The sequence below is a fragment of the Argentina silus genome (assembly GCF_951799395.1).
Source record: "Argentina silus genome assembly, chromosome: 20".
Classification (NCBI taxonomy): domain Eukaryota; kingdom Metazoa; phylum Chordata; class Actinopteri; order Argentiniformes; family Argentinidae; genus Argentina; species Argentina silus.
The window spans coordinates 10,321,905-10,380,121 of record NC_139674.1 but is presented as its reverse complement, the minus strand read 5'-3'; the positions used below and the strand labels follow the sequence as shown (position 1 = coordinate 10,380,121).

The window sequence follows — 58,217 nt, the reverse complement described above, 5'->3', positions numbered from 1 at the left end:
GGCCAGGGGCATTTTTGGATTAGGGCAGTGTACTGTATGCCCCTGAACGACAGGTCTGGAAACCCCATTACTCCTGTCATAACGGGAGGAAGCACGGAATGGGGTAAGGGGTAAGGGGCAAGGGCCGCCCTCAACCCCTTTTAGTGGCCCTCTCTCTTTCTCTCTCTCTCTCTCCCCCCCATCGTTTCCATCTTTTGATAAATCATTCCTCCCTTCCTTTCATTTTGAAGGCTAGGTACTTCAGTAAAGCCATAAATCAGGACAGTGGAAATTACACATAAGCATAACTGACAGCACAGAAAAAAGGACAGTGCCCAAGTAAGCAATAATCTTTACTGTGGTCCACTGTAACTCTGGTTTTCATGGTGCCTATCTGTGACAGGCTGGGTTTGAACTTGGGTCCTTTGGGCACCACAAGACGGTGTTAGCCCTGAGCATCAGCTCAGAGAGCTAATGCAAGTCTTTCGGAAGCATGGTTCACTGAACCACCTCTGTTACATGGGAGCTAAAATGATCAAATGTATTGAAATGGTGGATCCTGAGTAGCCTATTGTCATTCAACACGCCAGTTCATAACTCTGATCCCCTCACAATGAAACACACAGAGACCAAATACACAAACATCTGTCCTGAAGAAGACAGAACTGCAACCGAAGTGAAAATAAGATGCTGAGCATACACATTTTGCCTCCAAGCGGGACAGAGGGAAGCATTGCTGTTGTCCTCAGCGACCCCACCATGGTCACTTCCTCTTCGCCATCATCGCTGCCATTTGTCACCATGGCGGTTGCGGCCAAACCATCTGTATTCATAGCTCTGTCATCGTTACCACGGTAAATGTGTGTTTAAAAGGTCCCTGAACTTTATTTTTACCTCAGTAAAGACAGATGGTTAAGGTCTGTGGTGCGTCTGCTCTGCAGTGTTGAGGTCCTGCACCGTGCATTGTGTTGACACTCAACACTAGTGGCCAAACCGGGCCGCCCGGCCTCAAGCACTTCAAGATGCGCATGTAGCTGTTTTTGTAAGACGTTAATGTCATGTGGTTCTCTGTGAGTCATGTCCTGTTGACCTGTCCTTCTGGTACAACCTTGCACGCACATACTGTACAGCCTACACAGCACACACACACACACACACACAGTGCACGCAGAAGCACACATACTCTACACTGACAACACAATTCCACACACACACTCGGAAACACACCCGCTATTCTTAAAAAACATCTTAGAGTGCCATACCGCCATCTGCGTTTTGTATGATTTCCTGACCTTGCGTTTAATCGGAAAAAGGAAAACAGTCCAGGATATAGTGAGGGATGCACTTAGACACAAATAGAGCCGGGCTGGGAAACACGCAAAGCTTTCTCCCACCGTCCTCTGACTGCAAGACGGCAATGAGAGGAAATTGTCTGAGGAAACAGGGAAGAGAGGGGAACGCGTCATGTGTCTCTGTCGCCACCTCACATCGTCAACCTTCCACCTTTCGGATGTAAGAGGGTTTTTTTCCATTTTAGCAGCTTGGCAAAACACCAGCCACAAAGACCTGTCGGTCGCTTCCCTTGGTTTGAAAAATCATCTCAGTGGAAACAGAGAGGAAAAGAGTAGCGCGCCTTATCAGACGTCAGTGTGTTCAGACGACCCTCCGTACACACTCGAGGAGCATAGAAGAACGGGAGAGAGTGAGGGAGTAAGAGAGAGAGGGAGAAAGAAAGAAAGAAAGAAAGAGGGAGGGTCAGTTTTTTTCTCTCATTAGAGGGATGCTATTTCTGTGGCCAAACAGGAAGCTTGGTGGTGGAACATCAATTTACAAATCAGCGGTCCTGGCTTTAGCATCCCTAAGACACACACACACCCACACACACGCAAACACATACATGGCAATGCGCACACACACACACACACACACACCCTACCTCATCATCCACACACATTCACTCCCATGTTCACGCACACACACACTCTCCCCCACATCTACATTCATACACACACACACACACATACACGCCCATCCCTAATGTCTCATGATGACTTCCATCTGAATGCAATCACAGGGTCGTCCTGTTTTCATTGTCCAGAGTGCAAACAGGATTTTTGTAAAGACACGCTCGGCCAAAAACCATCACGGAGGAGGCCAAGAGAGACAGAAATAACGCTGGCGACCATCAAACCCTCCAATCACATGCACTGACTACACTGAGCCAGATGTGAGGGCCAGGGATGTTTGGCTGTAGCTCGTGATGGACGTGCACCTCATGTTTAACATCAGAGTTCCTCTCATCACAATGGGTGATGTCATTGATGAATGAGACTTTGATGAAGTACCCAGACGAAAATGTCCAGTGCACATGTCAACACACGAACGCACGGTAAAATATACGTAGACGTACACATGGCTAGGTAAACATGCAAGTCAGGCCAAGTCAATGTTTCAGTTTGGGCAACGTGGTCGTCTTGAACGAGAGTTTCTCTGAAGCTGAGAAAGAACATGATGGACTTTATTATGGAAAAGATCATGATTACAATATTAATGCGGAAGACAACCATCAAACATTTGTAATCACAATATTTGTCTGATTCACATTTTCCATTCATCTTTCCGTTCTCCTCATAATAGAGGGTTTACTGTGTTGGAGGTTCAACCAGATTAATATCAAATTAAGCTAATTGAATACATCTGTGCAGAAACCCTGCAGTGGAAAATATAGACCATCCATCTTCATGAATGGTTTGCAGTTTATACATGTCAAGTAACTCTAACTACAGCAAAACAAGATAATTGAGAGAATTCCAAAACACACTACAGTATCAATTCAGGTAATTCTTGACATTTTCGTCAGATTCAATGCATAGTTATTTGGATTTTTATACTTCCTGTAATTTCATATGCGAACAGGAAGCTTGCCTCTCATATTTCTCGAAGCACCTGTCGCTCCATGACACAGGCGTTGGTGGAGAACCAGACCTACAGTGCTCTGGTCTGATTAAAACTGGCTGTCTGGGTGTTACTGATAGCCACTTTACCCTAATGGGTGTCTAGCCTAATGTTTGCTGTGATTAAGGTTTAGTGTTTCTCAGGAAATTGATCGAGAACACCAGTGTTTAATAGATGCAATAAGGAGAGGAGTCTTCAGTTACAAAGCAGCTCAAAAATAAAAGTCATAATTTTATATATAGTATGGATCACACATGGTCATTGTAGTGTGGCCCAGGTGTGTATGGGCTGTATTTCAAGACCAGGGAAAAGATCTGGAGAATTTCCAGTTCGGTATGTATGGAAGCAATTACATTTTTTATTCTCTATAAATTCATATAAAATTAATATTTCCAAAAGCTAATATATTTGACAGTTACAACTCCAAGCTTTAAGCCATGCATTAAGCTGTAATTTGAAAAGTCATCTATCTGGGCGTATTACGAAGACAAACGAGCAACAACAGCCCCTCAATTAGGAGCGAAACTTTTCAGAGCCAAACTCAAACAATCACACAGAGCCTTTCATGCTCCCTCAGACTCATTTGTCAGATTCCCGTAGATATGAAAGGTGCCGTCACCAAGGTTTGGTTGAGCTAACACTTTTATCAGCGCTCCACACAAAGGGAGGACTGTTGTGGCGTGATACAACAACATTCTTTACGGTGTTGGTCCCATTTGTCTACGCCTTTTTGTCTATTAATACTTTGTGGATGCTATTTCTGTGTGGGTGTGGTTAAAGCTGTGTCATTAAAATGGAGATTGTCTCTTTCCTGTGTGATGTTTACCTAATGGGATGGAGAGGAAAAAGCAGCGGTGCAGACCTGTGTAAATACAACGGGGAAATTACCATTTAGTCACTTTGGATGATTTACTGAAATTAAAAGAACCCCTGCAATAAATAGCGCCTGAAGGGATTTTACTGTACATTGAAATATTCTTTGGTTATTTTTAAAAGCTTCTACTCCATCCTCCTCTTTTTTTAGGAGAATTTAAATTTTCAACGTCCTCGAACTTAGGAGTCTCATCAATGTCTTGTAGTGCCTACTGTCTGGTTTACAGAGTTTTGGGCACAATGCAGGCGCACAATTGTTTGTTTGTAGCCAATTCAATCACAGGACCTTGAGGCCCAAAATGCCTGTGTTTTTTTTAAATTATTATTATTTCTAGCTTGCCAGAGATTTCACGAGTCTGAATAAATGAAAATAAAATAAAACCAGACATGTTTTAGGCTCTTGAGAACCACAACAGAATAGCCCTGATTTACACAGTATAATACTATTGAAATACGTATGCATAAGCGCTTTATAATTGCACTCAAAATAACAATTTAAACCCATCGATGCTTGTGCCCTCTGTGGGGGAAAGTGTGTAACTGCTGAGAGGCAGCACCATTACAAGGGGCTCGTGTATGAGGGGGGAAGTTTGGTCAAGGACGAATGGCTCCAACACACATGATGAACAATGATTGGTATGTCTTTGGTCAAAACCAAATCATCATGTGTATTTCAGAAGAAAGGGTGTGCTTCAAATAAGCCGCCCACAATGATTGTCACTAGCTTAAACAGAAGAAATCCAAATAAGGGGAAATGAATATACTGTATATCAAATATAACAGCTATTCACAATTTGTTTTAAACAAGTAAAGATCAAAGGGGCAAATGTCAGGCCCACATGTTTTTCACAGCTGTTGAGTGTTGGTATTGAGTTTTTCATCGCAACTGTAGTTGTACTCTTCAATGTAAGCTTTGTTCAGCAACTGTACATGACATACACTAGCATTCTACACATATTACTGTACAGAGAAATAGTTTAAAGGTGTAGCATGTAGTTTTGCGTGTTGCGCTCTTTTCTAATAGCGGCAAATGTGTGCATATGAGACAGATGTCAGGTTGCTGCAAACAGTATTGCTTCTTCACTCTCGCTCTTGTTCTCACAAGTCTCAAACCTGCGCCCTCTGTGTTGCCAACACACTGTCCTCTGTATTGCCAACACTATTGTCTCCTGGATACCTTATGGAAACCAGCTACGTCACCGAAAAGCTAGACATTTGATAACGTCGGTAGAGATAATTGAACCTGAAGAGTGAGTTTACCATCTCAACTCGGTTACACATGTCCAAGAAAACAAACAAAACATACAAATGGTACCTGAAGGACGGTGCTCGACACCAGATTTTACTAAGTGATTTGTCTGGACCAAAACAACGCTCTCCACTGAATCTTTATCCACTGATATCTTATTCCTTGATCTATTTATTATGGCCATTAGCAGGTGCTGCAGGACATGTGCGACTGTTTCATGACATAGTGTTGTTTCTTAATGATAACTAGATGTACTTTTTATGGTAGGTATGTTTTATATATGTTTTATATTTACAGAACAATGAATAAAAAAGAGAAATGCAGGATCACAGAAATCGTGTTTTGCCCAATTCCAGAAGACTACAGCAAACGGAGACTTAAAGACCGTGGTAACACATCCATTACTTCTGAGCACTGAGGATGCAATCAGTCAGAGAAAGTAAACACTCACTATTGCGGTAATATGTTTGTTTCACCTCAGGCTGTTTACGTTCAGAGGAAGAATCATTAGGCGTTTTTCTCCTCCTGCACTAATCCCTTAATCACTTGTTTGTGCTTGTCTGAAGACAGACCCCTTGTTTCCCCTGTGGGATTGTGGGTACATAGTCGGGCGGCACAGGCCTAGTTTTTTGTTACATTCATTGTTTATGCTTAAGTGTAGTTCACTGTGCGTGTGTGTGTGTATGTTTGTGCGTACTGTATGTGTGTGTGTGTGTGTGTGTGTGTGTGTGTGTGTGTGTGGGTGTGTGTATGTGTGTGTGTGTGTGTGTGTGTGTGTGCTCAATCCGGCATGTTTTACATTACTGGAGAGTTTCATTAGGTGGGATACACTACTATGCACTGTTAGCAAGGCTCAGGAGACACTCTTAATCCTACCGTTTTGACTTGAGGCTTGCAGAGACATTAACAGAGCATGTGTATAGGAGAAATTACACATTCCCACTGTACTGAGTCCACATCAACATATTGGACTGAAAACACAAGTCTAAGTGGATGTTCTGTCTCTGTTATGTCTCTTCCTTCCACCCAAACAGGGATTCTCATTTGTTACCTCTGTCCACCGGGGAATGATGGGAAAGAGGAAGCCTCTCCCCATCGGTTTTGGCAACAAAAACAATCCTAACCTTTGAATAGTTAAAACAGGCTCTGCTGGGGTTGAGGTCAGGGTTGGGTCTTGTTCAGGATCAGGGTCAATGGATGACGGGGTTAAGAATCGTTCCCTCCACTCTGTCTTTTGGTTGGTGTATTGCAGCACTAGTGATGTCCATACAGTCTCCCTCCTTCGTCCCGTGCCATCTGTTTTTCTCTCTTTCGTGAGCTTTGTTGGATTTATACACAAGGAGCTCCAACAGGGGGACAGGCTTAGGTCCAGCTGGTGCCCAGTGGGGCCCCACGGCATGCGCTCATAGTGATGCTCGCCTGTGTGAATCAGATGCTATTTTACAATATGCATCCTGCAGCCTCGCCATAGGGTGATGAGTTTATTAATCCTCCCCTTCCCTCCTCTTTCCCTGCTTAACGAATTAATTAATAACATACATCAACATTGCAGTGAGCCCCCCCATATGTACATCAAGCGTATTCGACTTTACTTTTCGATTGACAATACTATGAACGTCAGTAATGCACAGACTCTCACGTTTGACATTAGGACATAATCTCCATTGAGACAAGGAGTTGCTCTGTCAAATTACATTCATTCACATGCCTCATCATTAAAAGGGGTTTAATAACAGGCCAAACAACCAGAGTAAGGCTTTGTCAGCGGTGGGGATTAGAGTTAGATTACTTCTGGATTTACATTTAAGGTTGCATTCATCAGAGACAGCCTGATATCATAATCGCATGCAGTAATTATAAAGTACATCACATTAGAAATCACATTAAGATACAATAAGAAACCAGTTTTTTTTTTGGGCCACATTATTATGGAATAAGTGTTTGGATATTTTGCAAGCGTGTATATGATTTATGAAGCTGTTCACAGTTACGAAGCTCTGTTGAATAAATATTTGGCCCCTATCCCTATTCCTCTCATCAACCCTCTCAATGCAACGGGCCGAGCAGCTTTGCGCATGCTCAACATCTTCTAAAACCACACGCGGCTCCAAGCAGTGGAGTATCTGTGCCGCGGATGAGGATGCACACAGGACAGCGGAACACAGAAATGCACTCAGCTGTGCGCTAAAACGGAGGCATGTCGCCCTAGTTTCGTCTCCCAATAGCTCTGACCTGCTACATAACAAAATGGGTTAAAAGGAATATGTCCTAGAACCCACAAACTTTCAGACTCTTAGCTTGTATGGAGATTCGGGTTCTTTCTGTGTTGCGGAGCTGCCGAATGAGGAGACAATACAGCAACGGGGAATTGATTCGCATCTAGTCTTTTCTTTCCATTTCTTTCGCTTTTCTCTTTTAAAGAGATGATTACAGAGTTGGTGTGTAGCGCCGTGGCTTTGGTCCTCTATCTCAACACATTGCACGCGGATTTCTGCTACGATGACAGGTAGGCGCTACCGTACCTATGGCAACATCACTAGCTCCTCCACTTGTCATTTCATCTTTCCCACGTCAGGAAAGAGGGGAGAAACGTGTCCGGCGCACGCACGTTAGCATGGGTCGTCGCCCTCCCCGGGTGTTTGCATGTTCTATTGTCCATTCATTGCTTATTTGCGTTATTCCGTGAGAGCATCAGAGCGTCAGAGACACATGTCACGGTTCACTTATCTCATAAAGGGTCATTAGTGTTATGGAAATGCCATCTGCTATTTTGTTTAATGCAAATGTCATCTCCTGTTGCATTCAACAAACAAACAGGACTAGTTTAGGTCATAGTCTACTTAAGAAGCTGCGCAAGTACAAATACATTGTTATTATTATCATCAGTGTGACGCATGAAGTTACACAAAACAACAAAGTGAATAGTATTCTTATAGCGTACAGTAGGTTCACGATTATATCCCACATGCAATGATGGGTTCCTCTGTCGGAACAGTGATACAGACCGACGGATGCTTCTCTTTGTGTGTCAGAGCGCATCACGGGAACAGGAGCAGGATGAACACGCAACCGCTTGCCCGGTTGCAATAGCGCTTCCCTCCGGGGAATAAATCTAATTTAAATGGAGTGGAATGTATTAATTAGAATACATTTGGCGAGCGCAGAACGCCTGGCCAAACATGTTAACACAATCTTGGAGCACGCTTTCTAGGGTTCAATGGACCGTAACTGTCCAGAAAGTGGAGAGTTTCATTTGGAAAAAAATTGCTGCGGTTCCAGTGCACCACTGCCATGATGAGACATGACAACTCTCAGACAGAAAGGCTGCATTTAGTTAACTTTAATCTTTGACTGTTAAAAGAGTGTACTCTAGAATAAGGGCTGGTGATTGCACTATTTAATTCGCACCATTGCTCTACACACGTCATTGGGCTCATCATCACACTACCACTATACTTGTTGGGACTTTATGAATTAAGAGAGCCCATATTCAAAGTGCAAAATCTCCAGAGCTGTTTCAGCTAATACAGATGAGTCATTGTTTCAGGAGCATACACAGACCATTAACAGGTTGGTCCCTACTCCCTACTTCAGTGGCAGAAGCAGTAGGTGGCTCTGGTTAGTTTCCCCTTACACCCACACTGGTTTTCAGCACTGTTCATTGACCTGAGGTGTACAGTGGTGTATCGTGTTGAAGAGAGTACCTCACCGTGTGTGTGTGTTTGTGTGCATGTGTGTGTGCATGAGAGAGAGTGAGAGAGAGAGAGAGAGAAAGAGAGCAAGGACAGAGAGGGAGGCTTTGTGTGAGTTTGTGTGATTTGCATTTGTGTGTGTGTGTAGGTAGGAAGTCATTCTGTGGGTTAGTGTCTGTCCGATTACCCTGTCTCACCCAGCCTATCATAGGCTTTGACTGGATTTCCAGTGTATGAGCTTATGTGTGTAATTATAGTGTATGTAATTACATGGTTATGCATCTACAAACCAAGTGCCGTATTACGACCCTACCTGTGACTGACCGTGACAGAGTGAAGTGAAGCTGGCCCATGACTAATTGCCAGTGTCCTAGCAGTTGCTCCCAGTGTGTTCGTCCTTTTACTCCATCAAAGTCAAACAGTGATAATTTACACTCACAGGGACAGAGACTAGCGCTCCCGTCAGCTGCCCTTACATGGGGAAAGCGGAATACCAATCGGAACTCCTGACCTCTGTAGTCATTCATCAAACGGCCTCCTTCCATAGAGGTCAAGAGTCGCGTGCTCTCGGTCTCCCCTGTGGGTTACTGCAGAGCTAGGGTTGTGTTTGTTAGGACAGGGAGCCGAAGCTAGCTGACTCAAGCACATCAGTCAAACGTGGACGTTCTTCAGAAAACTTGAGAGACCATTTGTCTTTCCCCTCCTCGGCGATGTGTTTCTGTCCAGTTGCCGCAGACCTTTCTGGAGGATGAAGGAGAGAATGTCTCGATATGCTTGAAGCTCATAGGGATGTTCTGGTGCAGCTCTGTTTTCGCAATCACGTCAAGTGTTTTTCCTGGGCACAGCTCTGGGCTTTCCCAGGGCTCTGTCAGCCAATGGTAATATCAATAAAAACCTTCTGTGTGTGAAATGACCGACTTATACTGGCACAGAGAAAAAGCGTGAGCCCAGTCATTTTTCTACGGGGGAAGGTTTAGCTCGATTAGTCTTGCACGTCTGGAGTTCTGAGTTTATCTGGTTTATCTTCACATTTCGTCCAAACAAGAGCGTGTGAATGCTAAAAGACCATTGTTGGTTGAGTTTTTGATGGGTTGTCACTGATGGAGAGGGTCTGTCACTGTCTGAGGGTTTCCGCTCACACAGTGTGGGGTGGGGGATGGTCTTAGTGGCAGATTGACAGTTTGAGGGCTGAGGTAATGGATTGGGAAATGAATTTGTTGTGAACTTTGAACTGTCTCTAGAACTGTCTCTAGAAGGCTCTTGACATGTTAACAAATGTGGTTCAGACACTGACGTTTGAATGACATCACTTTTGAACAGCGTTACTGACACAACGACCATGATGTGGCTGAGAGCTGAGGAACAATACTGTCCTATTGACAACAAAGCCACAGTAAGGACCTCCTTTCCAGAGACAAAGAAAGCATCTCTAAGAAGCATCGCAAAATGGAATTTAAGTGGCTTTTAGCTTTCCGCGTCATGTACTGTATCACGGAGCATCTGTGACCTCAATCACGTCACAAACCCCACTGAGACTCAGAAATCCATTATGTGTCCTCTGGGAATTGCAATGAAAACATCTCCCCCTTGTTTCAGAGGAGCAAAACAATTCAATCTGTGGGGATAGCTGGGAGTAGTTTGGTGTGGTTTAGCGGTGACAGAAACGGTTCTCACATTTCCTGCACATTGCATTTCAAAATTTTGATCCATACTGTGTGTTGGAAACCCACCCTCTCTGATGCTGCCGTTTGAAATCTGTTGCCACAACTATAAGATGACACAAAACTCTGCCTGAGTGAATCTATTATTTGAATAATTTGATACACATTTATTGGTTTTGCATATTCATCTCATGGCAGGCCTTCTAAACATATGGTATATCAATAGTCTAGGTCTATGTAGCATATTTTGTCAGTTAAGGCATTGAACAGGTCAAACCACAGACTCTCTTGTATTGTATAGTATGATTGGCATCAGTGAGCAAATCGCCTCTGTGATTGATTAGATACAGTCTCCCTGTCTCAGGGAACAAGGCAACAGACACATTTGTGGGCCACACACTCAGTAACCTCACCTCGCAGTGCAGTTGGCTTGTAATTACGCAGTAATGACTCAGCATTGGTAACTATGGAGCTCCCAAAATCACAAAGGACCATGGTACGGAAAGAACTCCAACACAAGGAAATCACAGTTCTCATTCTAACTTTCACTCACTTTTAAAGTTACCAACTGCCCGCATATAAATCCATCATAGAAGAGTAGGGGAAGGAAGTCATGTTTCTGTCAGGCATTGTTGTGTTGGTTTGGGTGAGGCCTATATTCATACATCAGCGCCCATTGAAGAATGGAAAGGGTGAGGGAGATTCATCAATCAAAATAAAGACTGAGGAACTCTCTCTCAGTTTGACCTGTTGGCTTTGCATTCCGAGTGTCTCCATTGCTGCTTATCAGGCTAAATTTGCCATATGTTGCCATGAGTGTTTCTTGAGGCAATGCATCCTAGAGCTTACATTGCAACCTGAGGCACTTGAATAATATGACAGATGACTTCATTTTATTAAATGAGTGGATTGGATCTATTGCTGCCTGAGTGTGACATTCATAAATATGAATCAAAGAATGTAGTCTTTGCAACCACTTTTAAATAGCACATTTCGTACTACAGTGGCCTTTTTCATGACTACATACTGTAGCCAGAAACCTGTTCTAAAGGCTTATGTTACTCCATAAACCCTTTCATGCTAACAGGAGAGGGGTTGGGGGAATGCTACAAGAAGCTGCAATATTCACATTAGAAACCACAAGACTGTTACTAATGTTACCTATGATGGCTTCACAGTAATTAGCTTGTACATTCAATACTTGTGTTCTTGGAAAAGGGGCAACCTCTCGCAACACCTAAGACCATCTTTTGAAGTGGCATATCTGATCTCAGTTTGTGATGGTAACTGGTTTTGGTTGGCGCCTCCATAACTCATTGTTGTCACCCAGGCAAAGTTTCGGCTCAATATAGAAAATGATGCTCAGAGTGGCAGTTTCTGAGCCCCAGTGGAATTGTTGTTTGCCGACTGGATCTCATTTACATCATTTTACTCAGACACTTAGTAGAGTAGACTGTGTTTGGTGAAGTGAGTGAGTGAGTGAGTGAGTGAGTGGTTGAGTGGTTGAGTGAGTGAGTGAGTGAGTGAGTGAGTGAGTGAGTGAGTGAGTGAGTGAGTGAGTGAGTGAGTGAGTGGTTGAGTGAGTGAGTGAGTGAGTGAGTGAGTGAGTGAGTGAGTGAGTGAGTGAGTGAAGGAACTACATGTAATAGTGCCAGTTAATGAAAGGCTAAGCAAAGAGGGGATGGAGTTTATACATTGGTGAGTGAGGGATTAGGGAAGGGAGTGTTTATGATGAGTAATTTGAGATGGTTTGGAGGCGAGAGTAGTCTCAACCACACCAGAGTAGTACGTCAGGGATTATATGTATTTTGGAGGCGAAGCAGGCGAGCCTGATGAAATGTGTGGTTTAGTGGCAAAAATCAACTCCCTCCATATGTATAACTGCAATAGTGGTATGTTGCCATGGATATAGCCATGTCAAAAGACTTTATTTGTAGCCTTGGGCCCCAAATGTACCATCCCTTCAATATTGAACAAAAAACACGTGTTTTTATTCATTGCTTTCAAAAACAGTTTTCTCATTGATGTCTGTGTATTTACACTCTGGGAGTAGGGGAGATATTGAAACAATAGAGGAGAGAAAAAAAAAGTGATCTTGAAGAAATGTTGATTACTTACAGATTTACACTCATAACCAGTTTGTGGCCAGCTTTGATGAGGCGTCAGCAAAGTCTGCAAAAGTTTTAGGACTGAAACATTACTGTACGAAAGCTCCATTCAAGGCTAAAACTCTTTAGAAGACTGTGATATAGGGAGTAAATGACGTGAACGTGAACGTCAGGCTGGAATTTCAGGATAACAAGTGACAGTAATTGTATTGATGAAGGAGGATGACACATTTGAGTTCTTTTGGCCCTGGGATGTTACATGTACTTTAGAATAAAACAACAGACAGGAAACACACTTTCCGGAGTCCAACCAAGCTTTACCATTTATTACAAATCTGCAGGAGAGAGTCAAAACGGCTGTTTGCACAGAGACCAAACTCTGCACAATCTCTCTCTGTCTCAAACTCTCTCAGATACGGTTGTTTTCGAGCAACCGTTTTATAGGGACAGCAACATATGCACAGTTCAATAACAAGAGGCCGCCTTTTAGGTCAGGGTGGCCTTGCACCTAAATCAGCGCGTCCCCACCAACAGATAGAATCCAGGGGATATAACTGGTGCCATACTGACTGGCTGTCTTAATTCGTACCGTTACTACATGAAATCATAAATGAGTATAATACTAATCATAACAGAGTCATTGAACCATGTATGACTGAACAAATAATAATCATCATGACGTGGTTATACTTATTGAAATAGATAAAGTATGCTTTAACGATCAAGTAAAATCTAAAATAGACATAAAATGGTTATATTAATTATAAGAATATGATAAATGGCAGTTGAGAAATCTGTCTCCTCTCACTACATTATATTAAGTTTCAAACTCCGTCTAAGGTCATTAAATCATTAGCTGAAGACTGTCCTCCCACAAGTGAATAGTTAATGGTTGTTAAACAGCTGCAGTATTACAAAGGGAGAATGGGTGGCTGTAGGAATTTTTTTTTAGTTTTTAGGGCATTTCTGCTTTATTGGGATAGAGACAGTAGAGATTGAGAGGAAGGATGGGAGAGAGAGAGGAGGGATGACATGCAAGATAGGTCGAGGGTTGGAATCGAACCAGGAACCTTGCGATTACGTGGTAAGCGCATTAGTGTGCTACGCCACTAAGTGCCCCCCTCACCTTTGCACATGTTGTCGAATACCATTTAATAGAACTTGGCAAGCTCATATTCATTCCTGTCATCACTTTTGTCTCTTTGTCTCTTTCATGAACCTGTTTGAGAATTGTTCATGGTAGTTTGAGACCTCCACTCCCTCAGTTCAATCTAATGTTGACACTATGCTTCCTATAACCCAACTGCAACGTATCCAGTACATCATACAGTGAATATAATGCACAGTAAAAGTTCATAGCATACTTTTCTCAAGGCCCCCAGGCACACATGGGGAGGAGATGGGCTCGTTTATTTTAAGGAGGTCTCTCCTTATACCATTGAGTCCCAGTGGTGTGTGAGGAAGGGCAAGGCCTCTGCTAACCCTTGGCTGGCCCTTTACCCGCGGACCGTGGTGGGCCCACCCGTCTGCCAAGACACGGCCACAGAACCACGGTCTCACGACCCTCCCAGTATACACACTACCTAAACATGCATAACAGTGGTAACCACGGGCAACCAGGCTGTATGCTCGTCATCGCCACACACGATTTGCTGAGCCATATGCGTCTTGAGACCAAATGTCTCAATCAGAGCCATTCCTGGTCTCACTTGAAACTAAGGTGATAAATATCCATTATTGGAAATAGGGTACGCTAGACCTATGTAGACTAGGCTTGCAAGTGTCTAACTAATTCTGATGATGTCTGGTAAATCACATACTTGTTCTCTATCCTCTCCACTAATCAAGACCAGAACTGCCTTCAGCTGGATGGGGTTGAATTTCTGGGTGACATTCAAGCTTACCAGTAAGCAATGCTCCCCGTTCTGGTATTGCATTACACATAGAAACTGGCGTCCGCTTACTGTCTTTAACTACAAGGTGGACTTAAAAACACATATCGGTTGTGTGGCGTAATTTAAAACCAAACAAGTCCAGAGATCACATGCAGTCCCTGCAGTTCCCCTTTCTCTTTCCTTTTGTAATCAATAGTCATTGTGTATCGTCTTTCAGCGACAGTGACTTTCTTTCTCTCTATGGACCCCGACAGAACAGAAAATCAAACACTTTTTGTGCCATGCTTGACAATGCACTCATATTACTCTCGGGCTCGTGTCAGGTTTTGGGCTGAGTAGAGTGGTGAGAGATGTAGACTGGCTTTGAACAAGTAGTGACAAACAGGTCCCAGGAGCACCCCGGGACTACGTCTGACAGTATGTGGCCTTTTCTCTGTGGCGTCAACGCTGTAATTAGTCTACGGTGCAAATGACAGGGTAGAGAGGGGCTTGGCTCTGACCCCTGTGGTTCCTGTGATCTGTGAGCCGTGAAGTTCAGGCGGGTGGGTTGGTGGGTGGGTGGGTTTTTGGCTGGGGGATTAAAAGAGGGATGTGGAGCAGCTGAAACGGATGCCTGCCGGACTTTTGCTGCTCTATGGAGGTAGAACTCGCAACAGTATACTTTTCCCTGTAAGACAACAATGTCATGGACTGGTTTATGATATCAATATCAGTGACTGGAAGGTAGATGCAAGATGTGTTCAATTTTGGACAGGGGCTCTAGTACATTATTGATAGCTGTTTGAGTTACATAACACTTCCAGCCTCCGACTGTTGTCATTACATGAAGAAATAACTAACATCTAAAGACACTCCGACTCTGGGCATTATTACAAGAAGCATGCCTGAAAAGATGATGATAAAATATGAATGATGAAATGTTTTGAAGGAGTTTAGTTGACTTAAAGAGCTCGTTCGGGGAGGCAATTAATACTGTGTGTATGCCTTTCAAGTGAACTCTCTAGATAGTGGCTGTAGGTCATACGCCTTATATAGTTATATCTGCCTATGGTATCGTCATAAGTAGGATGAAACAAGCAGCAATGCACATTACTATGCTGAAAAAAATGCTAGCCATGAAGTAATGAAAACGAGTATTCCTTTTTGGAGGGAATATCGTGAGGCGCCTGTGCTTTAAACGTATGCCTAACTGTAGTACCAGCTGCTTTATGAAACCATCAGAGATTCATTAGCCTTGCTTCCATGGCACTGAACCCTAACCATACATGGCACCCACTCTGTCCAGTGCCGCGCTCGGTCAGTGGAGCCCACCCTTCCCCGCTCGTAAAATACACAAATATACACAGGCCTTTCTGGGTCAGGAGAAGGTCAGTTATTGAATACCTGGTGTGCTGGGAGAATCAGTTCATGCTTTGCACCTCGTAAAAACCTGAGATGGTTGGACTGAGCGCATCGGTGCCAGCGTTTTTCGGGTTGAGATCCAACGACGCCCCTTCGTCTTCTCGAGGGTACCCCTATAGTGTGAGGAATTGAGGAGGAGAGCGGGTTGTATAGTAAGCTTTGTCACTACAGCATGCAGTGTGGATACTATCCCCACCTTACACAGGAATCTTGGTATTATTGGCATGTGCAACGAAGGAAAACATTGCAGCAGGAACCCAATTAGCCCTTCATTATCTAACAACTTTGTGCTGCTTCGTTCAATCTCAGTCCGGCTGAGCAAATTCAGTAATCTGAGATGAGCACTTACGTGAATCAACAATGAAACAGTATACTTATGACCCCCATGATACCCATGTATTGTAGTCGGTAGGGCTACTATACACTTGGGCGATGCTTGCTTCTCTCTATTGTCTGTGTGAATCCCATTAAGCCCTATGGGATTTTAAATGGTTTGGAACCACATCAGGTTATATTTCATCACCTCATCCAAATGACTTACAGTCTGCTATTTATCATCGGAGTTGGAATAGCCCTCTCTCCCATTCCTGTTTCCTCCAGATAAGCCCTCGTGGGGGAGGCCCACAGTTGACATAGTACACTAGATCACACAGATAGGGCACGTGCGGTGGTCGGTACAACCTAAATACAGCTGTTTGTTGTGAGATTCTCTCATTACTGCACAATTGATGGCTATTTGCGGAGTGATGACAGCAGTTGTTTTATGAAGGGAGGGGACGGTGATCATAGACTGAGAATAGGGGTCAGCGTCCCATGAACAACAAAAGGGATCCGCCATTATGAGAAAATATCTCTTTGTTTTTGACGTGAGGAAGAGGTTTGTTTGCATTGTCTTACTGCTCTGCTGACACATAATTAATGGCAGTTGTAATTTCCTCCAAAGTTGCGTCGGTGCTTTTCAGTTGATGCATTATTCAAATGCTATTAAACCAAACAGTGCATTACTCTGAGCTTCTGAAATGGGTTATATTGCTCAGCATCAGGTTCACTGGGCTACTGTTGATTTATATCTGGCCCATCCTGTCCTCAGAAGAGGGTGAGTTTGCGCCTCCCATACTGCCTTCAAGGTTATGAAACCTATAAAGCAATTTAGATGTACTCTCCCTTCAAGCACTGCTCAATCCTCCACTCATCCATTCAGTTCGGTGGAATCGACCACCGATAGTGTAGTGATGCACTGACTGCTAACCCTGATGGTGACTTAGCAGGCAGCTGGGGCTGGTAGACGGTAGAGATGGGGGGATCAGGTGTATACGGAAACACTGACCTGGTGCAGTGACAGCCACAGTGAAACCAAGGTCTGATAAATGGAAGGAATCTGCATTGGATAATGGGTTCCCTCAGACAGTCAGATAACTCGATAACTAGCTACCTTGTTTATCTATCTAAGGCTACCCCCCCACCCCCCCCCCCCCCACCCACCCACCCACCAGCACCCATTTTGACATTTTCACGGATGGGTGGCTACATTAAAAAGCTATTCATGTGATCCGTTGTGACAATAGTCATTGCTTTTCAATATTTTAGGTCCAGGTTGTGCTTCACAGACAGATTTATCTCTTCCATAGAGTTCTTTTATTTATTCCATCTTTATTTATTTAGTTTACTTAAATTGTTTTTGGTTGTGCTGTATTGAATGTCACTGAATAATGCATTTCTTTTAAAAAATAAAATAAAAAAAAAGACATGGACTGATTGTTCTGCATTTCTGCTCTTTTTGATAAGAAAATGTACAGTTGGTAGCTATAGCAGGGGCGTCCTGTTGTCCCTCCACCTGAATACATGATTTAATTAAATGTTATTCAGTGTGGCTTAGGTGGGTTTTGCAGCCTGCCAAGAGAAACATAAAAAGGAGGAATATACTGTCCTTATATAACAGATACGCATCACTTTTTATATAAGAATATAGACACAGTTAGCAGATCGGTTTGGCATGGCACGGCACTAACTCATGCACCGAGCAGGGTGCATTTTGACCGAATCAGCAAGAAACACTTTCCCCAAGACTCACTCATCATCCTGGTAATGCGTTGAGTTCATCCATTACAAGGACCAGCCTAGACAACTTAAGCCTCTCTTGTTGTTTTTTTTTGTGTGTTTTTGCTAGGAGCAGAACTCATTGACCAGCCATGTTATCTGCAGAAAAGACAATAACTGCCATGTGACAGCCCCTTTCAGAGACAGGACATGGTTTGCTATTGGTGGGATTACCTGCACCACTTTCTCTTACACTCTCCCCTTTGTTTGTGAGCAGGCTTCCTGGTGTTGCAGGTCAATAACATTGATTTGGAGCTTTTATGCCATGGTGGCAATACACTGTTTTGTTACATAGAGAAGCAAGGGACTCTCCAATTTGATACTATCAACGCTATCTGCAGTGCCTTGTGTAAAACCTATGTATGTGGCTTCAGGCAAAAGTACAAGGCATTCAGGTTTAACAAAAAATAAATACTTGCAACAGTAATTTGTAACCAAAGCCTTCATATATGACGTATTTGCGTATGATGTCATGTCTAGTTGTCCCCTTAGTTTCAGAGGGAGTATTGTAATTTTATTACGCTATATGATGCGTTTTATAGTTTTATAATGTAGTTTCCCAGAGCATTTTAAGAACCCCTGTTGATAGTTTGACAAACTGGGATAGTATTAACCCCCCTGTGGGGAAGTGTATTCAACATCCATTACGCTGAATTCTGTCGCTCTGATAATTTATTAGTCTTAATTATTTGTACTGGGATGCGGTCCACTGGTATAATGTGTGTTGCCGAGGCAGAACCACATGTTGGATTTAGGACCGTGTATGAGAACAGGAAGATTTGATTTGATTTGGGTTGGCTCCAGGAAGGCTCTGCCATGGCCCCGCATTTCTGTGTCGCTAATATCGGAATGTGTGAACTGGTCACGGCAAACACAAGAGAGCCTAAAGAGAATTTGATACAGTGCTACATGGTCAATTAGCTTAGCATACTTGGCCATTCAATGTGTTATGAGTGTGTCTGGACCAGAAAGCTGAACACCCTCAAAGCAGTGAGGTGTTTCTGTTGCCTGCCATTGGTCGACATGACATAACAATGCAGAATCGCATTGGTTTAGTTTTGTGGCGCAATTCTGACTCACTCATTCCGAAAATACAGTCACTCAAAATAAAACATACAGTACCTCTTCTCGGAATAGCTCCATTTTAATTTGAAACTCAGATTACACATCATTTGCGGTTGAGAAACAAAACAAAAGTCTTTAAACATAGACAAAACGCTGCTTTGTTCTCCAGCTGTTCCCTTGTCAAAGCCACAGATCCTCTACCAAGTACTCTATTTATCACAAGCAATTAGGTTTACCCTCGTCACAATCCTCCAACACATACCTATATGACTTGTCGCGAAGGCAACAGCAAAGCATGGACAGAGGTGCTAAATCTACCAAAACACCGTAGGCCTCAAGAATGAGACAATATGGATCCCATTCCCTTCGGTGAGGAAACACAGCACATGTAAGTCTACATGCTTTGGTGTCTGACAATGTGTTCGTTTATAGTGGAACAAATGGCAGATGAACATTACGGCCTGGTTAATTCAAACGGGTTTCAGATCTCACATACTACAGCCTGTCCGTGCAGCGGAGAGAAAAGGGATATGTTCCCTTGGCAGGGGACAGTGGACACAGCTGCACCCAGCCAGGGGACTGCCAAAGTGTTGATTCCACTCAATGCAGTGGGCCCTGCAGTGCCCAGGAGAGGGAAAAAGTGGGGAAAATATAGTTGTCATGGAAGCACTTCAGAAACTGATGAATTGGCTCAGGCCGCATTCCCCGTCTCCACTCTTCTGGCTCTCGTGGTTTTTGTTGTGCACAGTGTGAGGACATTGGGAGGGTGTGTGTGTGTGTGTGTGTGTGTGTGTGTGTGTGCGTGTGTGTGTCTGCCTCTCTGTCTGTCTCTCTGTCCGTCTGTCATCTGGTTTGGAACCATTGGTCAGGGCTGAGCGACACAAAGAGGGAACGGAGACTCTGGGTCTGGTTTTCATTTTGAGCCACTGCTCACGTTGCTCACTGACATTCATACATTCCTGCTGGGTGAATGCAACCCCAGGCACCAGTGTCTCTTGGCCCCAATACTCCAAAGCCTCCCGTCTGATGCAGAGGGGTTTTTCCATAATGTCAAGACTGCAGGTGTGAGTTTTTATAGGTCAGTGTGCCACCAGCTTTCCAAAAGTGGGCCAAAGGAAGGGATGTAGGGACAGAGGGAGAGGAGAGCATGGAGGAGGGGGCGGGAGGGAGGGGGGTGGTGGAGGGGAGGGAGGGAGGGAGGGAGGGGGATGGTAGAGGGGAGGGAAGGAGGGATGGTGGGCACCTGGAGCCAGAAAGAACTACTGTTCAGCACTGGGATGTGTGTAATGGTTATAGTGGAAGTAGTAGTAGTAGTAATAGTAGTAGTAGTAGCAGTAGCAGTAGCAGTAAAAGTAACGGTTAGTACTACAGTAGTATAAACTACTATACTACATATTACCTACTATCAAGTTGGTAGTTATAGTGGTAGTACAGTAGTATAAACTACTATACTACATATTACCTACTATCAAGTTGGTAGTTATAGTGGTATTACAGTAGCTGACAGAATAAGGAGTGCTTTGTATACAGTAGTTTTTTGGCATAGGCGTGTAAGCAAAATAGTGAAATCTTTCAGTCAAAGCAACAGTATGACAGTGTATGACAGTATATATAATGACAGTAGCAGGATAAGATACTGAGGCATCATGACAGAGTGAATTATATCCTCAGCGCTCAGAGAAAACAATGATTAATGCATCGTTCCGGAGAGGCGGAAAACTGCAGTGTCAGTTTTTAATCAAGGCAATCATTTATCACGGCGACGCAGATGACTCAGGAAGCAGCTCTAATTAGCTACCCAGACACAAATACTGTAATTAACTGTCCAGACCGTATGAGATGCACTTTGAAGGACTTAATTGGATCAAAACAAGTCAGATTCCATAGCATTGATCCGCGGGGTATTTGTTCCACATAACAGTTACTGTAGCTGGATTCCATGGGTGGGTTGGATATATGGTGCTAAAGCTGGCAAGAGACTGGTACCCCAATGGGTGGCCATTCAAATTCAATTAAGGCTGGATTTTAGTGAAGCCAAGTATTCCAGAACTCCTATAAAACTCCTAGGTCTCTGCCAGCTAATAGGCCTACAGTACGTACACTATTGCCCTCATGCATACTGTGTGCCCATGTCTTTATTGGGTGAGCCGTTCTCTTAAGTAGATACCCATACATTTCATATTAAGTGCACTTCTCTAGGGGTAAAAGGAAAAAAAATAAAAATAAAAACGTACTGTACCGTTCTCATTATTCCAGATGTCGAATACACTAGTGCTATTATGATCAGTTACTGGTGGTCTTCGGGGTGTTGGAGGGGAGCGGAGTGGGAGTAGAGTGTCTCGAAAAGGGGGGAAGGGGGGCTGGATTGGTTAAGCTCCCACTTCTCAGATTCAGCCCCTCAAACGTTTTTCAATCTGCTCTCGTTCAAACATCGGGGATATTTTGGTCACATATTTCTCCTCCATTCCTTTCGCTTGAGGAAACAACAGCTCAATAGACTACAAAACAGCGGACACCCTACACACCATATTGACTTTGTTCTGTCCTATTTTGATGGTGTAGTAGAGAGGAATACAGATTTATTTTTTGTATCATACCCTTGGTTTGACAGCCTTTTCACCTCATAACAATCCAATTAATGGAGTGCTTTATGAGGTGTTGAAGGTGTCCTTCCTAAATCCCAGCCCTGTATTCCCCTGTACCCCCTTCCCTCTATTTTGTCCCTCTACGGACACTGACGCATTCTTTTTATTAGGCATTGATTTTCTTGAGCATCTCCTTTGTGTGGCTAAGGACTCGTCAGTACCTATTATTGACAGCATTAGTCATTAGGTGAGGGGGTCCTGGCCCCCTTTTTTAGCTGAGATGGCGCCCATTGCATTATCATCACATCTGTTTGGTTTGGTGCCCTGGCTAATGCGGGGCAATCAATCAATCTCAGAGATAGAGATAACGACACCTCAATCAATCTGCTGAAAAATAGATGATGGACCCGCACTCTTGGTGATTGTGTTCACCGGTTCATATCTCTTTGCCCGGACTGATTTCTATGCACTGCATTCCTAGTACACACACACACACAGAGTACACAGAGTACAGTATAGTCCTTGGCCTGTACCCCCTTTCGCTGTAGCCTTGCTAATCAGGAAACAAGCTTTACGGCGGACATGAAAGGAGCTCCCTCCTGCTCCTGCTCTGACAAAGGGAGACAGCCACTTCCTGGCGCTTCAGCTCCAGCAGTTGTCCCTTTGAAGCAGAAAAGCCACCGGAAGAAATCTGTCCCTCCTGATTGGCTGCTGGAGAGACGGAACTCTGGGGCACGACTAGCTACTCCCTTCTCATTAGTAGGTCGAGAGAACATCGGCGGAGGAAACTAATCTTAATCACGGCTGAGACCAGTATTAATGCTGGTGTTGGAGTGAAAACATCTGTGCAGCTGTGATGGTGATGGAAATAATGGCTTAGAGTCTTTTGATCATGAGTTATTCATGTTATTGATATCATGGCTATAAAAATGTTAAGATAAACATTTTTCTTTTTAATATGGTGTCCCTTAGACACAGCGGGGCTTGCATTCAAACGTTTTCAGAATTCAGATGAGAAGAGATTTTCGACCATAAAAAAAAATCTAAAAGCCAGTAGGAATTGTCGGCCTACTTGCAGCCATCCCATCAGAAGCCTGGCTCCCTAACCTCCATACCACTCTAGCACTCAGTCAGAGATGCTCTCACAATTTGGATGATAAATGCAGTGTTGATTATGGTGTGTGTGTGTGTGTATTTGTGTGTGTATTTGTGTGTGTGTTATTGATGAGAGAGGGTAGACAGATGGGGTTACCTGAGGTCATTGAAGCTGCCTGTGATCTCAATTTGATGCAGTACAGAGACCTGCAAATTCAGTCTGTCCGTCTGAGCAGTCCTTGTCTGTGTTTGCACTGGCAAGGAGTTATGTATATTTTAGCACAGTGGGGAAGATACCTTCATAAATACACAAGTGACAGAGATAAACACTTACAAAATGAACACTCACAAAATGCATGTGTACATGTTTGGTGCAGTGATGGTATTGACCTTATTAATGGTGTAAACACAGGCTGTCGCAATGCGTCATGGGTGCCTCCGAAAAATCACTCATACAATAAAGTAGAAAAAATCTCAGCCATTTGTTTCAACACAAATCTACGAGGTTAGATCCACGAGGCTAATATTGCCACTTTGTTAATGGAAAATGCTACGTAGGCCACAAAAAGCACCCCAAACATTCCAAGCTGTGTCTTTATCACATTAAGATATTGTATTGTAATGACCTCACTGAAATAAAGTATTTCACTGGCCTTTCCTAGAGTTGAGCTCTTCATATTGAGTCAGCAAAGTTCAGCTAATTGGCCACCCTAGTCATTAAGCAGGCTGCGTTTCAGGCCAACATGGAGTTGCATGGAACTTATGCTAGATGGTTATTTTTAAATCAGTGAAACTGGGTGCAGCTTTTCATTGTATCTAATATAACAAGGAGGTGGGAAAATATGTGTTTAACCTTGTAATATAGGCAGTTGTTAGTGTTTGTGTGGTTTGGATTCATTGCTGCAGGGTTAGCCGAGTTGTGCCCTTAAACAGTGCCAACAAATTGTGCTTCCTCACTCTTTTCACATATGAACTCCGCTGCGCTATCTTCTGATTACGACCCCAAGATTCCGTCGTCATTTCACATTCCGGTCTTTGAGAAAACAAACAACTGCGTCTGAAACGGGGCAAATTAATTTCAGATTTCACACAAACCAGGAAGAGCGAGAGGGCGGACTAACCTAAACATAAATCCATCACAGAGCCTCGGCCTCTCAGACAGTGTATAAATAATAGCGTCAGTCGGGCTTATGGGCTCCCACCTTATTTATGCCAGCTTGGTGGACGACTGTGGGAAAAGCGTTTCTGCCACTTCTGGTGAGGCATTGTTCTGCCTGCATTCTTGTTGATGTGTGATGTTTAGACACACCCACCCTGGCGAGTTCCTGACTTGGCAGCTTATTAAATATACAAACACAACACAGCAGATAGTCACAGTAGGATGTGAAAGCTAATAATAACATCAAATCAATCCGGTGTCGCTCAAATGATGGTGACGGTTGAAAAGCAATCATACGAACTATGACGATATATCCCCAAAGGTGATGGAGGGATACTGGAGCGTTTTACACAAGAGAGGGAGACGCAGCACAGAGGGGGACAATAAAAGGCAGAGAGGAGCAAGAGAGCTGGAAGCGGAAGGCCTCACCCTCTCTCTATCTACCCCCCCTCTCTATCTCTCCCTCTCTATCTCTCTATCTCTCTCTCTACCCCCCCTCTCTATCTCCCCCCCCTCTCTCTATCTCTCTCTATCTACCCCCCCTCTCTATCTCTCTCTATCTACCCCCCCTCTCTATCTCTCTCTCTCTACCCCCCCCCTCTCTCTCTCTCTCTACCCCCCCCCCCCTCTCTCTCTCTCTCAACCCCCCTCTCTCTCTCTCTCTGTGGGCTGGGCACCCGCTGTCAGGATTATAGGAGGTAATAATCTGCCAGTGTATGAATCACCCTGTTTGGGCACCACAGTCGAGCTCACCTAATGGCTTTTTCACACCTGGCTGGCAAAGGAAATACATGCTGCTCAGTTGAAAGGGCCAAAGTTATCAGGAATAATAACTAGCAATATATGAAAAAGTCTGTAACCTTGGTTCCCGTTTTAAAGGTGCTATTTTAAAATCACAAGAGTGTTGGTGTGTATCACACACAGCATGAACCTTATGTTGACTATGACATATTCAGAGACAGCTAAATATTACAGAGACAGAATATTGGAGACTGAATGTTAAAGAAAGTAACTCTGCAACTCTAAGATATGGATCACAGACTGTGTATGTGTGTTCACTCTGAGACTTCCTCTCTCTGGCCATTGTTGAGGGGTTCTCAGTATTCTACTGAGTGATCAGCCAAAAGAGACCCCTAAAAAAGGGGTGGGACCCTGTGGCAGCCCCATCAATCAAAGGCCTCCCTCTCTATGCTGAGCTCTGCAGGGCAATCTGGGTGCCTGTGTGTGTGCGTGTATGTGTGTGTGTCTGTGTGTGTCTGATAAATACAGAAACATAGGAACACTGAAACAGGGCTTTGCCAGATGAGTCTCTCCACAGGTTTAGCTGCTGCATGCGGGGCTGGCAGTGAGACAATACAATCCCTACAGGCCCAGCTCTAGTCTGTCTACCAGGGTGACGAGACAGGGTTTTGCTTTAGCAAGCTGTGTCATTCACTGGGCTGTAGCCTAAGCCCACGTCCACCCGCTTGCCAACCGCACCACGGTACGAAACTACGTGGACGTGTTTAGAATAAGTAGTGCCTCATTTTGAATGCACACAGCGTATGTTTAAATCTATAGAGAGTGAGTGTGTTCCTATGCACGACTCATAAGGAAAGTGACACCCCCCTCTCTGCTTAGTGCACTTATACACGCACGCACGCACGCACGCACACACACACACACACACACACACACACACACACACACACACAGTCCAGAAGAGAGCTTTAATCAGATTATACCTTGACCCCTGCCCTCTTGTAAGGTCCCTGAAACACTGGAGGTCTATGATCACTTTCTAATCCTGTTAGGATTGGATTAGCTCAGAGGTGATCCGGGCCCTGCTAGGAGAGACAACAATAAACGGCCCCGGCACTTGAGATTGAGAGACGGAGACGCGATCGATACATTAGCTTGAGTTTACACTCATAAATGAGTTGTCTTCATGCATCTATCAATTAGAATTCCTTTTCCCATTCCGGTCTCGCCCCGTAGAAGTGAATTCTACATCATCAACAACTATAGTGGATGAGTAGAGAATGTCATTGAGGTTGGGCTGTGTATAAAACACCTGCTATCTGTTTTAAGAGAGGCTGGAGCCATACTGTGGGGGTGCAGATAGATTTTTTTATGGTCAATTCAAGAGGAGAGTGGCAACATTTATTGTGCTTAGCCATACCTGTTTATTGCCTATACTCCCCAGTGAAACACAGAGCCTCGGGAACAAATGGTAGTGTTAATGGAAAGGACATGGAGGTAGATCTTTATCATGGGTTCGATATGGAGGGCTTCAGACAGTAGTGTGTAAAGCTCATCATTATCTCTGTTCCTCTCTCCAGCACAAAGCCCGATGAGCACATTATCCTGTCCTGCTTCGTTGTTTCCCTTTCCTGCGTGTAAAGTGAGATTAGCATTGTGTGAATGGGCTTGTCTACCGCGGTTCCATCAGTAAGCTTAATTAGCTCTCCCTGTTCTCGATAAGGGGATGGAAATCTAATAGATTTTTCCCGGACAACGGTATTAAAAGATAGATCGATCTTAGCGCTTTGTGGGCAGACATGAGTCAATATAGAGAACAAAAAAAAAATAATAGATGAAAGAAAGAAAGAAAGAAAGCGAAGAGACAGACAGACACAAGAAAGAGACAAAGACAGGGATAAAGAAGAAGGGAAGGTTCAAATCCAAGGCTGCCGCCATCAAATCCATGTTAGTTGTGTTGGCCTGATGATCTGGTTAATCCTTTCCCATCATTGCTTTCAGGGGGAGAGATGCTTTGTGGCGGCATCTCAATGAGCGGGCATAATTCAACCAGCGCTGATTACATGAAGTGACAGCGGTTTACACTGAGGACGTTTATCAGTGTTGTGAGTGCAGGCTGAAACACACGCGGTAGACGTCCGGGCTGGCTGGAGTCCCAAATATTTAGAGAAGAGCAGAGTGCTATGTTTTGCAACAAGATATTGATTAATGCCCTCGTGTTTGTTTTATGAGGAGCATAAAAAGGAACGCATAAACCAAAGACATATCCCAGAGATCCGACCACAGAGAATGTGTGTGTGTGTGTTTATATGAATGTGAGTGCATGTACAGTGTTTGCATGTGTTCCATGTACAGTGTGTGTGTGGTGCATATTTGTGGTGTGTGTGTGTATATGTGTACATGTGTGTGGGTGTGTGTTTGCTTGCTTATATAGTTCAGTCTCTGACCTCTCTCAATATTAAGTCTCTCCGGTCTCCAGTTAACTGCATGTGCTTGTTTACCCAAGACTCTTAACTTAATCACTCCTACCCTTAGTGATTACAACATTAATCAGCCTCTACAATGCTGGGGCTACAGAGGTCTGGCCTGACTGAGCCCTTAGTGTACTGGTCTTACACCCACAGCTGGCTCAGTCCACATCTCAGCATTAAACCCTGAACTACATTCAGGTATTCTGTCATCACAGGTCTAACCTTGAAATAATCAGACAGCCTTCAGTATGTGAATGACATTGGCTAGAATGCTCTCGAGTATTATACAACAATTATAATAATAACAATGCTGTCCATTATGATGACGTTCCTGGCGATGTATTTGTCACAGACGCACATATGGACAATGTTTCAATTCAACATGTGGACAGTGTTTCTCATTGGGGAGGCTGCCTGCCAACAGGTCAAGTGGAGTACAGTTGGTCCAACGGTCCCGTCTCACCACACAACCGTACCCCGATGACCTCAGCGCCCAGCCAGAGCCCCGTCGCGTGAGGCAGCGGGAGAATAACCTCTGTTTCCCAGGATTGTTTCCCTGAATGGGAAAAACAAGGGCCGTTTCTCAGGCTGGGCTCGGCTGGGCTGCAGAGAGACGGGACGGAGGGGAGGGGAGGGGAGGGGAGGGGAGGGTTGGAGGAAGCCGGAATCCTCCCTATTCCCTTGCTTCTAACGCCTCCGCCTCGCTCTGCATTGCATCATTCAGTTTACAAATGCCTCATCCTGCTGGCCCTGATTCTCTACCTCTCCAGAGGTTATTAATGCTGTATTCATTAGGCTAGACAGTCTACTTTGTGCTTAGGCTATCACTTCGTGTGTTTTACTGCATTAAGTCGTAAACTAACAACCCCCAATGTAGCCCCCCCCCACAACCCCCAGCTCGTTCCCTTGTGACTTGGCACGTCTCATCTCAATCCTCTCCGGTGATAAATAATTTAAATATTCAAATCAGGTATCCCCCCCCCCCTCCCCCTCCTCCTCCCCCTCCACCACACACCCCGCCATCCCCCTCTTGCCCGTTGCTGCAGCCGGGAAAAGAAAAGAATGCAGTAGCCATCAGGGTCTGGATGGAGCTGTAGGTATTGAGTGTGTGTGTGTGTGTGTGTGTGTGTGTGTGTGTGCGTGTGAGAGGGAGAGAGAGAGAGTGGCAGCACTGTGCTGATGGCTTCATTGGGCTTGTCTCTGGAGTGGGGATAGAGTGGTCTCCTGTAGTGATTTCTCTTGGAGAGGGAGTCTTTTGTATGCGACTATCGTATGTGGGCCGGGCAGACAGGCAGGCAGGCAGGCAGACAGGCAGGCAGACAGGCAGGCATTACATTTAGAATCTCAGCACAGGAGGGGTATTCTTTAGAATTTTCCCTTTCTGGGAATTTCTTTTAACGGTCATAAGGGTACATGGGGGGGATGGGGGTAGGGGGGGTGGGGGGGTGAGGACAAAGAAACGGGTGAGATGATGATTGTGGGTAATTATAAAAGGTACACGGTCTTCAAATAGTATGAGGTATACTATTTGGTTCTGAGAGAGAGAGAGAGGGAGGGAGAGAGAGAGGGGCAGACAGACAGAGGGAGGGAGAGGGTGAGAGAGAGAAGACTGGAGCTAGCCAAGTACCATGGAGACAAACATCAGGGCTCTTTCTTTCTTTCCCTGTTTTGGTTTTTCTCTTTCTCTCTCTCTCTCTCTTTCTCCATTTCACTCTCCGTCTCTCACATTGTAATTCATCTACTCCTTGCGTTGGCGCTGAGTTCTAATCTTTTCACAAAGGAAGTCCTAAACTGGCCCTCATCCAACTCCTCCTTTCTCAAACACAATGTTTGACTGGCGCTTGAGAAACATGCATGGAGCCTCTAAAATCAAACAAACCCTGAGACAAGAGGGTTGCCACTGGATCAAAGTGACCTGAATGTGAGGAGTGCACACACTCACACGCACACGCACACGCACACGCACAGACTCCTTCATGTCGTTCTCCTGTGTCTCCTGTGTGATAGGGAACTAATTTGCCATGTCTGTCTAGCAGTTGGTGTCACCTCCCTCCCCCTAATTGCCTTGTCAATACAGAACATTGCATGTACCGTAGTACTCATTGCTACTGCAGAGAAGATCTGTGTCTTCTTCTGTTTATCTTCCCATTCAAAACAATGGTCTTATCTAGGCTTATCTCCACAGACAGTTAGTTTGTGTATATACATATGCCACTTTCTCTAAAGTGTACAGTATCCAAAACAGGTTGTTTTATTCAACATTCTCATCCTTTAATGCTGATAATATAAAGATTTACCTAGACTGACTGTGACTCCTCTGGCCACCCACCTTCTACCTCTCCCTCTCTCTGATTTTCTTTCCCCTTCCATGCTCTCTCTCCCTCTCAGAGGTTTCTGTGTGTGTGTGTGTGTGTGTGTGTGTGTGTGTGTGTGTGTGTGTGTGTGTGTGTGTGTGCGTGTGTGTCAATGTGTGCCCGGGGAAGCAGATTAAAGAAGCAGTGGGGGACTTGTGAAGTTATTGCATAGGGAATAGAGAGCCCTCTGGTCATTAGACATTGCTAACGTGGTAATACTGTCTGACAGCAGGGCCAGTGCACTGACATACTGTAGTACCACACTGCCTGGGGTTGGGTTTACTGTTGTGGGACCAAGCTCACCTGTCTCGGTCTGGTGTATAAGACCACACACCAGCTGTACAGTAGCTTGCATTTTCCATCTTTATCAGATGTGAAACAAACTCAGGGCTTATGAGACTTTCAGAGCAAATGAGTGCATACAAGGTGACAGACGAGGTGGTGCAACAATGATATGTTTTGCTATTGCGGCTGCCAAGCACAGTCAGCTGGTTTGTGAGTGTGGTGTGTTCAGCGGTCATCCATTATGTGGAACATCTCTGTGGTGAATCTCGTTTGTCACAGTCTGTTAGTTTACACAAGAGCACCCGTGTTTCCCTTAATGATGTGTTAATTGAAAGATACTGCAGTGGTCTCAGGGGCTGATAACCACCTGCCACTGTATTTATCAGTGTGTGTGTGTGTGTGTGAGTGTGTGTGTGTGTGTGTGTGTGTGTGTCTGTGGTCCTCTTTGTTTATATCCTAAACTGACCCAAACCCTGTCTTTTCTCTCTCCTCTCCAACAGCCGTGCTATCAAAACCAACCAGGACCTTCTCCCCGAGACCCCCTGGACCAACATCCTTTACGACGACTTCTGGGGCACCCTGCTCACCCACAGCGGCAGCCACAAGTCCTTCCGACCCCTCTGCACCCTCTCTTTCCGCCTCAACCACGCCCTGGGCGGCCTGCGCCCCTGGGGCTACCACCTGGTCAACGTGGGCCTCCACGGCGCCGTCACCGCCCTCTTCACCGCCCTCTGTCGCCCCCTGCTGGGCGGAGGTCCATGGAGCATGCTGGCAGGCCTCCTCTTTGCCTCGCACCCGGTTCACACGGAGGCGGTGGCGGGGGTGGTGGGCAGGGCCGACATCGGAGCCGGGTTGTTCTTTTTACTGTCCCTGCACTGTTACGCGCGTCACTGTAGACTAAGGGCGGACTCCTGCGAGGTCCGTGCGGCCTACCAGACCGGGGGCTGTGGTAGTTTCTGTGCCCGGCCGTGGCTCTGGTTGGCGGGGAGCCTGGGGTGCGCGGCGGCCTCCATGCTGTGGAAGGAGCAGGGGGTGACAGTGCTGGCCGTGTCGGCGACGTATGACCTCTTCATCTTCCAGCGGCTCCGGTTTCGCCAGACGGTCCTCGTCCTCCTGGGGAAGGTAAATGAGCTCGCGCTGCCGTATCCGGCGTCCCCGGGACGCACAAAGTGGCGATTTCCTTTGTCTCTCTGCTTGTATCCAATTTCCTCTTCCTCTCGCTGAGGGAAACCTCAGCCGACCACAAATGGGTCCTGTGTGTATATATATATGGGTTTGTTTATGTGGAAGTGTGTGTGTGGAAGTGTGTGTGTGTGTGTGTGTGTGTGCGTGTGTGTGCGTGTGTGTGCGTGTGCGTGTGCGTGCGTGTTTTGTTTATGTGGAAGTTGTGTGTGCCCATTGTTTGCTTTTCATTAAGGGTATAATTTGGAAACGGTTTCGCATGCACGGTATGCACAGTATGCACGGTATGCACAGCTGGGGAATGCAAAGTAGGAGAGTAGGACATTTTTCATCCTCCTTCTAAGAAATTATATACAAAGGAGTAATTGACGGAACAATAATCGAATTGTTTCTCCAGTTTCCACTCACTTTGACTCATTGCCGTAAACAGACACACAAATGCTTATCTAGGTTATAATCTGTACCCAATGACGTGTGTGTGTGTGTGTGTGTGAGAGAGAGGGGGATAGGGAAGCTATTTCTGGGAGTGAGGCAGGTTATTTTGAGGTGACGTTCTCACTGCACAGACAATGACACACTTCCTTCTGTGTTACATAATCTGCCTAGTCAGTATGCAGGGCCTCCATGTCAACTGTGTACACAGGGTCCATTAGACCTGGCAATTTTTGGATGAGAGGGGCGTTGGACAGGATACATGAAGGACACAATTATCTCATACGGTCACTTAGTGTTCCCCAGCCAATAATGGCAGCCCTTGTAAAAGACATAAAGACAGGAGGATAAAGATTCCCCTTGAGATTTTACTGAGCAAGGACACACGGTTTATGTGTGTGTGCATGCTTAAGTTACTGTGTGTGCGTGCTTAAGTAACTGTGTGTGTGTGTGCGTGCGCGTGTGTCTGTATGTGTATGTGTGTGTGTGTGTGTGTGTGTCTTCTTATTTGTGGGGTTTACTATGCGCTGATGCAGCTTTGCTGTAGTACTCTTTGGCAGTTTGATACCCCAAAGCTGTTATTAGGGGATTTCAGAGAGAGGCTGGGACACTTTAACTGTCTCTGCACAGCAGGAATGAGCTGTGTGGACCCTAGCTGATGTACTAAAGCATCTGTCTTTCAATTAGCAGTGACACCCTGGCTATCTATTTACAGCCTTAAGCCATAATGCAGTGTGTTGGAGAAAGGTGCATTTAATAGCGAACGTGCGTAAATGGCTTGCACTTACAGGCCCTACAGTTTGGCGTCATTTAGACGCCATCAGACACGACCATCATTTCTACACACCTACCAAAGTGAAAACTTGGTGGTGCATTATTGATAAATCTTGTTAGAAAAATGACAACACTTATCACATGTTATCAGGAAGCACGTATTTTTGGTGACATGATGGAATGCATAATGCTAAATTACTTCAAACCATTTATGGTTGAGTGACATTTATACACGTCGTCCGCTATTTGTATAGTATATAAGCACACACACGCACACACGCATGCACACTCACACATATTGAGCGATATGAAAAAATACAGTTTTCAATGTTCTCTGTATAACCTGTTCAACCCTTCAACGGTTTTCGTGGCATTACAATAAAGTGAGTGCGATTGCATCATTAAATCAAATTCCCCTGCCCTTCAACCATCCTCAAATCCCATTCCCCATTATGCTTATCTCTCCACTAGAGAGCAGGTATTTCAACAGAACCCTCCACTCTTTACTCTGACACAATAGACCTGGGCAATCTCCCGGTGCCAGCTGACAGACCCGGGTGCCAACCCCGCAACCCCTGTCACTGCCGGGACATCTGGCTCATTTATCACCGTGGCGATGCCCTCGTCTCACACGCCACTCAGCCATAATCTCCCAGTGGCTCTCCGTATGCCGGGACGGACGGCCGGGGCTATCGCCTCCCCGATTACAACCCAGACAGTCTCAACGCATGGGAACACAAAGAGAGAGGCAGAGGGAAAGAAAGAGGAGAGAGATTGAGGGAAACTATGCTCTCACTTCCTCTCTTTATCTGCCGTTCTTCTCTTCACTCTTTCTCACCCGCTGCGACCAGAAAAGCACCCCTCTGCCCCTGTCGGACCCTACCTAGTCGGGCACAGCTTCACTGCACTTGCATCACGTAGGCGACTGAGGCTAAGATGCTGTTGGTGCTAACATATTGGGGCAATTATATGCCGCAGGTATTGCTATTTCAGATAATAGAAAAAAATAAAAGGTTTTTTAATTGACTCTGTGGTGGGGGCGGGGGGCGGCTGGGGTTAAGGGAGAACACACTTATCACATTACCTGAACGCCAGCTTGCCATCACCCAAACCAATAAGAAAATGCAAATCAGCGCCTCTGTGGGAACGGAGAGGCATACGGTTTGGCTCGCAGTCCAGTTCTCATCCCATTATCTCTCTAGTGAGACTGAAATGAGACGAAAGGCCTGAGGAACCTTGGGGAGAGGAGAAGGAAAGAGTACTGCACCCTTCTAATGCTACCAGGGTATTAGCATAGCAGCCACAACGGAATAACTCATAAGATAAGTCATGTATATCACTATCATAAGCCCGAAATCTCTTTATTTCGTATGATCACGCCCAGCCTGTCAGAGGCAAAAACAAACAAACAGCAGAGAATGATGGATGACTCAGGGACGGAAATAAAAACCTTTACATCAGATGCACCTTTTCATCATGCACGGCGTCGACGTCCCTCAAAATGTTTTCTCCATCCCCTATCAAAGCCTCAGGCCGGTATTTAAAGGTGTAAACCATAACTTCTATGTTCCCCGTGGCGACAGTACGAAATGCACAGTCGATGCTCAAATGACAGTCTCCGCCCCCTAATAAGCTTCGGAGTGGGCATCTCACGCTCGGGTCCTGAAGACAGGCACAAAGGGCGGGATTCGATAGCGCCTTCGCTGCGTGTGATTAAAGCGTGACAGAAACAGTATTCTCTCTCGTTTGTCTCAATGAGGACCGGGGGCTCGCAGATTAGCACGGCCGGTGGTAGCTGACGGCTTGATGAATGCTGTGCCAATTATCCTGCACAGGGGCGTTCAGCTGTGAAATGATGCCCACGATTGTAATTCCCCCTCTCACTCTCTAGTTTGACTATGTTTGCAGTGTTTATGCTTCTTTGTGCATCCGTGCCGGAGCTCAGAAAAGGTACAATTGTGAACCTGCTACCCAATATTATTCCATATCTCAGAATCAGTTGAGGTTCTTGGAAAACAAAGTCTGTTCACTGTGAGAGAAAGTTATTTTTTTATTATTTGTTATTTTTTTTTAGAAGATTTGCTGGATTCTACAAAGTTGTGTCTAGCACTGCAGTGAGAGAGGGGGGCTGTAACCATGTGACATTGCTCTTGTTTTCGAGTCAGAGAGGTTAAGGCACACAGACACATTCCCCAAATTTGCAGTTGTCCCCCTATAACCTATGACCTCTTTCGAGGGCTCCTTGTGCTAGCACCACCTCGGCTCCTAGAGCGAGTACCGTGTCGGGTAATGAGGTCACCTTATCAAAGTCAGTCTCTCAGTGCTAGGCCTAGTTCTGTCTCAGAAAGATGGGAAATGTGCAGAGTCAGTAGAAATGCAGAGCACGAGAATTTAATTTATCATATACAAGATAAAAGATGCTTTTATTACAACACAGCAGACCATCAAAAGCACGGCAAGTGGACCGTATGCACATAACTCTGGTTCAGAACTTCAGGATTATGGTCCAAAAAGGCCCAGCCATGATCAACCGAATATACCAGGATGATTTATGAGAAGCGTAAACGCCTTGTGACTTTACTAGGGGAAGTCTGTAGGATCAAACTGTTTTCATTCAGTTGGCAGCAGCTTTAAGTGTCTAACGACAACCTAATCCTGCTGCGTCTTCAAACATGTTATAAACACATCAAACAGATACTTCTAGGCCCACGGTTTGTATTAGAAGACCACACGCAGAAGGCAACAGTGTTTTAACATTAACACTAATCACCAATGAGAAGCAGCATCAAGAGATTGGCTGGGCTTGTCTACAGTCTGCGTGAACGTTTAGAAAGAGAGAGGGAGCATGGAAGGGGAAAAAGAACCAGAGAAACAGAGAAAGAGAGAGAAAAGTAAGGGGAAAGAGAACCAGGGAGAGAGTGAGAGAGAGTAGGTCTCCATGTGGATATCAAGCAGAGTGGGCTTATTAAGGGAACAGCAATAATCCTCAGCCTGTGAGATCTGTGGAGAATTAAGGGGTTTTAGATTCAAAGCCTTGGCGCGAGTGGGACGTCAGAGCTTTGACATGCTGCCGAGGATTATTCCAGCCTTTTACCAGCACAGCCACGGATCTTCTAAACTCCAATCAGACAGCAACTCTGTTGTAAATGAGCCAACTCGACCGGAAGAGCAACAACTATGATCCTCCATTTCCTTCGATGACATATGTTTGTAATCAAATCAAGCCCCAGTGAGCTTTGTGAGGTGATTTTTACATAGTCATTTCTCACAAATTGCTCAGACTGAAATAGGAGAGAGCGGAACAGAATGAGAAGCAGAATTTAGTGAAGGGAAGAATAGAATGAGAAGCACAATAGTACAGTAAAACATCCAATGAACACCTGTCTCAAATAATAGCCGGGCCAATAATGACATTGAAGCAATCTCTAATAAACGATGGACGTATGTATGGATGTATGGATGTATTCTCTGTTGATATAAGCAGATGATTAAAGCAACGCATTTGATTGCCAGTATTTTCAACAGTCTTGACAGATTTGTGGCAGTCTTGCATAGAAACAATAATAAATTATCGTCTATCAAAGATGAATCTGGGTTTGACTGACTTATTGTCGGCTAATAATGTTGGTGGATATTTGTTCTCAGTCGATATACAGCCTTCAGATCTGTCATATTGCGGGTTTGAGCGGCAGTTTGGCAACAGCAGTTTGGCAACAGCGGTGGGGCAACAGAATAACCGCCGGTCTCTAATACGTGCTGGGAGTGCTCCGTGGTTAAAGCAAATAAACGCCCGGGCTACTAAAATAAGTTTTATGGTAAGTAAGCAGACATTGACTTTGAGACTCTCTAAGCGTACAGTGCAGTATATAATTTAAAGGCCATTTAAGCCAATTTGACTCAAATAAACCTGATTGATGAATTTCCCACCATGTTATAAGTGGCAGGTTTGGTCTTTTGAGTCTGAGATTGATCTTGAAGTCAATTAAGGAATGATTGGGGGTTTGAAGGAGGTACTGAGGGGTGTAATGAAGCTGATGTACTCCCCAGTTAGAACTGTTTCTTTCTTGATATAGGGCAACATTACATTTCTCAGACAAACAGATTATCTGTCAATAAGCACATTTCCCTCTCTTTAAAATACATTGTCTTGTCCATTGTGTAGCTGCTCTGTAGTCCAGAAATCAATATCTCATTTTTCACTTAGCAAAGCTCCAAACTTTGCCCCGTCTGACCTTCCCCCTGTGGAGAGCTTTCCACAAAAGACTTTCTGTAATTTGCTTATCTCACAGTTCGTCTCAGAGGAAATTTCCCTCTTTACGTCGGTGAGACTTGGGTCGTCTCAGTTCCGAGCTCATCTAGCAGAATCAGCAAATGAACTGCGGTGAAAGGGTTAGACGAGTCAAGCTTAAACCTCTTATTTAAAACTCAGGGGGATCGTTGATGCAGGTCTCATTCATTTTTCCCTCTCAAAGAGTGCACTGATTAGTGAGTCTGATCCTCAGCAGAGCCGTTGTTTTCTAAGCTCTATGTTTGGGGGAGTGGACTGGAGCCATGTTTACGTACTAATGAGAGCACCAAGTGGAAGTTAGTTCTGTCTGCACTGTGCCGCTTTTAAAGAGGATTTTCTCTGTTTACACTTCTGTGCACAATAACACTGGCGGAGGAATAATCCATTGGGAAACTGTACAGTATCAGCCCTCTCTGCGATTGGAAGCTCAGGCTATGCTGCGTTTGACCCTGGTTGCCTGTGCTGTGCTGCAGTTAACAACCCTGACCCTGCTTGTACACCTGAAGCTCTTTCAGATCTACAAAGGAGTTCATTTCTTACATTTTAGTATCTCTAATGAAGTGAGAAATAGGCTAAATGTGATTTTGAGGGACTTTTTAAACACCCCTTACTCAAACATGCACACACACATGCGCACATACACACACACATACACACGCGCACACACATACACACGCACGCACACACACGCGTGCACAGTTGGTAGAGCATGGCGCTAACAACGCTTAGGTTGTGGGTTTGGGACCATATATACTGAAATGTATGCACTCACTTCAATGTAAGTCGCTTTGGATAAAAGCATCAGCTAAATGGCATATATTATATTATATTATATTACATACACACACACACACACACACACACACACACACACACACACACATTATCTGTCTCCCTCCTCCCTCCCTCTCTATCTCTCACACACATACACACACACACACACACACACAGCTCTCATGTCACCCCCACGGGTTCAGACAGAGTTCACTGAACGCTGGTGCGGGGAAGACATTGGCTCTGTCTGTAGGAAGAACAGACAACTCCCTGGCCACTCACTCTCTGATTAATAATATCTGTTGAAAAGCTTTAATGTATAATCCTTTTCATCTTATTTAATAAATAGTCTATTTCAACACATGGAGAGGGAGTTAGCATAGCTACAGTGCCAGATATCTAGCAGGTCTTTTAGTCACCCAATTAATCTTCAAAAAAGCAACATCACAGATACCTCTAAATGAATCAAGCTTTTTCAGACCATAAGACCAACGGAAAGGCCCATTCTCCAGAGAGGACCATGTTCCATCTTATAGTCAATCACTGGTATCTGTGTCAATACATTGCTTTCACAGCTGCCCCCTCCCTCTCCTCCTTCACGGCTCCAGTGGGTCGTGACCCTGCGTTTAGACAGATGTGATTTAATTAGCCAGGCAAGGGTCAAGGACGTGATCAGACAACATTGTATTATCTTAGCAACCGTAACTGTGAACGGGGGTCCTATGACCAGTCCAAGAGTAAAATGAATTCATATTTTGGCTCTCCATTCATTTTTACACAGTGGTCCCCTGGCAGCTATTGCCACTGCGGTTGAGCTGTGTTCTAATCTATACATCAAAGAAACATTGTTCTCTGATTTTATGAGCCTAAAACGCCAAAAGGTTCTTATTTCTCATGCCAAATAATAGTAATACTAATAATAGCGTTTTTTTTCATAAGGTCCATTCTGCTCTCAGAAGTTCATAAAGGGGATCGTCCTGGCAACTGTGAAGTAAAATGGCGTTTCTGAGTAACTGTCCCTATGAGCCTCAGTAACAGGCCAGTGAAAGGTGTTGCGTGACAAACCGCTGCTGAGTAGGAGACCTAATGCTGATCGTGCTTCAGTATTAATGCTCATAGGGGGTAAATAGCATCTACATACCAACACGGTGAGCCGAAGCCGATTACGAGTCAGACTCCCTTCAACTCTGTTAGGCAATGGGCAAGCTGTCAGAACCACCACCTCCTGCAAATACCACACAAGGTCAAAATGGACTGAAGTAATTGTTGGTCTACTCTTGACACATATTTTCGGATAAGGACATTACAAGAAGATATGTGAAATAGACTATTAAAGCAAAAAAGATAAATACAATAAACTGAATGAGGGCAGCACAGTGCAGTGCTTTGCTTAACAGCAATGATGTCATCGTATGCAGTCAGTGTGCACCACAATATCATGGTCTAATGCTCCTGAATAGAGGTGGACATTGTGCTCTGTTTATTTGATGTGTCTTTATTGGGGGAAAGGAAACGGTTAAAAACTTTATTGGCACCAGCTCTCCAAAATAAACATTTAAGAGGTCAATTGATCTGAAGGATAGCAGGCGGAACAGTGAGGTTTTCTTAGCTTGTTAACCCACAATTGAAAGAATGTTCACCGACAACTGAATATTTAATTTCAATACTGTTTAGAGAGCTAACATTGAGCTTAACATTGCATGCATCATATTGAGATGGGTATCTAATTAATTGATTGGGCAATGATAGCAAATTGTGCACATTGTGCAAATTGTGACCTGGGATAGTAATGTCAAAAATGCGAAAAATGCTTGTCCTTCAGGGAATAATTCCAATTAATCAAAGATAAATAAACGCAAGAGGAGGGGTGACACCATTGTTTAGGCTAATTAGAAAACACTTGAAATAATTATGTTTACTGTATAACCAACCAAGTGCTCTCCAACTCCCATTTAGTCCCACACTAGTTTGAATGCGTCATATTTTTCTAAAAATGCTTTCTGTGTTTGCATAGCAACAGGGTCATATTATTTCTGGCCATTGTGGATACTTTTTTAAAGAAACCTTGCCAGTATTGCACAGAGCACTTGGCTATAGCAATTGTGCATGAACACGGCTTGTGCCCAAGGTAGCTTTGAAAAACATTCTTGTGAATTTTATGAACAGATCTATTTTTGAAATGCTTTGCAATGCTAAATCAACCAGCTGTTTAACCTCTAACTTAGTGGAGCTTTATACTGTATCAAATCCCAGTTTTGCACTAATGTATAAGGATAAATAGCAAGTTCTAGATGTCATATTTCTGTTCTCTCTCTCTCTCTCTCTCTCTCTCTCTCTCACAGAGGAAGAACATGAGCATGCTGTTGAGTCTGAGTTTGCTGGCCTCCTGGGGGGTGATTCTCCTGGGGGCTCGTCTCTACTGGATGGGCAATAAGCCCCCCAACTTCTCCAACTCCGACAACCCCGCGGCAGACTCGCCGCACTTCTTCACCAGAACCCTGACCTTCCTCTACCTTCCCACAGCCAATGCCTGGCTCCTCCTCTGCCCCAACAAACTCAGCTTCGATTGGTCCATGGATGCCCTTCCCCTGGTGAGGAGCTTCGCTGATTGGAGGAACCTTCACACCATGGCCTTCTATGTTGGATTTTCCCTCTTGGCGTGGTTTGGCCTTCGTAGTAGCCCCACCTCCAAGGTCAAGGAGACCAATGGGAAAGCCCACGTCACCAACGGGAAGCCACTTACAAACGGGAACGGCTACCACCCACCGGACGCGAACCACAACACAAACTCTGAGCAGGGTTCTCCAAAGACCAACCTCAATGGGAACGGGTTGTCAGCTAAACCTCATCACTGGAGCCCTCGGACCACCCTCCCCTCTACGGAGAACATGGTGGTCTTTTCCCTGGGCTTGCTCTCCCTGCCCTTCCTCCCGGCCACCAACCTGTTCTTCTACGTGGGCTTCGTGGTGGCGGAGAGGGTGCTGTATGTCCCCAGTATGGGCTTCTGCCTGCTGGTGGCGGTGGGGGCCAGGGCCCTGTACGTCAGACTGAGGACCAGGGGCTTCAGGACTCTGCTGCTAGGACTCTGTGCAGGCCTGGTCCTGCTGTATGGGGTTAAAACCGTACTAAGGAACAGGGACTGGCGGAACGAGGAGATGCTCTACAAGTCAGGGATCCGTGTTAACCCTGCTAAAGGTAACGGTGTGGAGTACGGAGCATTGTTTTTCTCCTCTGGCCTATTGATAAAGTGGGGCCCAAATTTATAAATCCACATCCATTCAATAACTTTAAAGTAATTTATTAATATGTATGTTCTTTCCTGTAGTCATAATTTAGTTTTATATATTTTCATATTTGAGAGAATTTATAGAAAACCCTGCCCTTGACTGACACCTTTCTCTCGTTAGCATGGGGTAACCTGGGCAATGTCCTGAAGAACCAGGGCAAGATGGCGGAGGCGGAGCGGGCATACAGAAACGCTCTGTACTACCGGGGGAACATGGCTGACATGCTGTATAACCTGTGAGTCTGAAGATGTCACGTGTCACCTCTACTTCCCTCCTCATCTCCTAACTCAACAGGGACGAGGACTGAAAGCTACCATCCATCAATAGTGCTTAGACAGAAATAAAGAGAGAGAGAGAGAGAGAGAGAGAGAGAGAGATCACAGGTAAATCAGGGAAGAGACAAACAAAAGGCTAGAAGGTGGAATGAGAGGAACGGGTGGTGAGGAGAGAGAAATAGGAATACGGATGATAAGGGAGAGAAAGAGCAGTTAAGAGAGAGAGAGAGAGAGATAGCGAGAGAGAGGGGGGGGAAGACTGACAGAGTGAGAGGAAATGGGTTGGTGTATTCCCCGCAGGCTCCTGTTCCTCCTGACAGTGATTTCATTAATCATGATTTGCAGGCCTCATGGAGAACGTGCAGGCACTTCTAATACACGTATTAACCCAGAATGTCAAAGGTGCCAAAGCCTCATAACTGGCTAATTTCTTCCATTCTCACAGACTGACAGTATTATTCTCCCCTCACATTGCAAATGTCAAGAAACTAGAAGACTAACCTTTGAAAAAAAAAAAAAAAGAGGAAGAAAAACACATTTAAGCGTTTACACAACACTTTGACTTTTGCAAGGGTGTCATTTCAAGAAGACAGACGGTTGACAGATAAATAAAATGAAGGCTAAAGAGGTCAAAGGTCACACAGCTTTTATGTGTCACTGATCACTGTGTTTTTTTTCTGTCACTTTGTCTAAACCTCTGGGCCTCTTCTCTCTCTTTTTCCTCATCTCCTCTCTCCTCCCTCCAGGGGTTTGCTGCTACAAGAGAATGACCGATTCTCCGAGGCGCTGCATTACTATAAGCTGGCCGTTGGGAGCCGGCCAACTCTAGCGTGTAAGTAAACCTAACAGCCCCATTTTCTAACTGACGAATAGCAGGCAGCAGTGATTGCGATCGGGTCCGACTATCGGCGATGAGAAGAAGAATTCATGCACAACATCACTAATGGTTTGGTTCTGGCTTTGTTTAATTTAATTTAATGTGTATTCAGGTATTCATCGCAGTTCAGTGTTAATTTGTCTTCCCTGCCCGACTGGCCATTGCAAAGCGCTATCTAGCCACTTCAGCTGGGCAGCGGAATGGAAGTCAATCTCACTCTTGACTGCTCCACTGTCTTTCTTATTAGGCGTTAGCATCAGACAGTGAGAGCTTGGGCTTTCAGTTTTTATCCACTCTGTATCCCACACCTTCACTCCTGAATGTGTCTGAACTCTCTGACCCTTTGTTTTTCTTCATCTCTTTTTCTCTTCCCCTTCCTGTTCTCTTCCTCTCCCCCCTCTGTCTCTCCTACTCTGCCCCTCCTTCCCCTTGTCTCTCTTCATCCTCCCCTCCTGTTTCTCCTCCTCTGCCCCCTCTCATCCTCCACTTTCTATCCCATAGCGGCCTACTTGAACACAGGGATCATCTTGATGAACCAGGGTGGTCTGGACGAGGCCAAGAAGACCTTCCTGACCTGTGCTGAGATCCCAGACGAGAACCTGAAGGACCCTCACGCCCACAAGAGCTCCGTCACCAGCTGCCTATATAACCTGGGCAAGCTGCTCCACGAGCAGGGCCTGCAGGAGGTACAGTAACAGTTCCATGGAGGCCAAGACGTAGAGATAGAACGGCTAGAATTAAGTTGTGGTGGAAGTAGTTTGTGGAGCTAACCTTGCATGATGAGTTACATCATCTGAGACTAGGACTCATGTCAGTTTCTGGCTTCAGCTCAGTGAGTTCTGTCTTGTGCCAGACAACTTCTCTGAACTGATTTTTTTTTTTTCTACAGGAAGCTTTGTCTGTCTACAAAGAAGCCGTGAAGAAAATGCCAAGGCAGTTTGCACCTCAGAGTCTCTATAACATGATGGGTGAGTATGAGTCAATATTTTGTTGCAATTTCTCTCTCTCATTCTCCCTCTCTCTCTATCTCTCATTGATGAGTTCAAATTGCATTCCTATGTCCCATGTCCTGTTTAAATGCAAGGTATTCAAATGCTATTGCCACCAATTATGGTAATCTGTTTGAGGGAAGCGCTTAACTCCTCAATTGATCTTAATCTGGTTTGACAGTAAAGCTAGAGTGAAGTCAGGCTTTTGACTTACCCAATTACCTCAGATGAAAAACCTGGCACTGACTACAACATTGCTCTTGGGTGGGTACGACTTGGCACAGGGAGACACACGTTGAGTCATCTAAGTATCCTTCATAATGCCGAATGATCCTTGTTCATCGCTATTTCTTGTCAGCTGTGAATTGCAGAGTAAACATTTCGAAATATGATTTGCATTCCTACCTCTACTGCCCTCACCAGTTGTTAAGCCACCTGCCGAAGGTCTTCAGTTTTGAACACAAGAAAAAAAAGATTTCAAGATATGTCAATAAAACAAAGACTATTTGATCTGCTTGAGCAGATAACAACGGTTTAATGGTAACACCACATCCCCTAGGTATGGCAGCAATTTTAATGTAGATGCATATCAGGTTGTAGTGAATTAAATCTAAGCTCTGTAATAAGTCATGTCCATTTTTTGTTATTCTAGCACTAATTACATTATTAGAAGCCCTTCCTGATTGCATGTTTGAGATTCCCGGGCTATGTCGACAAAATTCTTGCGAAGGCGCGTGCAGGGCTGAGAAACACGTTTCTGTTTGTTCAGGTGTACGGGGGTTGAGGGGAGGGGACCTCGGGGTTACACTATGTGATGTCTGGGGGACAGTTTGTTACAGCTGATGTCATCACCCTGCGTATCAGTGCCCTGGGGAGCGGTGCCGCTTGCTGCTCTGAGGTCAGGCGCGTTCTCGTGGCGTTGAGAACACAGACATTCTCTCTCTCAGAGAGAGGCTGTTGCATTCCAACCGCTCCGGGTTCAGGCGTATTTTTTTTTTTTTTCATTTAGCGGAATGACGTGTGGTTTTAGGCACTAAGGCATGGGAATCAGTTTGGTTTCCAGCTGCGTTATCGGCCCCGCACCTGTTGGAAAATAGGACGGAAATGGAAAATATCTCAGTCCTTGTCATATACAGTAACAGTCTTATCTATTCATCAGAGTCACAGAGACGCTGGAAAATCCTCATCATTCATATCATAACTCTGAAAAGATAGAAATGACAAAGGCCACCACATCCTTTTTTTTTTTTATTTCACCATACTGTGGAGCTTGTATTTTAGAGCTGGTACTCTATAAAGGTGCCGTTATTCAAGCAGTAGGATATAAGAAGTGGTGGGTCCAGCCCATTTCAACCACTGCGTCTCTATCAATGCGTCAGAGAAGCACCCCAAGGTTAGCTGTCAGGTTAGCTATGATAACTCCTAACCCCCATGACCTTTGACCTTTGGTAGGAGAGGCCTATATGAGGCTTAACAGGCTGGAGGAGGCGGGCCACTGGTACAGAGAGTCCCTCCGGGCCAAGCCGGACCACATCCCCGCCCACCTGACCTACGGGAAACTCCTGTCCATCATTGTAAGTACTGTACCTCCCCTACTAACCTCTATGTATTTGACCCCAATTATTAGGGGTGAGGCTCAAAGAGTTGAATCTATATTTCACATATTTCACTAGATGTCGGTGCAAAGGTGTTGCAAGTTAGCAAGATGGTAACAGTTGCAGGTAGAAATGTAATGAATAGAGCAGACATGGCTCTCAAAGACCTAGCTTCCTTCTAGCTACTAGAAATCAGCAGACGGGCTCACTGTAATACATGGAACGGAATGAAGAATGGTAACACAATGGAGCAAAGCAAAGCTTTAACTTAGTGTTAATCACAGCGGTTAGCTACCTTGCTAAGTTTAATTAGACAGGGCCTGAGGGCTGATGAATATTGAGTGACTTTGTAAAGAAGCGTTTGGCCAAGCCAGTTCATCTAATTGATTTTACTGTCTAAGCCCAAGGAGTTGTGATAATTGTAGGGAGCCTCAGAGTTGATAGAATAAGGATAATGTCACATGTTAAATAGACAGTGGTCCCTGATCGGAAGCCGCTTAGATTCATTGCACCTCTAAATGGGCAACGACATGCACAATAGTGAGCTGACAAAACAAGGCAAGCTTATGCCACAAAAAAGATCAATAGAGCAACCTAGGTGACACATAAGTTTAAGGAATAATTGCCTTGCCATAAAGTAGCCTACAGGCATTGGAAAAAAAACAGAACTGTCCAACTATCTCCACTGGATGGTTGAAGGTCACAAATATGAGGGCTTTGTCTGGCGGGGAGGACTGTGTTGTGAGTGTTTGAGTGTGTGTGTGTGTGTGTGTGTGTGTATGCGCGCGCGTGTGCATGCAGGCGTGTGTATGTGCATGTGTATGTGTGAGTGTGTTTGCATGCTTGTGTTTGTCTGAGCATGCACAAGTGTGTGTGCATGGTTTTGTGTAGGCCTGTGTATGTGTGGTGTTTTGACAGGGTGGTTACATACAGTGGTTACATCCAGCCATTCCTTCCCAAACATCTCCCCGACAGTCTGTGTTTGTTCTAAGGTGCACTCTGGCCCCCATCCCCTCCATCCACCTCTCTCATCCCCTCCAATGCTATTCTGGAGAGAAAAACAACTGTGTGACAACAGATGTGTTCACAGCTGATTTGCGTTAGGATTTTATGAAAATCAACCCCCCCAGAACACCTTGCGACCTACGTGAGGACTGTGACCCCTTCCTCTTCCATAGCCTCAGGTTCTCAGTCCAGAGGCAAGAACAGGTTGTATCACAGCGCTCCAACATCATCTGTCCCATCTCCTATCCTTGCTGGCCCCCTGACACACACACACACACACACACACACACACACACACACACACACACACACACACACACACACACACACACACACACACACACACACACACACACACACACACACACACACACACATCTGAGGGCTGTTGCAGCAGCTGCACCCCTAGGGGTCCGGTCTGGGCTGAGGGGTCTCGTTCCAAAGCCTCAGTCATTTCCCCCCTCGTAATCAGATTTGAGCGCCAGCCCCCTCCCCTATCCCTTCACCCTGAGTTCAGATCAGAGTCACCTAGCACGGCTGGACATCTGCTGGGTCCCCCCAGGCCTTAGAAACAGGGCCCTGAGCCATGAAGTGGCCCCCACAACAGGCTTAGGAACAGGAGATTGGGCGGTTCGGGACAATGGGCCGGCGGACAGACTTATAATGCAATTACCTGTTTCCTTATTGAATCACTCAATCATGGAGATTTTGGCCATCCTTCCGCAGTCTCGCCGTGTATCGATAATACAGGCTCCGAAACCATCGAACGGCTTGGGAAAAGGGTCAAACTAAAGTTGCATGTTATTCACCGCAAAGTGTACTGTGTGTGACATCACTATTCAATCGCTGAAAGAGAGTCGGTCACCGTACCTCTGTAAGTGCAGTGGGCTACCGTGTTATGCAGAGTGGTAGAGACAGGGGTGCTCTCTGTCGGAGAGCCTCTTGTCTGAATATGAGTAGTGTGCAGCATGGGGGAGTTGTGGCCAGCCAGCCCAGCCGCTGATGTGATTTACGAGCTCTGGTCCAGCTGTGCAGCTGCTGGATACTGTATGTATGCTGTTTGGAGACTGACGCTAATGCTAACCGCTACGCCTGCTGAGGCGAGACTTACGACCCAGACATGCTCAGTATTCTAGATAAGAGAGTCACAGGACTTAAAAGCAATACCTTCTACAGTATTTAACCTTGCCCCTCTCTTTTCTACTAATGCAATACTGCAGAGTCATTCAAGGACCACCGTTTGTTTGTGAAACCAACCGACTTCAAATACTGGGGCTTGGGAAAAAAGGGCTTGATTTAATTAGAAGAAAAGGAGCCAAAAGAACATTTAAAATAAAGTAATCCGGCACATTTTTTCCCCTTCTCTCATTTAGAACAAAAGGCGGGCATGAGAAATAGCTAATGAACCAAACATAACATGTCCGCTCCACTTATTTCATGTTGGATGGCAAATCCACTGCCAACATGGAAGCAATCAGTGCTGAAGCGTAAAAATTGGGGTAAAGGGAACTGTACGCACATAGGGGCTGTATCACTTTCAGTTTTGTTGCGAGGATAACGCTGCCATACACACACACACACACACACACACACACACACATACATACACACATACACACATACACACACACACACATACACACACATACACACACACACACACACACACACTTTCTGAGCTTTTGTTCTAAAGCTAGGTGAAACAGGTTCTGAGTGTGTGTTCTTTATGAGTTCATTTTCCTGGTTTATATGAGCCCTGCTTCCGTGTGTCAAGTCATCCATGACAGTGTATTAAAATAATACATAGCAGATGCAGGGTAAACTCACAGATTGTTATTGCCCTAGCAAAGAGTGATTGTGTGAAACAACCTGGCACATCAGGGGTAAAGTTGCTCAACTATGTACAGTACTGGGGATCCGGTGTTTGTGTTTCTCCGCAAAATGTTTGAAATGTTAATTTCACTAAAGACAGTGGAGAGTGGGTGGTTTTCCTGCATATTAAACGTTTCTACCATACTGCATTGCAACTGTTTGTTTGTTTTTTCTTTAAATTTATGAATACATTAAATGTAGTTTGGGTCAAAATCCTGTGTCAGAGATATGACTGCAAGATGTAGAGAATCTGCATATTGTAGTTAATGACATATCTTAAGACATATGTAACTTTTGTAACTAAACGCTTCAATCCTGTTTTCACTCTCAGGGGCAGAAGACTGAAGCTGAGCGGTTCTACCTGAAGGCCATTCAGCTCGATCCTGCGAAAGGAAACTGTTACATGCATTATGGTAAGCACACAAGCTTTACGATGACCTTGTACTACTGTGTATTCATATGTATTCATGGTTAGATCCCTTTAAAACCACTTCAAGGATGTGCACATACAGAAGCTTTATCCCTTGATAAAGTTTGGTGAAAGACCTTATCCACAGCCCTCTACTCCTACATGAGCACCAACTGCTCATTAAGAGAACATACGGCTCAGAGCCACCATAGCTGCTAATTAGGGAGACGGAGACATGCCTTTTAGTTTACATTGGGTATCATTTGCTGGGTGTGCGGAGAGTAGGAGTATGCATGGTTGTGTGAGGTCACAGACCCTAAGCCTTGACTTATCTAGACATGCTCACTTTATCTCACTAAGGAAACAGGGATCGGACTAAACACTGCTAATGATGCTTCTCTTCGCTGCGGGGGGGGGGATACATGATACCACATTTCGCCCGCGCCTCTGTAAATGCCTCCATTCATATAGAGTGGAAGGAACAGGGCAATATTTGCCCTAGTCGCTATCGCTACGATATTCATGGGAAATGAAATAAGTCCTTTAGCACTGAGAGAGCCATTGTATGCTATCCCTCCCTCCCTCTCTCTCTCCTTCTATCTGCCTTCATTCTCCTTGTTGCTTTCTCTGCATATCTGGGCACTTGAGTCTCCGGGGTTGTGTTTGGAATTTGGCGGGTTGGGTTGCTGTCTTTGGACCGGGTCGTTTCCCGTCTCGAGAGTTCTCTCTCTCTCTCTCTGTTATCTCCTAGCCTCTTGTCAGAGGTGATGTTTATTTTGACTGGCCCCGGACCTCTTATCATAATCTGGCCGCAGGAGCCATTTCTCATCCACTGGATGAGCACCAGGGTGTGGGTGAGACTGTGCTCAATGACTCTCTCTGAACTCCTTCTCCAAATGCAATTATACACACACACACACACACACACACACACACACACACACACACACACACACACACGTACAGGCACATACACGAGCACACACAAGCACACATACATGAGCACACACAAGCACACACACACGAGCGCACACACACACACACATACCATTCATCATCAGTGACTGCTTCTGAGGAGACAGAACAGGGCTGGTGAAAGCTCACAGGAGAGATCAGATAACAAGTATGAGACCCCTTTCCTGCCATTGTTCACACTCACACATGCTAAGACGCAGGGAGGCCGCATGTCTCACACCACATGTGACCCGGTCATACAGTAATAACCCCTTGCATGTACGTGATGCTTTAAGCCAATTTACATGCAATTCAATTGCCAACTGACATGGAATGCAAGGAAGTGTGAACAATAAGGATATCAAGGTAACCACTTTAGCTAGCAGAGAAGCTGGCAGAGAATTGCGCACACACGCACACACACACACACACACACACAATCTGTTCGTTCACAGCAACCTCTGCACACCTGCCGGTCCTTCGTAACATCTGTGCCACAGCTATCCTCTATATTTATGGCGCCTCAGCAAAACCCCGTGGAAGCAGAGCCAGGTGATCAGGATCCCAGAGGAACCACATAAAACACCTCAGACTCATGTGTGTGTTCTCAGACCACTGGGCATTACAGCAACATTCACGCTCTTACTCTCTCTTTGCCTTCATTTGATTGCCCTTACCCTGTCTCTCTCTCTCTCTCTCCCTCACTGCCTCCCTCTATCTCTCCCCTGAACCTGTTTCTTTCTGTTTATCTCCTTTTTTCTATTCTCTCTCTCTCTCTCTCTCTCTCTCTCTCTCTCTCTCTCTCTCTCTCTCTCTCTCTCAGGTCAGTTTCTGCTGGAGCAGTCTCGTCTGGGGGAAGCAGCAGAGATGGCAGAGAGAGCTGCGGAGCTGGACAGCTCAGAGTTTGACGTGGTCTTCAGCGCTGCTCACATGCTCAGGTGGGTGTGTGACACTACATGAACGACCTGTGTTTATGACACACGTTTATTACACATTTATGTTATTCACTACAAGTCTTTGAAGAGCCACTTGAATTTTTCCAAACTTTTCCTCATCCTACATGATAAACTATGGTAAAAGAGGAGAGAAAATGGCATTCATGTTGCTTCATTCATGCATTACTGCAGGTCTCTCAGATATCTGGTTGGATATTCGTATGTTTTATTCATGACCATATCCCAACGTGTCCACCAAGGTTATCAGTGTTGAGAGAGCTGGCTTGCTGTAGATATTTTATAATTCAGGACATATTAAACATTGCATCATGCCCGCTAAGGGCTTTACGAAGATACACACCAAACATGGAACCTTTTTCACCCCCAAAAAACGTTCTAGACGAGAGCGTTTGTTTGGAGTTTCTTGCAGTCATTAGTGTGATAATGCTGTTTGCCATGATATTGTCTATTTGTTATGTATATGGTTCTCCCAGCCCATTCTCCCGAAGAGCTACTGTAATATACAACATATGGAAACAGCAGTGTAGTTTTGATTCATAGTAATGACATCTCTGCCCAGGGCTTGTAAAGAAACCGAGCCGTACCTCAGGAGAATTCTCTTTTTATGGCAAGTTTGGCAAAGTGTGCGCACAGACAGCCCATACGTTTTAAACGTTTGAAAGCGGGACTGCAAATCTTCTCCACTCACTGCAACTCAGGGATATATTGGAGACGATGTCTCTTAATTCCCTTTTGCTCTACATATCTGGAAAACTCATTTAAGCTTCAGCGTCCTTCATCCAGAAGCACCGCTACAGAGGATTTGTGAGTTAGAAGTCTAACTGCTTGGCCACAATAGTAGTGGGTGGATACAGAGAGTAAAAATTCTCTGCCTCATTCTGGCTCTCACAGATACTACGCAGCGAATAACTCACTATGACATAATCCTCTCACCTAATCTTGTACTCGCCTACCCTCATGGCTGACATATTGGGTTAGAGACCTGCCTTTGGGTGGATTAATTTCCAAGCAAAAAAAATATGAACATGATGTTATGAATCACAGACCAATTCCCCCCCCCACCCCTCCCTTCTGGAACAGCAATGTTGTGCTGTGTTGCGTGACCCCTAACCCTAACCCTAACCCATGAAAGGAGAATAAAAAGCCTACCTGTTCCTGTGTCAAGCGGTTTTCTCTTTGAATATCATTTCAAAGCAGGTCCGCTAAGTCCCTCAATAATTCTTCTCTGATTGCATAGGCTCTCTCCCATTAAGCGTGAAATTCAAATGCACCATCTGAAAAACAAAAATAAGGGCATGGAAGAAATCCTGATTTAATGATGTGGATCTGAAGATTCAGGCGTAAACTTGAGATGAGTTCACGGTGATAAAGTACTGCCAGTATGCTCACGGCATACACTTATAAATATTTATCTCCACGTCTGGATAGATTCTCCTTGATCTAATTAGTGTTAGCATATCAGATCCAGTTAGCATTAGTCTTCACATAAATGTATACAGCCGCGTAACTAGAATCATACTGAGAGAGATGTTTAAACAGAGGCAGTCATGACTAGAGTATGTTCTTTAGCCCAACTGCAATAAAACACTACACTACCAAATGGTTAATATTTCAATGCCAAGGAAACCATACTTCTCTACTATAAAGAAACAAGGCTGCTACAGTAGACAGATGCAGTTTTCTTCACTTCAGAGTAACCCCCTGATGACCTCTGTCTGTCTGTCTCTCTCTACCTCTCTCCCTTTGTCTGTTTTCCTCTCTCTCTCTCTCTCTCTCTCTCTCTCTCTCTCCAGGCAGGCCAGTCTAAATGAAGCGGCAGAGCGGTATTACGAGCAAGCGGCGAGCCTCAGACCAGACGTGAGTACAGCACCTGGCCCACTGGTCCTTGACTACTCATTCTGACAAACACAAATCACAACTACACACCATCAGCCCCATCAGCCCCATACACACCGTCAGACCTGCTTTTTCAATTATTCATGTTGTCTTACGAAAGACCGGCTCCACTTTGCAGTATACAGTCCACTTTTCACAGGACTGTTTTCATGTTTACCTAGTATTTGGGAAATGATATGGTCACAATGGGTAATTTCAGGTAATTACTGCATAGATTTCGACACAATCTGTAACTACTAGGTATATACCAAAAAGTGACTAAGGGTGCTTCCTATACTATATTCCAAATATACAAACAAGTAACTAATAGGTTACTATTGTGTAATTACACTCACTGAACACTTTATTAGGAACACTATAGTAATACTGGGTAGGGCCTCCCTTTGCTCTCAAAATAGCCTCAATTCTTCGTGGCATTGATTCCTCAAGATGTTCTAAACATTCCTTTGAGATTCTGGTCCATGATGACATGATTGCGTCACGCAATTCCTGCAGATTTTTCAGGTGCACTTCCAAGCTGTGAATCTCCTGTTCTACCACATCCCAAAGGTGTTCTATTGGATTCAGATCTGGTGACTGGGAAGGCCACTGAAGAACACTGAACTCATTGTCATGTTCATGAAACCAGTTTGAGACAACTTTTGCTTTGTGACATGGTGCATTATCATGCTGGAAGTAGCCATTGAGCCATGAAGGGATGCACATGGTCAGCAACAATACTCAAATAGGCTGTGGCATTCAAGCGATAATTGATTGGTATTAACGAGCCCAAAGTGTGTCAAGAAAACATTGCCCACACCATTACACCACCTCCACCATGAGAAGGTGTATGGGTATTCCTAATAAAGTGCTCAGTGAGTGTATATTTCACCATAAAATTACAAAGTAAATACCTGGTATTTTCTCTTCTGTGAAATAAAGTGCTACCGGGCAGAGTCTGGGTCCCTGTGATTCTTTTGTGGAGAAACGTCTAGCTCTGTGCACAATATCAATCAGTCACTTCAAAGGGAGAAGGCGCGTGGAGTGGTTTGGGAGAGGTAATTTACAGTCGTACAGTAGGACTTTAGACAGGAGTAGATGAGGCTTCCTCTGGTCATTTGTCATGTGACTAGGCTCTGTGACTTACTGTATGGGGCCGTTGTGAGCCTTGAGAGAGCTGGGTGTTTTTGCGTTTCATCTTTAATCAATAGTGAGCAGAGGCAACAACAGCCCACCAAGCCCAAGATTTGTATACTGTACCTTTTGGAGGTATTTTGGAAAGATATGTTTGAGATAACACACAACTTAAATCAGGACATATCACTAATATCATTGCTAATGCAGCTTCTATTCTATTATCTACCCTGAGATAGCATAGTTTAGGTTATCTCACAACCAATATCTGAAGTTCTTAGTAGTATTCCCCTTGCCTTTGTGCCCTTGATAAATGTTCACTGATCAGAGACTTGTAATTGTTATGCAGGGTACTGTAACTCACAGGAAGGCCAGGCACTCAGACACATCAAGGGTTTCCACTTATTCAGTTATTTGTCAAAAGCAAAGCACCTCTTGTCTTTGACATTTTCACTCACAGTGTGTGCTTAGCGAATGTCAAGTCCTCTAATATAAACTTAATCCAAAGAGGATTCATGTCATGAAAAATTCAATGTCGGACAGACGTGCAGCGATAGACAATTCATCAAAGAGAAAAGCCAGAGTTTGCAACAAGGGTTGGCAGACAGCAATGCCACTTACTCTACTTCATATTTGGAACCATTTGAGTTTCCCAGTCCTATTTTCTGAGAACCATTTACAACTGGCAAGGTATGCATCATAAAGATCTGGATATAGAGACTATATTATCAATCAAACTTGCTCAAAAATGACCACGGTCAAGGCCTAATATCACATCTTTGCCCAGGGTTAGGTTTTATTTGGCAGTGTTGGGAACAGGCCAGACCTACAACATTCATCAATGTCTTAGCCTTAAGAGAGAGCATCTTAAGATCTCTGGCTACCGTCCTGAATATACAATACACATGTAAACAGCGTCAGCTCCAAGTCCCCACAGTGGTGTCGTCTGGAGCATCTCCTGTATCTTCGGCCTGTTTACAATGATAGTCTCTGTCTCTGCTCAGCCCGTGGAGAGACATGTTTCCTGCTCATTTGTCTCTGAATGAATTTATTTTTTAAAAACTCAGCTAAAGGGATCAAATAAAATCCTGAAACCTACACTCTCCACTAAGTCAAATGGTTTGCTCACAACCATCACCCCTACCCCTACGGCTTCCAGTCAGGTTTCCAGGCATGTGAAAGTGTCTTGTCTTGGCTGAAGAGGCAGAGGTGAGGTTGTGTTTGCTATGGCACTCTAGGAGCTCTGTTGGAGCCTGAGTTGGAGATTCCTTCCCTTGATACTCAGTTACGGACAGGTGGTTTCACTTTGCCACTTCAAAGGGACGATTTGATAAAATCGCACCCTTAAACACACTTATACAATCCGCAAATACTCCCTCACACACACACACACACACACACACACACACACACACACACACAAACACACGCACGTGCGCAAACACCCAGGAACTGTAGCTCAAGGCAAAGCGAGTAAAGTCCTCTGATCCTGTTAGCTTAGTTCAATTGACGGGTGCAGAGACAGACTTCCTTAGAATGATGAGCTTGAAGGTATAACCCTCTGAAGCCCGAGGAGAGAGGCCAAAGTTTGATTTGAGAACGAGGTATGACCATTTTATAAAAGACCTACCTAACATGTATTACAGGACTTCATATACAGTATACCATAAACTTCCATGTAATGTCCTCAGCTATTTATTTTTTAGTGAAACTACTGCTCTGCACTCCTCACAACATCATTTAGACCCAAATACAGACAACAAGTTATAACTTCATATTCTTTCTTCAAACCTTTCAATAATACAGTTCTAAAGGTCATTGTACCACAACACTGACAAAACTATTTCCCGAATTTGACCATATTTGCCCACGACTGCAAGGTCAAATAGGGGTAATGCAATGCTTATTTAATGCTTGACTCAGTTTAAAGTAAAGTTAACAAAGCCTCTCTCTTAATACATGACAAAAATCTGGCAGGTCTCCTGTAATACGTCTCACATATCAGAATCTACATTAAATAGAGGTCCTACAGGAAGGGTGAGTTTGAAAATAGCTTGAAATAGTTCACCACACGATGAATTCAAGGGCATACTGTGGCCTGAAAATACCTCATCAATCGTGTGTCTATTCATGCAAAGATTCTGATGACTCGTCCTGATTAGGCCAGAAGTCCTAATTCTGCACATTTCACATATGTCTACACATATTTCATCCATAGACCCCATCCCACATCTACTGCAGTGCTGTTTGGCAACTCCTTTGGAGTAGAGTACCTCCCACACTCAAGTGACAATACCAATATTGTTACCAAATGTCAAATTACCATGAGCTGAACATGTGGCAGCAGCGAAATCATTTGGGTGATGATTACTCAAAAGACCGCAAACATAAATATGAGTGTGACCTCGACAACCATTAACTGCATTCCTTTCAGCAACAGCAACGTCTTCACTAATGGTTTAATTCTATCAGTTCTAACTCACAAATCCTCTGTCACATATCCCCCTGTCTAGAGCACCAATGTTAATCATGTCTCTCTTCCTCCCTCCCTTCGTCTTGCTCTCTTCCCTCTCTCTACCATTATCATTCCTTCCTTCCCTCTCCTCTCCTCTCCTCTCCTCTCCTCTCCTCTCCTCTCCTCTCCTCTCCTCTCCTCTCCCTCCCTCCCCGTCAGTACCCGGCAGCCCTGATGAACCTGGGTGCCATCCTCCATCTGAATGGGAAGCTGTCCGAGGCCGAGGCCAACTACCTGCGAGCGCTGCACCTCAAGCCCGACGACGTCATCACTCAGTCCAACCTGCGCAAGCTGTGGAACATAATGGAGAGGCAAGGCCTCAGGACCATGCAGGGGCCTTGAAACCCAAAAGAGAAACACCGAAACTGGACAGAAGTCCCACATGCATCATCCCCTTGATAGATATGGGGATCTAAACAGAGGTGGGGATGTGCCCCAGAGGAATGGGGCAATAGGAGACCAGAGACCGTAAGGCAGGGATGATGTAAGGCAGGGATGATGACGTGAACCGGCATATCCCAGAGAGGAATGCAGAGAGCAGGAATCTCCAATGGATGGCAGTTACGGAAGCATGGACATCTTGTGGCCAGGGCGCAGACAGCGACAGCTCTTTCGGGGACCCTAGCTGCCACCAGGGTATACCCTAAAGGATCAGGTGAAATGACAGTTGATTGCATCGTCTCAGGATGAGATGAGGTCGCTACACAAGTGTTCACAGAACAATGATGACGACAACCCTTGGCTCTTCAGTGGCAGAGTGGGGTTATTAGGAACTTTGAGTCCTTCTTGAAAGAAAAGCTGAGCGATGAGTTCTTTCTATTGGTCCATTTTAATTTATTGCTACCCTGTGTGTTCACCAAAGCACTTAATTTGAGTAAGGGTGTGGCTATGGTACAAAAGTCATAACTTTACACCATTTGTTGATGTCATGGGTCTATGTGACAAAATTGGCTTTTTGTTGGTAAATGAATAAATAAATCAATTTGGCCTGAATACTTTAAGTTATAATAGTGTTGTAATGGCCTTGTCATCAGCTGAATTGCATGTCATTACAGTGATAAATTACAGAACTTTATCCAATCAAGCCCATATTTTTTGGAAAGTAACATAAAACTGTGGCTTTTTCCCTGAGAGAGTGCCAACACCAACCAACAAATCTTAGAACAGTACTGGCACCAAAACCAAATCTTAAATTTGATAAAAAATGAATTCCCCCCCCCAACAGAAGGTTCTTTTAGACTGTGCCAAAGCTTGTTAGTCTTTTGTATGGGGAATACCAAGTAATCCCTAATGTATGTTGTATGTATAATAATGAACAGATTTTATTTCATTTAATGTAATCAGAGGATTATTGTTAACTTATTGGTTTGTATTACAGTTTGTGACAACACCAACACTGTGCCCTTTTCTCATGATAACTGACAAAGGGTGTTTTTACATCTAAGCTTTTATCTCTACCTTACCATCACTCTTTTACCTTTTTCTCTGACAGACAGACAGGCAGACAGGCAGACACACACACACACACACACACACACACACACACACACACACACACACACACACACACACACACACACACACACACACACACACACACACACACACACACACACAGCAGGACATTTTACAATTCTCTCTGCTCAGGGATATCAGTTGGTGGTAACTGTTGTAGTACTGAAAGAGTTTACTTCAGTAGGCCTAAATGACAGTTAGGGTTGTGTTTTTTTTGTGTTCTTTTTTATTTTTTAGATTGTTGTACTGTATTTGTTTAAATTATGGGATATGTGTAGCCTTCTGTGTTGTGTTTTTTATATTAAAAAAAAACTAAAAAAAAACGAACTTAATTATGTTGATTTTTCATATTAAAAAGACATGCCTCAGACCTTGACTGGGTTTATTGATTTCAGCATCATAAGATTCCGTCATTGTAGTATTTTACATCCTTCAATATCTAGTAGCCTCTAAGCATCAATTTCTTGACTCTCACAAAGTGAGAGTTGTGCAGAGATGACTCAAATCTCTTCAAATATGTAGACAAAACATTAATGGTGTGTTAGATTAGAGAGGGATTTACTTATACATCACCATATCCAAAATATTACAATGAGGAGACTCGTTATGGACTCGATATGGAGAGGAAACAAATCTAAAATCTGAAAACTAATTAGGTCTGTAGGCCCACATCTTTACCGCACACAATCTATTTTTGTCAGGGCACTACTGACGGATCTAACAGAGATCAAAAAACCATTCTGATAAAGCGGCTGACTTTGAGCTCCCAGGGCTGTAAATATTTAACAGAGTATGACTGATCCCACACACTCTCCCACACACCCACTCACATCCATAGTCAAGAGCTCAGGAGTGCAGGATGCTGCATGAGTAGAGGAGTCCACAGGCTGAGCACTGCCGTCAGGATAACATCAGATATATAACGTGATTACATATTACTCACATACTCTTTTCCTATTGAGTAACATCAAGCATTTCACACACCAAGAGTAATAATTTCTATCTCTATTCTGGGTTAACTACTGTACAAAACAGATTAGAATTACATTAGCAGATGCTAATTTAGAAATCGCACAATGAATCTGTTCAAGTGTTTAACAACCGAGCGCTTATGAGAGAGAAAAGTGGGAGGAACACGGCTGGGCCTAAATATTTGGCAGCCATGCAATCATAAAATCCCCCTTTCACACTAATCATCGACAATACTGTGACTTATTACAGTAAGCTTAGATGTAGTCTATCTTTGCGCTCCGAAAACCTTCAGCTAAAGTTCAAGACTGAAATGCAATATTGGTAGGAATGAAAAAGGCCAAGATGTAAAAAACATTCACAATTTCATACAATTTCGTACACCCTCTCACACACAGACAAACAGACACACAGGCACACAGCCACACACACACACACACTATTGGGTCTTCAAAGTGATAAACTAATCATAAATGCATGAAGGTATCTCACGACCCCTGTGGAGAGAGGAAATAGAGATGTCCTGTTTCTCTTAGCATGGCTCCTTCTCAATGTGGCTGTGTTTCCCAGGTTACGCTAGTTAAACACCCAATGAGGAAGTGCTTTGATGCCCCTCTTCCTCCTGTCATGGTGGTTGACCTCGCTGTGACCGGAACCATGGGACAGAGACAACCTACCGGAGTCCAGAGGAGCCAATTCTAATTCTCCAACAACATTCTATTCCAACAACAGCAATTCAAACACAGCAGGGCACAAACTGTCTGGTATCAATAATCTGGGATCATGGTTGAATTTCTAGCTAAGGTTTCATCCAAAACTCTTTGATACAGTATAAAGTGCAAACAGAGGTGATTTCAACTGTTCATTTGAGTTCA

At 44.5% G+C, this 58,217-nt stretch overlaps 1 protein-coding gene across 1 annotated transcript; it reads left to right on the top strand.

Moving 5' to 3' along the window:
- Positions 1 to 7,479: 7,479 nt before the first annotated feature.
- Positions 7,480 to 56,573, top strand: tmtc2a (transmembrane O-mannosyltransferase targeting cadherins 2a; the record flags this gene model as incomplete). The annotated part of the gene is made up of 12 exons (XM_083691980.1): positions 7,480 to 7,562; positions 30,166 to 30,787; positions 39,458 to 40,310; positions 40,523 to 40,637; positions 41,424 to 41,509; positions 42,056 to 42,240; positions 42,444 to 42,522; positions 43,996 to 44,117; positions 47,347 to 47,428; positions 49,202 to 49,316; positions 51,128 to 51,191; positions 55,018 to 56,573. 12 exons carry the CDS (start codon positions 7,480 to 7,482, stop codon positions 55,198 to 55,200), a joined length of 2,589 nt encoding a protein of 862 aa, XP_083548106.1. The 3' UTR covers positions 55,201 to 56,573.
- Between the last annotated feature and the right edge of the window lie 1,644 nt (positions 56,574 to 58,217).